This window comes from Mirounga leonina, unplaced genomic scaffold (genome assembly GCF_011800145.1).
Source record: "Mirounga leonina isolate KUSES-001 unplaced genomic scaffold, KU_Mleo_1.0 Mir_173, whole genome shotgun sequence".
NCBI lineage: Eukaryota > Metazoa > Chordata > Mammalia > Carnivora > Phocidae > Mirounga > Mirounga leonina.
This window is the reverse complement of record NW_023270447.1, coordinates 89,738,671-89,807,014: the sequence shown is the minus strand read 5'-3', so window position 1 is coordinate 89,807,014 and position 68,344 is coordinate 89,738,671. Positions and strand designations below refer to the sequence as shown.

General features: G+C 54.5%; 4 protein-coding genes across 7 annotated transcripts; 2 read left to right on the top strand and 2 right to left on the bottom strand.

The window, feature by feature from the left end:
• Positions 1-15,705: 15,705 nt before the first annotated feature.
• Positions 15,706-36,962, bottom strand: NOL9 (nucleolar protein 9). 3 transcript variants are annotated; one of them, XM_035019905.1, is made up of 12 exons: positions 36,589-36,962; positions 35,451-35,670; positions 34,870-34,997; positions 32,263-32,398; positions 32,044-32,140; positions 31,381-31,478; positions 25,671-25,832; positions 25,169-25,466; positions 23,685-23,796; positions 20,933-21,110; positions 19,537-19,670; positions 15,706-18,887 (listed from the first exon to the last, which is right to left on the bottom strand). In XM_035019905.1, the coding sequence occupies exons 1-12, from the start codon at positions 36,943-36,945 to the stop codon at positions 18,738-18,740; spliced, it is 2,070 nt and encodes a 689-aa protein (XP_034875796.1). In that variant the 5' UTR covers positions 36,946-36,962; the 3' UTR covers positions 15,706-18,737. The 3 variants fall into 3 exon arrangements, 2 of the variants coding, with proteins under 2 accessions (XP_034875796.1, XP_034875797.1); XM_035019906.1 differs by having other exon boundaries at positions 32,044-32,137; XR_004681804.1 differs by lacking the exon at positions 20,933-21,110 and having other exon boundaries at positions 18,777-18,887.
• Positions 36,963-37,365: 403 nt separating this feature from the next.
• Positions 37,366-46,703, top strand: TAS1R1 (taste 1 receptor member 1). The gene is given in 8 exon segments (XM_035019908.1): positions 37,366-38,195; positions 40,011-40,288; positions 40,822-40,850; positions 42,792-43,034; positions 43,036-43,557; positions 44,191-44,388; positions 44,677-44,797; positions 45,772-46,703. Coding segments are annotated over 8 exon segments (2,514 nt in total). The 5' UTR covers positions 37,366-38,004.
• Positions 46,704-47,290: 587 nt separating this feature from the next.
• Positions 47,291-54,514, top strand: ZBTB48 (zinc finger and BTB domain containing 48). Of its 2 annotated transcripts, none has more exons than XM_035019903.1 (11): positions 47,291-47,327; positions 47,820-48,512; positions 49,010-49,251; positions 51,366-51,477; positions 52,081-52,173; positions 52,565-52,651; positions 52,761-52,915; positions 53,263-53,399; positions 53,472-53,636; positions 53,981-54,069; positions 54,155-54,514. In XM_035019903.1, exons 2-11 carry the CDS (start codon positions 47,823-47,825, stop codon positions 54,449-54,451), a joined length of 2,067 nt encoding a protein of 688 aa, XP_034875794.1. In that variant the 5' UTR covers positions 47,291-47,327; positions 47,820-47,822; the 3' UTR covers positions 54,452-54,514. The 2 variants fall into 2 exon arrangements, with proteins under 2 accessions (XP_034875794.1, XP_034875795.1); XM_035019904.1 differs by having other exon boundaries at positions 47,816-48,512.
• A 2,054-nt stretch (positions 54,515-56,568) lies between these two features.
• Positions 56,569-67,998, bottom strand: KLHL21 (kelch like family member 21). Its single transcript, XM_035019902.1, has 4 exons — positions 66,918-67,998; positions 64,304-64,709; positions 60,989-61,061; positions 56,569-59,826 (listed from the first exon to the last, which is right to left on the bottom strand). Exons 1-4 carry the CDS (start codon positions 67,936-67,938, stop codon positions 59,533-59,535), a joined length of 1,794 nt encoding a protein of 597 aa, XP_034875793.1. The 5' UTR covers positions 67,939-67,998; the 3' UTR covers positions 56,569-59,532.
• Positions 67,999-68,344: the final 346 nt, after the last annotated feature.

Here is a 68,344-nt window from a genome sequence, read left to right as displayed (position 1 = left end):
GCTGCTGGGCCTGCCCTCGCCTCTCCTGCGGTCCCCAGGCTCCTCGGGCCCCTCTCCTCCACCAGCAGCGCTTCTCTGGAGGGGCTCCGGCCTCCATGGTCCTGCCGAGTATGGGTCCAGCAGTAACATATGCACAGTAAGCGGGCCACAGGTGGCCAGGCGGCCTGGGTGTCAGAGCCTCGTGAAAGCCCTCCCGGGGAAGCGGGCCCACACCTACCCCCGAGGTCTTCAATGATGTCCAGGCTGGAGCTCCAGGAGAAACGCTCCACGGCCCCCAGCTCCAGCTCAGCCAGGGCACCAGGCAGGGCCTCCAGCTCGTAGGCGCCCCGCTTCTTCCAGTAGAGAAACATGCTGAGGCCCGAGGAGGCCTCCCCACCAGGCCCGCACCCTCTGAGGCTGGGCGGCCCCGGGGACCTGGGTCCCCGAAGCTTGGATGCAGTGGGTACAGGGGCTGTGGAGGGGCTGCAGGGACCCCGGGGCTGGCCTCAGGCCGGCAAGCGCGGCCCTCCCCTGGGAGGGGAGCATTCTGGGAGCATCTGGGGGCCTTGGAGCTGACCAATGGCCAGGGCCCCGGCCCCATACAAAGCGCCTTTCTTCCCCTCCTACAGACATTTTACAAATTTCAACTTCCCGGCCCCCTCGGAGCCCCCACCAAGGGGATGGGCAGGCCGTCTGGGGACGACAGAAGCCCGGAAAAGAGTGCAATTGTTCCGTGGTCTCTTTGCTAAGATAAATTTCCAGAGGAGAAAAATGTGCTGCCCCAGGAGCAATTCCAGCCCCCCGCCCCTGACCTCTGACCCCAACCCCCAGCCCTAGCCGGGCCCTGGAGGATTTCTCAATGAGGAGTGGAAGGACCCATGGGGGTGCCATGGGAGGGCTCCCAGAGCTGTTCCCGCTGCCTGACTGGGTCCCCCCCCCCAGGAAGCTCAAGGCCTGTCTCCCAGCTCCACTAGGCAGAGGCCTGGAGGCGGCGTCCAGGGGTGAGAGGGCAAGAGCTGCTGGCCATGCCAAGCCAGGAGCGAGGCCCAAAATCTGCCCTCCGGACTCTCAGCAAAGGCCTCTCCCCTCCCTGGGCTGGCCACACTTCCCCAGGCTGCCCACCCACCCCTGGCTCCCTCCTTGGACTGGGGGCCTCTCCCCCACGCTAAGGGCAGCACCGTGCACGGAGCCCCGGAAAGCCAAAGCCATGGAGAGAGGCTTCGGTGTCGTCACGGAGCTGCACCGCCCCCCTGCAGAGGTGGGCTCAAGGGCGCATGGGGCAAGGAGGTTGGAAGGGCGGTGGGGGGGCGGGGAGCTAGGGGGCACAGAGCCACACACAAGGAGAACCGTGAGGAGGATAAAAACCCAGCTACACAGCAGATGAAAGTCACTGGCCCATTTATTCTAGAGCCCTGTAAAACCTGCACATTTTTATCTAGTTGGAAAATAAAAATGAACACCTCTGCCCTCTCTCCAGGAAAGCTGAGTCTGTCTGGTCATTTCAGTTCTCCCCACATAGGTGGGATTAAACTCCACGGCTCAGAGGAGGAGACTGGGACTCAGCTAACGAGGAGCAGAACTTGGATTTGAACCCATCTGGAAGAGAAGGCCAGGAGGTCAGAGGGCAGTGGGGCAGCGCCTCGGAAATCCCAGCTGGAGGGGGATGGCCACCGTGCTGGGCCTCCTAGGCAGCAGCTGTCAAGCCAAGCCTCCCGGTCTGAGCCTGCCGTGGCTCCCCAGCTGCCAGGGCCGACGAGGAGGTGGCCTGCGGGGGGGGGGGGGGGGGGGGGGGGGGGGGGAGGGTGCAGACCTGGGGCACAGCTGACTGGCTCCACACCCCAACCAGACGCCTGGTAACAGACAGGCACGAGTCCCAGGCAGGGGCGAGCTGGCAGCAGAAGGCTCTGCTCTTTGGGGGTGGGGGGGTCCCTCCAGGGCTATGTCTGGTGAGAGGGTGGTAGGGTGGCCGTCTAAGCAGCCTGCACACCCCCAGCTGAGGGTTGAGGTGCCAAGAGGCGGCTCCAGTAATTCAAACCATATGCTTGCCTGCCTGCCCACCCTCCTCCTCCTCCGGCAAAGGGCCAGCGACAGACAAATTCAGGCCCCTTGGTCATTGATCGCCGGCACCCACAAGGCCTGGCGCACAGGAGGTGGGGGGCACCCCAGCTTGTGCTGACGAGCAAGTGGCAGCACGGGGTGTCAGATCAAGCTCAGGGGCACAAAACGATCCGTCCCCGGCCGCCACGGCTGCAGAGTGGGGGTGATCCCAGAGCAGCCAGTGAGTCCAGACCCCTCTGCGTTCAGGCCTGGCAGGGTGGGGGACTTCTTCCTACCCTCAGCTCTGGGGTGAACACAAGGAGTCCCCATTGCCCACACGCATCCCCTGAGGAGGCCCCACCAGGGGGCTCTTTGTGTTGCAGCAGAGAGGATGAGCCTCCCTCTCCCGCTGTCCAGGGCACATTCGGCTTCACCCTCCAGGTTCTCTCTGTCCCCAAATGTGTCCCCTGCTTCCCACCTCCCTGCTTTGGTTTCCCCCACTGAATCCTGCTGCCTGGATGCCCTCTCGAGCTCCCATGGAGAGTCACCCACACTCCTTCTGTCCAGGCCAGAGGCCCCCATCCCCAGCCTTGCCTCCATCCTCCTGGAGCAGGAGGGTGTGCGGGAGCCCCAGGCTGGGGAAAGGACCCCCAGAGCGCTCCAGGCGCCGCACCGGCGCCCACCTTCTTGAGGCAGCTGGTGTGGCACAGGTGGACACACCTGGGCCTTTTACTCGGTCTGGGGGAAACCTGGACAATAGCTGGCTGGTGAACCAGGGGGGTTCACTGTCGCTTCCGAGACAGCTGGGGCACATGCTGCTTCGTCCCAGCCCCGGGCAGGCACGGAGTGATGACAGCTCACTGTGGGCCACATGGCGTGCTGAGCACTGTTCCCACACCATCGCCTGAGCCCCACGGCAGCCCCATGAGGCCAGTGCCACTCTCCCCACCACAGGGATGGAGAAGCTGAGGCCAGGGGCCTGTAACTTGCCAGGGCCCCATGGAGCTGGAGGAGGGCAGGAGGGAGGGCGGGGAAGCTGAGGGCTGTCCGCTCACCTGTGGGCTGCCCGGCCGGGCCCTCTGCTACACGGTGACCACACATTTCAGACAGGCAGCCAGGGCCCGGGGGGTGGGGGGCAGCCCCCCGCTGGAAGCCTGTCCTCCCGTAGTTCAGGCCCATCTCTCCTGCCCCAGCCTGCTGGGACCTCATGACCTCTGGACGGGACAACCCGAGGACAGCCAGGAGACCAATGGCTCCTGCTCTTCTCTCATGATGCCCTGTTGGGGCCGGGAGCCTCAGCCTCAGGCAGGGAGAACCCAGAGGTTTGCCCCTTGTCCCCACCCCCGTGACCTCCTACTGGCTGGGGGCGGGTGCTAGGACAGGCAGGGGGACAAGTCGCTGGTCCCAAGGCTGCTCCATCCAGGGCCTGGCAATGGCCTTGCATTTGGAGAAGGGTGGCGCCCTCTGCAAACCACAGCTGTTTCCTTGAGAGCGGAAGTGCCGTGCGAGGATCCAAGCGGGAACCCTGGGGGGCCTGCTGGGTAAGGGGGTGAAAGAGGAAGAGGAGCAGGTGGTCGGAGCCAGCCATCAACTCCACGCTGACCACCTCCCAGCAAGCCAGGGCCAACAGAGGCCTCGGCCCTAGGGTCACCTTCCCTGCCTGAGCTCACGGAATGGCGGGGGGGGGGTCCCTGGGCCCTCTAGATGCCCCCTTCCCCTCAGCCGCCCTCGCTGACCCCTTTCCTACTGTGCTAGGCCCTGCGGCTCCCTGAGGGCAGCTCCCTAAGCGGGGAGGGCAGGTTCCAGGTCCTGCCTCTGCCTGGCTAGCCAGGCAGTCCCAGGCACAACACTTCCTGAGATTCCACATCTGTGAAATGGGTTAAGGAGCGAGCCCCCCGCTGTGTTGTCGCCGTGAGATCCTGCCCACGTAGGGCTAAGCAAGGAGTCTGGCATGGAGCCCCACAGGGATGAAGGCTTGGGCGGGGGGTTCCTGCATTCTGCCAATGGGCCCTGCCAAAGTGTTTCCCTCCCCAGGCAAGGTCCATTATGACCCTCTGTGGCCCCTAAGCCCCCCGCCCCCAGGAGCAGGGGACCACATCCCTCCCTCCTCCTGTGGCATCTGGGGAAGCCCGTCTGGACCCCCAGGGCAGCCCAGGAGTGCCAGCTGTGTGGGTTGGTGGAGGTGGCCGGGGACAGGGCCGGGGATAGAGCTGGTGCCGCTGGGCCGTCCGTGGTTCCAGCCACCCAGCGGTCGCAAGAAGTAGCCTCGAGGGCTGTGTCGTGGGTAAGTGCTCTCAGGTCGGGCTACAGAGCCCATTGGGAATGAAGTCCGGCCAGACAGCCAGAGGCCTGTTATATAACCCCGGGGCACTAGCCACCTCCCTCCCGCATTCTGGCCCTACCCCATCGGCCCGGCCTGGGAGGAGATGCATCCCACTGACCACCCCCCACCCCCGACCACTGCCCGGCGGCGGGGAGGCGGGGAGGGGGGCCCAGGGTGAAATGGAAGCCAACTCCTGGCCAGGAGGCAGTGCCTTCGGTCAGCCAGGGGGCACCTGCAGGAGGGGTGAAACGGCGGGGCCTGGCATGGGCGGCCCAGATCCTCCCCTGCAGAGTGAACCATTCTGAGGCTGACCACAGGCGCCTGAAGCCTCAGTCCTCTGCGGGCCCATCTATGTGGGAGGCACTGGCGGAAAGCTGGGCCACAGCCATCTGGCCACCAGGCAGCCTGGCCCTTGAGCCTTGACCAGGCCCTGGCCCCAGGCCCTCTCCCCGAACACCTCCTCACAACTCACAGCCCACGGCCTCGGCGGGACGCTGACCGCCGGAGCCTGCTGCCCTCGCCGGGCCAGGAGGGGCCCGTGGTGATGCCCACACCTGCTGCCAGCACACCCCTCCCCCCAACCCTCAGGGACCCCGGCGGCTGGGCTGCAGCTCGAGAGATGCCATCCAGGCCCAGGAGGGCCCAGGAGGGGGTTGGCAGAGCCGGGGACCGAGGTGCCCAGGACCCTGCCTTGGGTTTCGGCTCTATCCCCAGCGTGGGCACCGCAGGCCGCTCATCCTCAGTGCTCCCCCGAGCCGGCCGCCCCAGCACACAAGGATGTGAGTGTGTGGCAGCCGTCACCACGGCCCGAGAGAGACTCTGCGCCAGGGAGCCCCGCGCCAGGCACGGCGGAGGCCGGGCCCCTGCGGCCAGGGCCAGGGGAGCCTGGGCTGCTCTCTCCCGGGTGCTCCCACACAGACCCCTCCGAAGCAGGTGCAGACTCGGCTGCAGACCCTCTCTCCGTTCTCTTTCTCCAGCTCCCGGTGGGGTTTGCAGCCGGGACACTAACAACTGGGGAACGCCCGTGTGCTCGGCTCCGGACAAGAGCCCGCGAGGTGGAATCCCCTTAATCGGTCTAATGATCCTGTCGTGCTGCTACCGTCACCCCCATTTTACAGAGCACGAAGCCAAGGCTGGCGGCGGGGGGCCTGGAGACCTGCCCAGCTCAGCCAGGAGGTAGACGGGGGATGCTACCGGTTTCCCCACCACCCTCTATGCCACCCGCGGCTCCCTCCATGGCCAAGAGGGTCCTGGACCTCCATGGTCCAGTTAACGGCCCCTCCTGCCCCCTGCGGCTCAGCGCCCTGAGCCACGTCATGGGGACCCGTCCTACATGACTTGAGTCCTGAGGCCCTTCCTTCCCCACATGCACCCCTGCCTCAGGACTCTGGGAGGACTTCAGGCCTGGATAGGCCTCCCTGACCTTTGAGCCCACTGGCCACAGGCCTCAAGGGAGGCGGCTCCCTCACTTGTCTCCCAAGGCCCCTCAGACCCAGGCAGCTCCCCAGAGGCAGTGGGGTGGGAGGTCCAGTCACTGGCAAGCATCTGGCCTAACCACCGTCACCCACATGTCCACCCACTGCAGCCTGGGGACAAGCACAGCCTGGGGTGGGCTGGCCAGGGACCGGCTGCCCACGCCATTCTAAGCTCTGCCCCTCGAATGCCCTGGCCTGGGTCGGGCTACCACCATTCTGTGTGGGTCCCCTGCCTCACTGTCGCTCCTCCAAGTTGGCCTCCAGATCCCAGCTCCTGCAGCTACGTCACCGCGGGCCCGTTGCTTCGCCTCTCTGGGCCTCAGTTCCCTCAGCCATGTAGAGGCGTATTCATAGCGCTAGCTCAGGGGGTCGCGGTGGGCATTAGGTGAGTTAATCCGGAGAGTGGCCGTCTCACTCAGGCTCTGTTCCTGGTATGGGCTCCGTGGACAGTGGCTTCCAGGCACAACGCGAACACACCCCAGGTCTGTAAATGGCACTGCTCCCATCACCTGCAGGGCAAGGCCTCCCTCCCTGACCCGGCTGCTCAGACCCTCCGGACCCACCGCACCCACTGCTCCCTGCTGAGTCCATGGTGCTGTTCCCCAGCCGCTGGGCCACCTTCCTGCCTCTGCTGCATGTGATCACACCGATACAGTGGAGTCTGGGCTCCATCTAGACTGGGAGCCCCTTGGAGCAACCACTGGCTTCTCCCCCAGAGGCAGGGCCCAGGCTCAGCCTGGCCCAGAGCAGGTGCCAGGGAAATGCTTGTTGATTGGAACTTAGATCAACTCACAATCAACCATCTCTTGCTGGGGCCAACACAGGAATGCCTCAAAGCTTGGTCCAACCAGGCCCCGCCTCGTCCTCAAAGGTCAAGGTGGTAGGGCTCCCTGGCCCCCAAGGAGGACCCCAGCTCAGAGGATGGCCTGCAGGCTTGGGACGCCCAGCCTGGGGTCAGATCTGGCCACCCCCTGGGAGGAGCTGAGACCCTGCTAGACCCCAGGGGCTCTGACAGCTGGGGTGCAGGGATTTCCCAGCCTGGGAAGGGGGAAGTGGAGGAACTGGACGCCCGAATTACCAGGGCTGTCTGTTGCCCTGGCAGGATGGCCACATTCCAGCCTCACTGCCGGCTGCTGGCCACTGCAGACTTCTAAACCTGGCCAGACAGACTGAGAGGCTGGGCCTTCTCAAGGGCCAAGTCTGTCCAAGGAACAAAGGCTTCTGGGCCAGGTTCCCAACCACAGAAAAGACCGGCCAGACTTCCAGGACAGCTGGGATTTCAAAATATCTAGCCCATTGTTGAAACACTGATGTCGATGGTTGGAAACTACCATCACTGCCCCCTTGGACATGCCCAGCAGAGACCTAGGCTGCCTGGGACAGGCCTTGTCTCCTATTTGGCCCATGGAGGCCAAGGACGCCTCCTCCCTGCAAGCCCAGGATGCCAGCCCAGCCTATAAGCCCAGCCTACAGAGGCAATTTCTGGGCAGGGCAGCTGCTGGGGCTTAGGCTGTCTTGGCTTTGTAGCAAATGCTGGAGCTTGAGAGCCTTCCATATGGGCCTGGAGACGTTCTGCCTGGGTCCTGTTCATTTGTATCTCAAGAAATGTAAAGCAGGTAATGGGCAGAGAGAGAGAGAGAGCGAGCGCGCACACACACACGCACATGAACCTCATTTTACACTCTCCCTCTCTGAGGAAGGTGACTTTGAGCAGAGATTGGAATGATATGAGCAAGCTAGACATGCAGATATTGGAGAAGAGCAACTCAGGCTGAAAAAACAGCAGGCCAAAGGCCCGAGGGTAGGGAAATATCTTGGGTTCAAGCTAAAGTGGCCAACTGCTCCAATTTGCCCCAGACTGAGAGGACTCTCAGCACTTTCCTTATTAAAACCAGGATGAGTGGGTCACCCTAGCAAGGCCAGTGTGGCCAGAGCCAGGTAAGCAAGAGGGAGGAGACAAAGTCAGAGAGGTGATGGGCACTGGGTCCCACGAGGACCTATGAGGACTTTGCCTTTTATTCCGAGTGAGACAGAAGCCATGGGAGCTGTTGTTGTTAAGCTTTTCTTGTTTAGGGGCGCCTGGGTGGCTCGTCGTTAAGCGTCTGCCCTCGGCTCAGGTCATGATCCCAGGGTCCTGGGATCGAGCCCCACATCGGGATCCCTGCTCCGCGGGAAGCCTGCTTCTCCCTCTCCCACTCCCCCTGCTTGTGTTCCCTCTCTCCTGTCTCTCTCTCTCTAATAAATAAATAAAATCTTTAAAAAAAAAAAAAAAGATTTCCTTGTTTATTTATTTTAGAGCAAGATAGAGTGTGAACAGGGGGAAGGGCAGAGGGAGATGGGGAAGAGGGAGAATCCTAAGCAGACTCCGCGCTGAGTCCCACTCGGGGCTCAATCTCACGACCCTGAGATCACGACCTGAACCGAAATCAAGAGTCAGACGGTCAACTGACTGAGCCACCCAAGGAGTTGGGTTTTTTTTAACAGAGGACAGACATGATCTGACTTAGTAGTTGTGGATGATGTCGGAGGAGCTCAGGAGCATGTGGGGATCCCAGGGGGTTCAGGGGACTTGCTGACATTGTGGGACATTGTGCCTCTGAGCTGGCCACAGAAAGCTTCTGTGTGACTTCGTTATGAGTCAAACAAAAGTGAGTTTCTTGAGCTTTAAAAACACACCAAAGCAGGGCACCTGGGTGGCTCAGTTGTTAAGCGTCTGCCTTTGGCTCAGGTCATGATCCCGGGGTCCTGGGATCGAGCCCCACATCGGGCTCCCTGCTCAGCGGGAAGCCTGCTTCTCCCTCCCCAACTCCCCCTGCTTCTGTTCCCTCTCTCACTCTCTGTCAAATAAATAAATAAATAATCTTTAAAAAATAAAAATAAAAATAAAAACACACCAGAGCTTTGGATATAACAACAGCTACAAAGAGACAATGTGCTAAATGCTTTGAACATTTATTTAGATCATTCAGTGGGGCCTCTGCTTCCTACAACAGTAGATTAGATAAATCAGATCATCCTTCTCATTTGGGACAATCAAAAAAGCTGGATTGAAAAGAAAAATTTCATCTTAAAAACATCAAACCAGCTAAAACTCAGAAGAAGAGGATCTAAGGAAGTAAACTCAGATGGTTGTGCCCTCAGGTTATTTATGTACTCTGAGAAAAAAGCTGGGGAACTGACCTTCACTCGTAATGGTCTTATGAGGCTAGGGGAACAAAGTTCCAGATACAGGGAACCTCCAACTTGAATTTAGATTAAGGTCATCCCAGACTGGCAGTGTCCTCAGGCATAGAACAGAAGCACATGAAAATCCTCTATCAGCCTAGGCCTCAAATTTTTCCTACAAATAATTTTAAAAATACAATGTCTAATATACAGTCAAAGATAGCTAGGCACATTAGGAAAAAAGGCGGCCCCGTGATTGAAAACCAACAGAAATCCACCCAAACTTGAAATACTGGAATTCTCAATAGACTCGAACACCCCCCTCATCTGCTCTCCATACTGCTCATACTGCTCCTCTTGAGATAATGAAATGGACGTGCACAGGCTAGGGACTTGCCTAAGGTCACCCAACTAGGGAGTGGGAGGGCTGTGATTCAGCACAGGCCCGTTGCCGCCCATGTGTGCTACTGAAAGAAAACTCACAGGGGCGCCTGGGTGGCTCAGTCCGTGGAGCGTGTAACTCACGGTCTCAGGGTCATGAGTTCGAGCCCCACATTGGGTGTAGAGATTACTTAAAAATATATATATATTTAAAGGTTTTCATTTTATTTATTTTATTTTTTTAAAAGATTTTATTTATTTATTTGAGACAGAGAGAACGAGAGAGAGAGAGCACATGAGAGGGGGGAGGGTCAGAGGGAGAAGCAGGCTCCCTGCCGAGCAGGGAGCCCGATGCGGGACTCGATCCCGGGACTCCAGGATCATGACCTGAGCCGAAGGCAGTCGCTTAACCAACTGAGCCACCCAGGCGCCCTATTTTATTTATTTTATTTATTTATTTATTTATTTTTTAAAGATTTTATTTATTTGACAGAGAGAGAAACAGCGAGAGCAGGAACACAAGCAGGGGGAGTGGGAGAGGGAGAAGCAGGCTTCCCAGGGAGCAGGGAGCCCGATGTGGGACTTGATCCCGGGACCCTGGGATCATGACCTGAGCTGAAGGCAGACGCTTAACGACTGAGCCACCCAGGCGCCCCCTATTTTATTTATTTTAAATATTTTATTTATTTGAGACAGAGAGAGAGAGCACAAGCAGGGGGAGCAGCAGAGGGAGAGGGAGAAGCAGACTCCCTGCTGAGCAGGGAGCCCTACGTGGGACTCAATCCCAGAACCCTGAGATCACGACCCGAGCTGAAGGCAGACGCTTAATGGACTGAGCCATTCAGGCACCCCAAAAATAAAATCTTTTAAAAAGAAAAAAAGGAAGAAGGTTGGGGGGGCGCCTGGGTGGCTCAGTCGTTGAGCGTCTGCCTTCAGCTCAGGTCATGATCTCAGGGTCCTGGGATTGAACCCCGCATTGGGCTCCCTGCTCCGTGGAGAGTCTGCTTCTCCCTCTGCCCCTCACCCCACTCTTGTGCTCTCTCTCAAATAAATAAAGAAAATCTTTAAAAAAATTTTTTTTAAGGTATAGGGATGCCTGGGTAGCTTGGTTGAGCGTCTGCCTTCAGCACAGGTCATGATCCCAGGGTCCTGGATTGAGCCCCGCATCATCAGGCTCCCTGTTCAGTGGGGGGTCTGCTTCTCCCTCTCCCTCTGCCCCTCCCTCCCGCTTGTACTCTCCCTTGTGCTCTCTCAAATAAGTAAAATCTTTTTTAAAAATTTACTTCATTCTTTTTAATGGCTTCATGACATGTATGACTATACCTTAATATTTATTTATTTAAAGATTTTATTTATTTATTTGAAAGAGCAAGTGAGTGAGAGAGAGAGAGAGAGAGAACAAGCAGGGGGCTGGGCAGAGGGAGAAACAGACTCCCCACTGAGTGTGGAGCCAGACATGGACCCTGAGATCATGACCTGAGCCAAAATCAAGAGTCGGACGCTCAACCGACTGAACCACCCAGGTGCCCCGAAAGAGGTAGATTTTTATGTCTCGGTATCTTTTTTAAGTTCATTTATTTATTTATTTATTTTTAGTTATCTCTACACCCAAGGTGGGGCTCGAACTCACAACCCCGAGATCAATAGTTGCATGCTCCACCGACTAAGCCAGCCAGGTGCCCCTGTATCAACATTTTTTAAATGTCCAAAATATAGTATTAATTGAAAAAAAGCAATGGCAAAACTGCGTATTTTCTACCATTTCAAAACTTCTTACATATATACACATATGTAGGGATGTGTGTGTGTGTCTATTCACAGAAAAATCTGAAATACAACTGGAACCAATTGAAAACTGGAGGACTTATATCTTCATTTCCTATGCGCTGTTTGAACGTTTTAAAATGAAAATGTTGGGCGCCTGGGTGGCTCAGTTGTTTAAGCAACTGCCTTCGGCTCAGGTCATGATCCCGGAGTCCCGGGATCGAGTCCCGCATCGGGCTCCCTGCTCGGCAGGGAGCCTGCTTCTCCCTCTGACCCTCCCCCCTCTCATGTGCTCTCTGTCTCTCTCATTCTCTCTGTCTCAAATAAATAAATAAAAAAAATCTTAAAAAAAAAAAGAAAATGTTATTACCGTATAAGCAGAACAAAGAACACACATGCCCACGTGCGTGTATATATATATATATATATACACTTTTTATTTCTAGGCTGATTTTAAGGGCATTATTGCAGGAGGCTTCCTGATTCTTCAGCCTATTTGCCATGCTCTCCTCCTCAAACTTCCCGAATCCAATCACCAAACTGCTATCAAGAGGATTTTCCATTTGTCAGATGGCGCTACCAATGTTGTTAAGGATGCTTAAACTCTCATGGCCCCGGGGATGAAAGGCGAGTTCTGTGAGATGCAGTCTGGCAGTCTCTCCTTGGACTGACCTTGTACCATCTCCTCCCCCCTCCCATTGCACCTGCCACCCCAGCCATCCTCTGTCAGCCGCGTGCACCCAGGCGTGCCACCCCGTTCCCAGCTTTGCTGTCCTGCCTTTCCACCCCTACTCCCCATTCCTCCCCCGCCCCCACCTCCACTTTTGACCCCACTGATGTCAGTTTATCCTTTAGCTGATGTCACTTCTCTGGAAAATCCCTGAGATTGGTGTTAGGAGAGGAAGATCTCTTACAAATATCTCTCTGCTCCACAATCTCCACATTTTAACACACTAACCACTTGTCAGTTTCCTGTCTACATGTTAACACTTGATCATCAGGAAGATTCTAGAAAGGTGGGCCTTCACCTTGCTCGCCACCCTCTCCCCAGCCCCTGGCACACTGACAATCCATAAGCGCTCAATAAATATTAATTTAGCTAACTACAACATTCAATCTTCTCAAACTCTAAAACTTGGAAAGAAGGCAAAAGGATAACTAGTTGTCCTTTTATTTATTATTTTTTAAAATATTTTATTTATTTATTTGACAGAGAGAGAGAGCACAAGCAGGGGAAGTGGCAGGCAGAGGGAGAAGCAGGCTTCCCGCTGAGCAGGGAGCCCGACGCAGGGCTCTATCCCAGGACCCCGGGACCATGACCTGAGCCGAAGGCAGCTGCCCAACCGACTGAGCCACCCAGTCGCCCCTCTAGTTGTCCTTTTAATATCAAAGGAAAAAAAAATAAAGGGCTTAAAGGTACAACTGGGTGTACACTGAAGCAGAATAGGGGGTCATTCTCTGCCATCCGTGTGACAGGTATGATTTGGGGGACATTCCAAAGGGCCTGGGACCCACATTTCACCCATGCCTGGAAATAATCTTCCCTCCTGAGTAAGCAGTGATGGACCTTGAGTTAACTGGACATCAGTCACTGGGGCGTGGATATTTTTTTTTTAAACATTTTATTTATTTATTTTGATAGACACAGCGAGAGAGGGAACACAAGCAGGGGGAGCAGGAGCAGGAGAAGCAGGCTTCGCGCGGAGCGGGGAGCCCGATGTGGGGCTTGATCCCAGGACCCTGGGATCATGACCTGAGCTGAAGGCAGATGCTTAACCACTGAGCCACCCAGGTGCCCCTGGGGCGTGGATATTAACACAACAAACGTGCCAATGTGGATGCACACATTCATTTTACTCTCTGGCTGCTCCGTGATAGGTAAGTTCTACTGTGAGGAGAGCCCGAGGAAGGAAACGTCGGCAGTGCAGACCCCTTCCTAGAAGGGGATAACCCCGAAGTGAAGGGCCTATGTGGGTATTAGGGGGAATTCTCCATGACTGCCTGCTTCCTACAGGTCTTGGGCCAGCCAAGGTGTGGCAGGGGCGGAGGCCAGAATGGGTGCTCTTATTTGTGCAAACATTGGTCAGTGGCCAATGAGGCCCCAGGCCAGGGCTCCGACTCTGGAGTGCTGGAATGCTATTGGATTCCATGCACACATTCCTGATTCTCCACTGCCAAAATGTGCCATGGCATGTATCAAAAGAGAACTATTGATGGTGTAGGAGGAATTTCAAGGCCTTTCTTGAGCTACAAAGACAAGGCTGAGAACCTGTTCCAGGCCATCCTAGCAATGGGGACACGACTGTAATGCACAAAATGTGACAGTTTGGAGGGTCTTGGGGCACTTTTCCCACCCACCTTCCAGCTCCCAGAGAGGAAGCCAGGTAGCTGCCCGTCACCGCTGGCCCTCCCAGCCCCCTCCTGTGGCAGCTGGTCAGCTCCACCACTACAGCAATTCGTAAGCATGGAATCATGCTCTCCCTTCTTTTCAGGAGTTGGATGGCGGAGATGAAAAGCCTCCCACTTCTGCCTTTTCAGAAGACAGGACGTCATCTGCACACATAAATCGGAGTGGACGGCTAAAACTCGCTGGGCTGGGCGACCCTTGCCTTCCATGTTCTCAGTTCATTACCTTACCAATTAAGAAGGACAAACACGCCCGGCCTGGAGAGCTTCTTCCAGGGCTCAGACTAATTCTGCAAGCGTGGGGCTTGGTGGCCCTTCTGAGACCTGCAAAGCCTCCCTATTCTCACTCTGGGTTGTCAACCCTCCTTTTTGGACAAAGCAGCAGAAAACACTCAGAAAACAGCTCCTGGACAGAGGCTGAGCCAGCTGGGAGGTGGAGGCCCACATCGTGTCAAGACTGAATTCATGCTTTGCCCTTAGGCGTGCTGGCGCCTTGCCTGGCCCTCAAGCCACATGCTAGACCCACAGGTCTCTGCCTCTCTGCCCAGCTACAGACCCAACACCAGGCGGCTTCTCCCAGACTCAGCTCCAGGCTGAATTTCTCCAGCTGAATCGTCTGCACAGAAAACCAGGGCGCTCTCAGCCCTGCCAAGTTGCTTCGCCTCCGATGCAGGCCCCCTGGGCGCCGTCTATTTTAACGTATGGACTTTGTGGCCATGGTTCGCACTGTTTCCTTGCTGGTGGTTTCCTCCCCGTGAATTTTCCATTCCCAAGTACCCATTTACTCCTTGGAACAGACTTCGAATGGTCCTGGCTGCCTTGGCGGGGCCTTCCTCCTTTCCTGGAGGGCAACTCCACGAAGACCCTTGTCTCTGCAATCCCAATGGCCAGCAGCAGCTCCCCGAGGCTGGCCTCCTTGCCAGTTTGGTGGGGGCTTCTCCCTGCCCGAAAGACATTCACAGCCCAGAGACCTTCGAAGCCACAGTCCGCTGAGCACCAGGGCGGAGGCATCAGGGCCCGTCGCCATGGCAACCCTTGGCTTCCCAGGCCGGCCCAACCCATTGTCTGCCTGGCAGCTGGGCTCAGTTGTTTGCTGACTCCCAAGACTTTGCTTACTCAGCTCCCAGCATTCCCAGATGGACCTGCTGCCCCTCGCCTCCAAGTGGGTTTTTCAGACTGCCCTCCAGCCACCCTCTGCCCCACTCTTCCCCTCGCCAAGCCTTGGAAATCTTTCCACTTAGCAAAGCGTTTCTGAAGAGGCCCCTTACAGGACAGGCGGCCCCTCTATTTATTTTAGCTGCCGCTCAGGCTCGGCTGGTCGGCCAAGGCTCGCTCCCTCCACCGGGCCAGCGCGGGGAGAGTGAGAACGGGGCTGCTGAGCACGCACTTGCTGAGGCAGCGACAGGCACAGGCCCCAGGTTGGTTCTCCTCTTTAATTCGAACTTCTCCGACAGCAAAACTCTTCTTTCTAACACACCCTCAAAGATGGTACAGAAAAGACAACACATTTTCTCTTAACTTACATCCTTGGACCCAAAATTAAACTCCCACCAGTGCACTCAGCACTGAAATGGAGGGGCGCCTGGGTGGCTCAGTCAGTTGAGCGTCCGACATTTGGTTTTGGCTCAGGTCATGATCTTGGAGTTGTGGGATGAGTCCTGTGTCAGGCTCCATGCTCAGCGGGGAGCCTGCTTGAGGATTCTCTCTCTCCCCATCTGCCTCTCCCCCCATTCACGCTCACAGTCTCCCCCACTCCAAAGTAATAAATAAATCTTTAAAAAAAAAGTACTGAAATGGAAAAGAGCACACAGGCATTTGCTGAGGTTTCCTGTCTTCCCCGCTCTGGCACACAGATTCCACCTTCCAATGCTTTATTTTCCCCAAAGTTTTTGCCATAATTTCTCCTAAGTGTTTAAATAACTTCCTGGAATAAAATGGTCTATCTATATATGTAACAAAATTACACAATTAGGGCGCCTGGGTGGCTCAGTTGGTTAAGCGACTGCCTTCGGCTCAGGTCATGATCCCGGGGTCCTGGGATCGAGCCCCGCATCGGGCTCCCTGCTCAGCGGGGGGTCTGCTTCTCCCTCTGACCCTCCCCCCTCTCGTGTGCTCTCTCTCATTCTCTCTCTCTCAAATAAATAAAATCTTAAAAAAAAAAATCACACAATTAAATTCATGTTCTCAAAAATATTTAATGATATAGAAGTTCACGAGTTAAGTGAAAAGAGCAGGATTAAAAAACCACACGTGCGACAGGACACCGATTTTATAGCGCGCACACACACACACACCACTCAGCAACACCAGACAAAACCGTGTCACGTCAAGAACAGTGATTACCTACGTGGTGGCGACTGAAAGTCACTTTCTACACGTGCGAACTGTTCGTACAACTTTAAAAGCAGTTACACGGGGGTTTCTGAAGAACGGCCAGGAACGGGGACTAACGGCAGACCCGGAACCAACCCCCCAGAGCTCTGACAACCAATGGGAAAATGCCTGAAGGGAACCGTGCCCAGAGACAGGATGGGAAAGACGGCTGTGGATTTAAACGTTTAGCTTCTTCTTCACCCCAATGTGACTGTGAGGAATACAATCTTGGTCCCTGCCTTCTCAGGGTACTGCCCGCCACGTACAGACAAGCCTCGTGTACCCCCCACCAGGCACCCCGAGGAACAGCCACCAGCCCATCTTGAAGACGCCAACAGGCTGAGGTTGAATGTCTCCCGCAAAGTCACATGGCTGGCCAGGGCCCCTCAGGATTCCAACTCAGAGCTCTAATATCAAAGCCTGCTGCCTTAATCACTATTATTGCCACATCCAAACCTGAGGGATAAACTACCAATTAGACAATTAAAACAAAAAAACACCACTCTCTGGCACAAGGAAAGGAACCTGGGCCTGCATCTCAAGGCACTCAACCCCCACGGGGCAGAAATCCCAGGTGTGGCATGGAGGCAGCCACCCGTCCCAGGGGTCCCGGCCCAGGCCTCTCCCAGACCGACTTCTCAGACAGTGACGGCACCTGAAGGGCCCGCTCAACCATCCTTCTCCCCTTTCTCGTTTCCAGGCCATGCTTTCGAGGGTCTGCCACTTCCTGCCCCCAGGCCCAACAGAGGACAGCTGGGAACTGACCTCTGTTTACAAACTAAAACCCCAGAATCCAAGAATCTTGTCATTTATTTTCACATCTATCTTTCCTATAAAGGAATCTCTTCTAAAGAACTGGCTTTAAAGAACCACAAAATCAGCAACTAGGCTTTCAAGTTCTAAGTCATGTTATTTCTTTTTCTTAAAATAAGCATGGGCTACTTTGGAAATCACACACACACACCACACACACACACCACACACACACACACACATGAGATTGAGTTTTTGTTAAGAATAACTCAAGTGTAGAACTTACCACCATATTCTGAACCAAAGGATGATAGGAATGACAAAAAGCCCCAGCTGCTGATGTCGACAATCACAGGGACAGACATCCAGGGTGGATGGCATGGCTGCGAGTCTGACCAGGGCCCCTGAGCCGGCCACAGAGCCAAGTCTCCAGGATGCCTGAGCCCTCAGGAAATCCCAGGCAGGCTCCCAGGCAGGCTCCCAGGCGCGCCTGCCCCCCGCCCTCCAGACCAGCAGCTGGCAGCTCCCTCTAGTGGCAATGCCTGCCTCCTCCACATGCATGGCCCTCAAGAGAGCAGGACAGCAGGCCCAAGGCAAGCCTGCATGGAACGGAATGCTGGGGCACTGCTTTCATTCCTCCTGAGACCTGCCGCCCGGGACCTAGACTGAGTATCGCTGATGACGGCAGATTGTCAAAATTCTTGGCAAGACCAAGACAGAAAACATGCACAAGGTAAATTTAGATATAAATAAGACACAACGAAGTTAGACCTTGAACAGTCTCTAGGGAATCAAAACCAACCCTGGGGGGTGGCAGAGTTCCAGGGAGGACGTGTAAGCGTGGGTCTGAGATGCCAAGGGGCCACCAGAAGAATCAGGACAAAAACCGACAGTTTAAATGAACAGAGACGTTAAAACCCACATCCGAATAACCAGCCTTCCACATAATCTGTAGGAAGCTGAATCCACGAGTTTGAAATGCTACCTCAGTAAGACTCTCACAGATTTAAACGCACAAATGACGTGACCCCACCTGATATCCTTGGTTACCAAAATCACTTCTGACCCTGGAGGATCAAGAATTGTGACAACCAGGAAGAAGACAAACAATGGGTTTCCATCATTTCCCCCAAAGCCATCCGGAAGAACAGCATCATCACTGGCCTCCTGTCCCCCCTTGGAGAAAGCGCTAAATGGCAGACTCATCTGCAGGTACAAGTTCTGGTCCAGCCACAAAAGGCAAGATGGGGCTTTCCAGGCGTTGCTCTGCTGGTCCTTCTTCCAAACAGCCTGGTGTCCAGTGCTGCCCACAGCGTGTCCTTGGTCTCAGGTGAGAAGTCAATTAGGACAGAGCTCATTCTAAAGAGACCACAGGAAAGGTTTCCTGGATTTGAGAGCAATTCTTTCAGCATAAAGTCATCAGATGAAAAAAAACCCAAAAAACGAATGGCTCTTGAATCCAAACGTTTTATCTATGAAACCTTGATTACACTGAATAGACCGAACGTGATCTTTGAACACTGGACCATGGGAATGAAAGTGTGTGTGGACGGCATCAGATAAGCAAGGGATGAGCATGACCCCCGGCAGTGACCGACCACAGGCAGACCCTGCTGCTGGGACCTCCTGCCTGTCTGTCATCGATGGGCGAGGACCAGGGGAGCCCCCATATCCTGTTATGCTTGCGAGCCCGCTGGCCAGCCCTCCTTCCTCTTTGGTAGATTTTTGTGGCCCCAGTTTCCCTATTTTTATTCAGATTCCAACAACCAGGTCTTTGAAGAGCTTGGTGAGGAATCAACAGTGTTCTCTCTGTTTTAATGGTGTACAAACTTCTCCCTGAAGCTTTAACCCTTTAGAAAATAAAACAGTAAGTATGAAGAAGCATACAGAACACTAGGGCAAAACTCTATGTCATGGAGCTTTCAAAAGAGTTAAACTGACTCTAGATCCACGAGTTACACAAGAAACACTGTTTGCAACGTAAGTGCACCATTCCCTGCCATCGCCATCAGTCTGACTTCAGGCTGGAGACGGAGTCCAGTTTTCCGGTAAAAGCTCCTTCCCTTACTATGACGTCAGCATCAGTTTATCTTTCGATAGAGTTTGGGTTTGGGGTGTACTTTCTCTTCACGTGTCTCCTCGGTTTCTCTTGCTCCAATTTTCTCTGATGCTCCAGGAAGTTTAAAGTTATAATCTGTGGTGATGTAAGGTATTGTCCCTTCGAGCCCATGCTGAAACAGAAACATGAAGAGAACGTATGGAAACACCCCAAATCCTGCCAATTAGAGTTTGCAGCATTTCATTTCTTCCCCAGAAAATACTGTGAAAAGGGAGAGTCTGAGTGAGGTCCTTGCACTCCTAAGACCTCTGGTCCCTCTTCCTGCAGAGGGTCCACTTGACCCAACGGCCCAGGTACAAAGGTGACTGCCGCCTTTCTGTCCAATTCAACTGCACAAACACATCGACCAGCACAAGAGTGTGAGGGGGAGGCGTGGCTGCGCCTCTCTCTCGAACAAGTTAAGCAGCTAAGAGGGGAGAACATCCACTGCCTCCCCACGCCACCACACAGATGTCCTCAGCCAACATGACCTTCCCGTGACCTTCTCACAGGTGCACCCACAGACTGGCATCAGGAAGGAGTCATCCTGGGGAGACCACCTCTGTTCTCCCCTCCCATAACCTACTTCTGGGATAATGGCTCTACCACGGGGCTCCTGGCCACTAATGATGGCAATTCATGGCCATGGGCCTCTGAGGCCACCCAGACACTCCATTTGCCACGTTCAGCCTCTCCAACAAAGTGTGGAATTCCCGCACAATAACCTGTCCCCATGACGCTCTCTGGCTACCCCCAGGGCTGCCCCTGGAAGTGGCACTCACTTGGCTCTTGAAGACACACTGTGGAATGGAAATGGCTCCGACCAGCAGACAATTCACATTTCTTAGCTCCTCCGGGGGCACAGGAGTGAGGATGTGGTAAAGCCTCTTCTCCATGTCGATCCCTCTACAAATTCCTTGAAGACACAAAACACACACAAATAATCCTTTCTGGAAGATATACCTCCCTACCACTGAGAATTGTAGAATGGCTTTTAAAATAAGAATTTCAATTTCAACTGTGTTTTGCTTTGAAAATATAAAGTTTCAAGAGATGGGAGAATTTGACTACTCTTGGTCAAGACTCGTCAAATCTCCCATCTCTTGGAACCCTTCCCCTTGTTCAGCCATGAGCAACCAAAGTGGCCAAAGTCCTAGACTGTCTCAAGTAAGGCACACCCAGGCCAGGAAGAAAAGCCACCGTGCAGAACACGTGAACGACTCAATCCTTCCCCATCCTCAACTCCTTCTTCACGGTCTGTACCAGGTGACACAGTTTCTGAAGTAGTATTGTCTAACTCAGAAACGTGTATTTGATTACCTAAGAGTTTTGCTAATTTTCGGTTACATAGGTCCAGCACCCTTCCAGAAATATACCCTGACATTTATTGACCTCAGTGAGCCAGGGGGACAATCACGTGAGGTAGGCTTGGCGAAGGAGGAAGGGCCTAAACACGGCCAGGCCAATGGTCCTGGGCCTGAGTGATGGGGGCACCAGAACGTGACATACATCTGTCCTCAGATCACCCAAAGGTGCCAAGCCCAGCACAGAAACGGTGGCTCTGACTGGCAGAGTAAGAAGAGATGAGACAGAGAAATCAGAGGGGTTTCAGAAACAAGCTACCACCCCTGCTAGGGGGTTGGATGTATCGAATGAAGGCAAGGGGGTGCCAAGGTAGACCCAAAGGTCTGGCGTGAACACCAGAGTGAATCTTCCAAGGACTCCTCACAGGCCTGGGAACAGGAGATGGTGCAGGGTGGAGGGGATTTGGGGAGAAAATTAGGACCTCAGTCTTGGACCTAAGTCTCAGATGCCGGTGAGATACCCAAGTGGAGAAGCGAGCTGGGCTTGGAGTTCAGACACACAGTCATGCTATAGAGATCCTGTGGGAAGTCAGCCTAAAGATGGATGGAGGGCCCTAGCACATGGACAGATGGCCTAGGGAAAACATGTCAAGTGACAAGAAGGCCATGACCAGGCCCTTAGGAATCTTGGCAGGAGAAGCAGAGAAAATGCTGCTTCTTTCCTGCCCACCAGCCCCCAGGCATACTGTCTAGAAGCCAGAGACACTCTGACCACTCCAGCCGAGAGATAGATCCAAGGTCAAGACCAATCACATACAGTTGGAGAAGGGGATTGATTTCAGTAAGTATATAGACATGTTTTACTTTCACTCACCAAACCCCAAACAATCACAGATTGGAGTCTGGGCGAGTAGGATGGGACCATTTGCGTATCCTCTGACATCATCCAGGATCTTGCAAAGACCAACCCAGCTGGCATTCACAGCGTATAATATATGGGTAGGAGCGACATCAGCATGAATAATCCGGAGTGCAACCGCATTGAAAGGGACCTGGAAAATAAATGTGCACCTCCCTCTATTAATTCTACCGGAAAGGCTACTTTTAATTTTTATAAGTTGACTAGGCAGGTATCTGAAGTTATATTGGCCAAACTGCCCACCAAAAAGTATCTAAACAGAAATGCTAACAAACACTGGTCAGTGTTTCACTACTTTAATACAGAGTACCTAAGAAATTCATACAAAGTTCTTCGCCAGCCAACACTTGCTAGAAATCCAAACTGATGCCTGGAACTTTCTTATCTAAAGAGACACATTAAGACACAAATCTGAAGATATCCTAAATGCGTTAAAGTCAGGGGGCACTGAGAAAACCCCACTCGCTGAGAGGTCTCCCAATGTCAGAAAGCAAACCTCCATTCAGTGGAAAAAAGCCTCCATCTATTCTCTATGTAACATACTGAATTAAGAAAAATGGATTGAACTCCAGGAGCACAAGATAAATACAGTGGAGCCTTGAACAACACAGGGGCTAGAGGCACTGACGCCCCACCCCATGCAGTCAAAGATCAACAAATAACTTCTGGCCACACCCCCCCAAAAAAACTTAACTGCTAAGAGCCTCCTGTTGATCAGAAGCCTTCCCAATAACATAACAGTCGATTAACACATACTTTGTGTGTTGAATGTATTATATAGTATATTCTCACGATAAAGTGGGCTGGAGAAAAAAATGTTATTTAAAAAATTACAGGGAAGAATACATTTACAACACTGGACTGACTGTATTTATCAAGAAAAACCCTGCATGTAAGTGGACCCGTGCAATTGAAACCGGTGTTGTTTAAAGGTCAATTGTAACTACCTTTAACGTGTAACTCTCTGGGTAATTCCCGATTTGTAAAGTACAAAAGTATTTTGTTATACTGTTTAGATTCCAAAACCAAATTTGAAATAGCAAAAGGCAGATGCAATTACTGGTAGATAAGCTTCAAGTTCCATTGTAGAGCATCTCTGAGTAAATGACCCCATTGACCAAAAGTTCATTCAACTAACTGCCTGAGATTCTCCAGGAGATATCTCACCATCAGGCCTGGGAGACACGTCCTCGTTGGCCAGCCCCACTGCTCCTGCCTCAGGAGTGCCTCTGGAGTGTGACCGCAGGCCAGGGTCTCCACCTGCCTGTGCCCGTCGCCAAAGCTGTAAACAGGGAATGAAAGAGCCTCTCTCTCACTGGGAGGCCACGAATCCATCGAGCTGTTCCATCTCAAGTGCTTAGCAGAACACCCAGCACACAGGGAGTGCTTAGTATGGACAGCAGAGGGTGAATACTCTGGGCTCCAGTCCCAGCCCAACCTTTTACTAGCCACCTCGGGCAAGCTGACTCAGTGTCCCTGACCTCAGTTCTAGCATCTGTAAAATGGGGTAATAACAAAGCCATTGTGAGTAAAGAAGTTAAGAGGCTTAGAACTGAGCACAGCAGAGGGTAAGCATTTAGGAAATGCCACCTATTGCTATTTTAATCTTTAGTCATCTGGAATTCTAATATCATGGTGGTTTCTTCCCAAAATAATTCTAAGGAGCTAGGATTCCAAAATGCAAATACTCTGGTGCTAGAATCCATCTTTTTTTTTTTTAAAGATTTTATTTAGGGGCACCTAGGTGGCTCAGTCGTTAAGCATCTGCCTTCGGTTCGGGTCATGATCCCGGGGTCCTGGGATCGAGCCCCACATCGGGCTCTCTGCTCAGCGGGGAGCCTGCTTCTCCCTCTCCCGCTCCCCCTGCTTGTGTTCCCTCTGTGTCTATCTCTGTCAAATAAATAAGTAAAATCTTAAAAAAAAAAAAAAAGATTTTATTTATTTGAGAGAGAAAGAGTGAGAGAGCACAAGCAAGGGGAGCGGAAGAAGCAGGTTCCCTGCTGAGCAGGGAGCCTGATGCGGGGTGCAGTCCCAGGACCGTGGGACCATGACTTGAGCCGAAGGCAGACGCTTAACCAACTGAGCCACCCAGGGGCCCCTAGAATCCACTTTTGACAATAGTATGAAATGCTTTCAAGAGTGGTTTCCGGGGGGCGCAATCGGTTAAGTGTCTGACTCTTGATCTCAACTCAGGTCATGATCTCAGGGTCGTGAATTCAAGCCCGGCATTGGGTTTCCACGCTGGTCATGGAGACTACATTTTAAAAAAATAACAACAACAACAACAAAAGAGTGGTCCCCAGATGCCAGGAGCCACTGCGAACACTCACTGAGCCCATACAACCATCCTCTGAGGTCTGGCACAGCCTCCTTTCTCCAGGTAAGACATGGACTCACACACAGCTAAACAGTGGGAGCGCTGGAGCTGGACTGCCCGGTGCCACCTCTGGGGTCAGGCAGAACATTCTTAATAACCAGCACGGAGCACAGTCGTGCCCAACGCAGGACAGCAGCTAGGAGCATGGACTCTCGAGCTAGATTACTCGACCTCCCGTCTGTAAACTGAGGCAGCTACAGAACCTACGCCCCAGGGCCGTTCTAAGGATAAGACGAGCGAAGCAGCATAAAGTGGCTGGAGAACACGCACAGGAAGGCCCACGAGGGCTCGTTACATCCACTGAGAATCCCTCATCCAAGGTGAGGTTACCTGATAGGGTGTGAGACCGTGTAAAGGACAAAGCGGTTTTGGCACTGGAGGCTGCAGCTGGCCGAGGTAACCTAGTACCGCCAAATCTCGAAGCACTTTGTTATGCGACTCTCTGCAAAGTAAATCAGAATGAAGTAAACAGAGATTTAACCTCAGAAACAGAGTCCCTTGGTCATTACACAGGTTACGTGTAGAGAGATCACACATTCCCACCTTAACATCTGCAGACCCTTTCTTTTTTTATTTTTTTAAAGATTTTATTTATTTATTTGACAGAGAAAGACACAGCGAGAGAGGGAACACAAGCAGGGGGAGTGGGAGAGGGAGAAGCAGACTCCCTGCCGAGCAGGCAGCCCGATGCGGGACTCGATCCCGGGACTCCAGGATCATGACCTGAGCCTAAGGCAGTCGCTTAACCAACTGAGCCACCCAGGCGCCCCTGCAGACCCTTTCTATAAACCCACTGGAGAAACATGACATGTAAAGACTCTCCTTCAATAAAAGCTCTTGGCAACCAGAGCTGAAGGCCACCTCTGGATACAGGTCTTCCTCAATTTACAGTGGAGTTCCATCTTCATTCATCCACAAAAAGGGGAAAATATCAGATGTCGAAAATGCCTTTAAGACACCTCGCCTACCAGGGGTGCCTGGATGGCTCAGTCGTTGAGTGTCTGCCTTCAGCTCAGGTCATGATCCCAGAGTCCTGGGATCCCTCCTCAGCAGGAAGCCTAAAAAAAAACTAAAAAAAACTAAAACTAAAAAAAAAGAAAGAAAAAAGACACCTTGCCTACGGGACGTCACTGCTTAGCCTCGCCTACTTTAAACGTGCTCAGGACACTCACATTAGCCTCCAGCCTGGCAGAATCACCTAACACAGAGCCTACGTTGTATGGGCGCAGAATGGCGTCTGTACCCATGGCTCACCCTCCGGGCTGACCCGAAGCCCAGCACTAGGACAGAGGGTCATACCGCATCGTGCGTGCCCAGGAAAAGACCAAAATTCAAAGTAGTTTCTACCGAACGTGTATTGCTTTAATACCAACGTAAAGTGGGAAAATTGAAAGTCACACCATCTTAAGTCAGAGGTTGTCTGTGTTTCCATTGGGACAATAACAGCTCAGAAAAGAACAGATTCGGGCGCCTGGGTGGCTCAGTTGGTTAAGCGACTGCCTTCGGCTCAGGTCATGATCCTGGAGTCCCAGGATCGAGTCCCGCGTCGGGCTCCCTGCTCGGCGGGGAGTCTGCTTCTCCCTCTGACCCTCCTCCCTCTCATGCTCTCTGTCTCTCATTCTCTCTCTCTCAAATAAATAAATAAAATCTTTAAAAAAAAAAAAAAAGAAAAGAACAGATTCTCCTTCATGAACATAGGGCTGTGAGACAGATTCAAAAACTTGTGGAAGACTTATTCCTCTTAAGGAATTGAGGGCAGAAGGCCTTGTTGAACTGAACAGAACTTCATTCTCCAGCCATGACAGTTTAATTACCTGTTTCTCGGAGTTTTCCTAAACGCAAAGTCCGACTGGACGCATATCAGCTTATGTCCAGTGAACACAACTGGACTCTCCTTTTCTTCGTCAGCAAATTCCAAACTCTCTGTAAACTCTGCCAGTTGGAAACCTCTGTCTCTGACTCTGGACTTGCTCTTGGTGTACAGGCCGTCCATATCGTCCACATAGTCAGGGGTCAGGTTCGGCATGTATTTACTCCGGCCAGAACTGAACTGCACGACGTGGCTGGGAGACAGCAACCGGATGAGATCGATGAGAAGCAAAAGCCCTTTGTCTGTGAGGAGGAGGACACGGGCAGTTGGTACGCTACTAAAATAGTGACACACTCCTATAAGAACATGGCACAGCTGTTCTGAGACAAAGAAAGGATCCCGAAGAAGAAATCTCCTAAAAACTGGGCTCCAGCTTTACTGCCTGAAGCCAAAAGCTTATTCACACGGCCCCACCTTTCCGGCCAGATGTGCCTTCCCAGGCTTACCTGACACCCAGCCCATTGTGTTGACGATGAGAGGGGACTCTTTCTTGTAGGAGCTGAACACATACTTTATTATCTCAATATAATTTTCATAGTTGTTTTTACAAGAAGGTTTCCCATAATATACCATTTTCTGTGGTGTCCTCTGGTGGGTGAAAGGTGGTCCTAGGAAGATAAAAGTAAGAGTTTGAATCTGTGACTATTTAAAAGGAGGTGAGGGTTTTTCTCCAGCCATCACCAGTGACAAAGATCCTTAGGAAATCAAAGACCATCCTACCAGACCATTCTACCACTAGGAATAGTTGTATCCCATTTTCAGAAATCTAAGCTTTCCGGGCATCTGGGTGGCTCAGTCGGTTGAGTGTCTGCCTTCAGCTCAGGTCATGATCCCAGCGTCCTGGGATCGAGCCCCCCACTGGGCTTCCCTGCTCAGTGGGGAGTCTGCTTCTCCCTCTGCCTCGCTTCCCTGCTCATGCTCGCTCTCTCTTAAATAAATAAAATCTTAAAAAAAAAAATCTAAGCTTTCAACTTCATACAAAGACATGCTCATTTTTACATATAGTTAATTCCAATTCTGTCCTAATATGACCATTCACTCAACAAACATTTACTGAGCACATGTAACACTCTGAGCATTGTTCTAGATACTTAGGATACACCTGTGAACAAAGCAACACCCATCCTTATAGGGCTGATGTTCTAATGAAAGGACAAATAAGAACAATAATCACTTGCTGGAATCTAGCACTTACTATGTCCCATCTACTTCACATGTAGTCTCTGATGTTCATAAAAACCCTATGAGGTAGGTAGTGTTACTATCTGCATTTTTAACTTGACCAAGGTCACACAGCGAGTAAGTATCAGTTGGGCTTGAACTCAGGTGAGCCAACTCCAGGGCAGATGCTCCTAACTTGCAGCACCGGTCTGTCGAGCCTGAGCCAACTCCCCTCTCTGGTTGGGGCTGGGAACTCACTCAGCAGGCTGGTGACCAGGACCACATGCCAACAGTCGGCAGGGTGAGGGCCTTGGTTAATGTGGTTGGTGCAAGGCCACTGGGACAGGGCTGGCGAGGCTCCCCTCAAGGGTGGGGTACAGGGATTTGGGGCGGCCCACAGCTGAAGAAGTGGCCTGCACAGCAGAGGGATTGAACAAATACAAAGGCTCTGAGTAAATATGTAAATACGTGGACAATAATCATAGCCACAGTTCTTATCATCAGAAATGAAACTTATAAATATGGGGGCACCTGGGTGGCTCAGTCGGTTAAGTGTCTGCCCTCGGCTCAGGTCATGATCCCAGGGTCCTGGGGTTGAGCCCTGCATCGGGATCCCTGCCCTGCGGGGAGCCTGCTTCTCCCTCTCCCTCTGCCTGCCACTCTGCCTATTTGTGCAATCTCTCTCTCTGTCAAATAAATAAATAAAATCTTAAAAAAAAAAAAAAAGAAACTTATAAATATGGAAGGGGAAAGGCTAACTAGAATAAACCCGGGCTGTCAGACTGGAATCGGAATGATCGCAGTAAACTCGTGGCTCTTAATACACAGGAAACATACATACAAAGAGATATACATGCAGTGTATATACACATACATATGCATATACCCATACATACACACGTATGTGCATGTATGGGTCTAAGCATGCATATACTTCCTAGCTCTGTCCACTGAGGGGAGCCTACAGTCACATCCCAGAAGAAATAACACACTTTATTATAGGCAGAGTGGAAAATGCTGGCAAACACTTATCTTAACCAAATGATGAGAGTTAACCTCTCTGGTAACAGGGCAAACTGACAGCTTGTTGATATGATGCATTGAGAACACAGCACCACATCTCAATCAAACCATAGGGACATCCGATAAATGTACTCTTCCAAACTGCCAAGGTCATAAAAGATAAGAAAAGCTGGAGGGAATGCTCCAGACTGGAGAAGACTAAAGATTTGCAAATACACACTGGGCCCGGGCAGGTGGCTGGAGGACAGAAGAGGGAACAGTACCAGGGCCAAACTGCTACCCTGACTTGGTGGCTGCATTATGACTACGTATCATAATGCGTCTTTGTCTGGGGAAACACCTGTTGAAATATTAAGGTGTGAAAAAAGAAAAGAAAAGTAAATGGACTAGGGAAAATGTAAAAGAAAAGAAGGAACAGGGCGCCTGGGTGGCTCAGTTGGTTAAGCGACTGCCTTCGGCTCAGGTCATGATCCTGGAGTCCCGGGATCGAGTCCCGCATCGGGCTCCCTGCTCGGCAGGGAGTCTGCTTCTCCCTCTGACCCTCCTCCCTCTCATGCTCTCTGTCTCTCATTCTCTCTGTCTCAAATAAATAAATAAAAATCTTTAATAAAAAAAAAAAAAGAAAAGAAGGAACAATGAAACCAGCTATAAAGCAAAATCTAAACAAATAGTTTTGATAAAACTGTAAAAACAGTATGAATGCCCTACTTATTTTTGTCAAAAAGTCTATTAAATCCACAACGAATCCAGCAACCTGATCTATCATCTGCTTAAAAGTCAACTAAACAAAAATCACACAAGTATCCCGACAGACGCAGAAAAAGCACCTGACAAAGTCCAACACTTTCATGATACAAACGTTCGACACACTAGAAATAGAAGGCAGCTTCTTTAGCCTGACGATGGGGAACGACAAAAACCCACAAATGACAGCATACTTCTGGTGAAGAACATTCCCTCTAAGGTGAGGAACAAGAAAGGAATGTTTTCTTCTATTGAGCACTGTACTGAAGGTTCCAGCCTGAGAGCGCTAGGAGACAAGAAATCAAAGGCATCCAGACTGGAAAGGAAGAGTGAAACTATTTCTATTCACAGATGATGATCTTCTATCTAGAAAATCCAAAAATATCCACAAGAAATCTACTAGAGCTAATACAGGAATTCAGCAAAGTTGCAGGTTACACAGTCAATACACAAAAATCATGTGTTTCTATACACTAACAGTGAACAATTTGTAAAAGAAATTAGGAAAGCAATTCCATTATGGTAGTAAGTGAAAGAATCCAACCCTTAGGAACTAATCTAACCAAGTGAAAGACTTACACACTGAAAACCACAAAATATTGCTGGAAGAGGGGCGCCTGGGTGGCTCAGTAGGTTAAGTGTCCGCCTTCAGCTCGGTCATGATCCCAGGGTCCTTGGACTGGGTCCTGCATGGGGCTCCCTGCTCAATGGAGGGAGGCCTCTGCCTCCCTCTCTGTCTCTCATGAATAAATAAATAAAATCTTTTAAAAAGTTGCTGAAAGAAATTTAAAAAAACTTAAGAAACAGGAAAGACATCCTGTGTTCATGTATAGGAAGATTTATCATTATCGAGATGTCAATGTCACCCAAGGTGAGCTACACATTCAATCAATGCAATCCCTACCAAAATTCAACAGCCTTGGGGTGCCTGGGTGGCTCAGTCGTTAAGCGTCTGCCTTTGGCTCAGGTCATGATCCCAGGGTCCTGGGATCGAGCCCCGCATCGGGCTCCCTGCTCGGCCAGGAGCCTGCTTCTCCCTCTCCCACTCCCTCTGCTTGTGTTCCCTCTCTCACTCTCTCTCTCAAATAAATAAATAAAATCTTTAAAAAAAAAATTCAACAGCCTTTTCGTAGGAATGGAAAAGCTGATCCTCAGATTCATACAGCATTGCAAGGGTACCAAATGGCCAAAACCATCTTGAAAAAGAATGAAGTTGGGAGGACTCACATTCCTCCATTAGCACAGAACTGGCATAAAAACAGATATACAAGCCAATGAAATAAAAGACAGGGCCCAGAAACAGGCCCTCATATGTATGATCAAATGCTTTTCCACAAGGGTGCCAAGACCATTCCACGGGGGAAAGGACAGTCTTCAACAAATAATTGGAAAACTAGACATCCACATGCAAAAAAATGATGTTGGATGCTTTCCCTATATCATATACAAAAATTAATTCAGAATGGACCAAAGACTTAAATGTAAGAGCTAAAACTTACAAAACTCCAAGAACATTAGAAAAAAATCTTTATGACATTGGACTTAGCAACTTTGTGGATATGACATCAAGGGAATGTCAACAAAAGAAAAAATAAACCGGAAAAAAAAAAAGGAAAGGAAACTGGATTTCATAAAAATTAAGAACTTTTGTGTATCAAAGGATACCATCAAGAAAATGGAAAGAAAACTTAAAAGATGGGAAAAAATGTTTGCAAATTGTTTATCTTATAAGAGATTAACACTCAGAACATATACAAAGAACTCCTAAAACTCACTAACAATGCAATTCAAAAAATGGGCGAAGGACTTCACAGACATTTCTCCAAAGATCTACAAAAGGCCAACAAGCACAGGAACAGAGGCTCAACATCATCAGCCATCAGGGAAATGGCAAATCAAAGCCACAGTGAGTTATCAGTGCACATATGACAGGACGGCTGTGATCAAGATGACAAGATGTGGAGAAGTGAGAGCCCCTGCGGATGGGGATGCAAAATGCAGCCACTGTAAAAAACAGGCTGGCGGTTTCTCAAAAGGCTAAACACGGCGTTACCACACGTCCCGGAAATTCTCCTCCAAGTGTCCATCTGAAAAAACTAAAAGCAGAGACCTGCACAGGCATTTGTACGCTGATGTTCACAGCGGCACTATTCCCAGGAGCCAGGAAGTGGCAAGAATCCCACTGTCCATCAGCAGCTGAACGTGTCAACAAAACGTGATCCATGTATACAATGGAATGATTCTCACCCACAAAAAGGAAATAAATTTTGATTATCTGCTACAATATGGACTATCTTAAAACACATGTCTGGAGGGTGCCAGGAATGGAGGAAATTAGGTGATGGGGATGAAGGAGGGCATTGTCATGATGAGCACTGGGTGATGCATGGAAGTGCTGAATCACAGTACTGTACATCTGAAACTAATATAACACTGTGTTAACTGGATTGAAATAAAAAACAAAAAAATAAGCAAAAAGAAGAAAAACCATTATGCTTAGTAAAAAAAACCCAAAACAGACACAAGAAGGACAAATAGTGTTTCCACTTACATGAGGTATGTGGAGTAGGCAAATTCATAGGGACAGAGACTAGGACAGAGGTTAGCAGGGGCTGGAAGGAGAGAGAGCAGGAGGGGGCAAGTGTTCTCTAATGGGAACACCGTTTCAGTTCGGAATGATGAAAAAGTTTCAGATATAGGCAGTGGTGAAGGGTATAGCACACCGTGAATGCACTTAATGTCACTGAATTGTACACGTATCGACAGTTAAAACAGTAAATATCATGTTGTGCATATTTTACCATTAAAAAAAAAGGCAACATGGGACTTTGGTTTGGAGTCTGAACCAGAAAAAGTACATTAGTAGGATAACCAGTGAATTTTGAATAAAATCCATGGTTTGGCTAATAGTATCATGTCAATGCAATTTCTTGGTGTACATCATTATATGTTGTTGCTTTTTTTTTAAGATTCTATCTATCTATCTATTTATTTATTTATTTGACAGAGACAGTGAGAGAGAGAGAGCGTACAAGCAGGGGGAGCAGGAGAAGGAGAGGGAGAAGCAGGCTCTCCACTGAGCAGGGAGCCTGATGCAGGACTTGATCCCAGAGCTGCATGCTCCACCAACTGAGCCAGCCAGACGCCCCTTACATTTTCTTAGTTTTTTGTAAGATCATTATATTTGTTTTATAAAACCAAGACATCAAAGAAATGTGTAATACATACCTAGAACTGGCTCTGTAATATTAAGTAAAGAAATGCAACCTGGAGGCGTAAATTCTGTCTGTCCCAGATCACATTCCAAATAGTCAACGCAGGAAATACTGAAAATTTGAAAGGAATAAGGAAAATCTCAACTACCTTTACTCTGTCAAAAGAATAAATCAGATCTTACAGACTTTATGCAATACACAGGCACAATCCACCCTATGCAGCCTTTTAGGTAGAATGCTCCAAAGATGGCAATCAACATAAAAAAAAAAGTAAAAAGAAAATGTGATGCAGGAATGGTCATAGTACCCATTTGTAATATGCATAGAACTTTGTCTTTCCAACTTTGTCTTTCCTAAAATCTGATCTTTAAAACAACAAAATTGCTCCCTACTCTGAACCTCTGGGTATGGACAAACACAGATTCTGACACCAGGTGACTCCTCTTGCACACTCACTGATAAGCACGGTCAGTTCACCCCGAGAGGCCGATGTGCCTCACTCCAAAACACAGCCTAACGGAGAGTGCCATCACTCCGCTGAGCTGCTTTGCATAGACTTGTAGATAATTTCTACTGAGAAGTCAAGAAGCATTCCCATCTAGTTTCTTAAATCAAAAATCCTATTTCATGACCCTAATCTAATAATGTATCTAAACAAAAACAAAAACACTCTTACCTATTTAACAACTGGTTAATGAGGTACCTATTAAATGTTGACTTTCCGACGTCCTGAGAGCCACAAACAAGAATGACAGGGCAGCCGTCTACTTCTTCTGGAGGCAAAACAAACATTGAAACCTCAAATTAGCCACCTTCGTTAGGGCTCTACCTGTAAATCGTGATCCTCTGAGGCCCTGGGGGATGAATGCTCCCTTTACCCCCAGGTATCACTCACCACAGGACACGGTGACCAACTCCTCCATGGCCGACAAGGCACTCTCTGTCAAACGAAGGCCGTTTTTCTTCTTCTCTCTTCTAATGCCAACAGACCTCAGGGCTATATGTTCAGAGTTAATCTGGAAGGTTGGACTCTGAAATGAACAATTTAAGTTTTAAGAAAACATGAACACAAGTGCACGTTTCTTCCTCCAGTTTTAAATCAGTAAGCCTCAAACAGTCGTGAGCTATGAAAGGTAGATCTGAGCCCACCCTCTCACCCCCACAGCCATCCCTTCAGTGAGTCTCATCAGCTGTTCCTTCAGTCGTCCGTACCTGTCCTCCTGGCTCACATGCACTTCCAAGCTGCCATCACCTCTGCAGGAGACCCCGAAGGAAAGGAAAATGTGTGCGAGTTTAAAAAGCGATTGCCACAAGAACAATTCAAAAGAGACCACAGCTGTTGAACAGGTTGGTGCTTCAGAACAAAATCAAGGCCGTCTCCAAAGACATAAAGTAAAAAGACAATGAACACGTGCAGACCGGGCTGAAAGAACGTGGAAGTCAGGCCCACTAAGCCCTCGGGCGCTCTGCAGAAGTACCAGGAAGCCACCGACCAACCCAAGGAATGGAGGAGCAGGCCCTTGCTGCAGCTGGTGGGGCTCGAGGGAACAAGGCTTCCGTGGTGAAGAAGACCAATGAAGAGACCCATCCATGATCACCTCCTCATTCAATTCATCAACCCCAGGATAAAAACATCATAAAAGGAACAACAATCAGTCTGGTGTGTGACTTCCTATCAGCAACTCTAGATTCTAGAAAACAGTGGAGCAAGGCCTTCAAGGTTTTGAGGAAAAAAACTCTATACTGTGCTCAACTATCAATCATGGAGACCAAAATAAGAATATCTTATAAAATGAGATTATATAAAGTTCACTATCTGTCTTGTATGAAAAAAATAACTCTAGAACGTATAAAAACACAGTGGGGGAGGGAAGTTACCCAAGAAGGAGCATAAGGAATATAAAGAGTGGTGGTGAAGTCCCAGAAAAAAAAATAAAGCTAAAAATGAATGAAAACAGTATTAACGTGTTTGGAACCTTCACTTGCAGGAGGCAAAGGCTTGGTGACACAGCTTTCCCATTTCCTTCTCCACAGCCCTCACCCAGCTACTGGCTCTGCACCAGACCTGTACTCTTTGTCCAGCTCCTCTGAAGACTTCATGATCACACACGCCTGGTTTTCTCCAACATCACTGACCCCTACTTCTCAGTCTCTACTGCTCCCTCATCCAGACCTCTTCTTGGTAGTGCTGAAGGGCCATGACTTTGAACCCCCTTGTTTTTCTGTATCAACTCCCTTGGTGTTATTATCCCACCTCTCAGCCTTTGGGCCATTCTGCTGAAATACCAACAGAATTCAAACATTCCAAGGGAATGTCTAACAGGCAGGTCAAGGTGAACATTTAAATCTGCTCCTCCAGGGCGCCTGGGTGGCTCAGTCGTTAAGCGTCTGCCTTCGGCTCACGTCATGATCCCAGGGTCCTGGGATCGAGCCCCGCTTCGGGCTCCCTTCTCGGCGGGAAGCCCGCTTCTCCCTCTCCCACTCCCCCTGCTTGTGTTCCCTCTTACGCTATGTCTCTGTCAAATAAATGAAATCTTAAAAAAAAAGAGTAAATAAATCTGCTCCTCCCACAGTGCCCCCATCTCAGTTACACCCTGCACCCAAAAGCATGTATTCCTTGGTTCTTCCCCACACCTCACATCCATAAGCCTGATAATCCTGCAGATCAGGCTCAATTTACGGATCGTGGGGGACAATTATAGCAATAGAACTTGACTTTAAGAAATTAATAACACAGTCAGCAAAAATTTGGAGGCAAGAAAGAGAGAGATGGGAGAAATTATAAGTACACTGAAGTATATTCATAGAGGAAATTTGTACTATCTCAAGTTAATAAATCAAGATAAAAAGATAACCATTTGGGGTGCCTGGGTGGCTCAGTTGGTTAAGCGACTGCCTTCGGCTCAGGTCATGATCCTGGAGTCCCGGGATCGAGCCCCGCATTGGGCTCCCTGCTCGGCGGGAAGCCTGCTTCTCCCTCTCCCACTCCCCCTGCTTGTGTTCCCTCTCTCGCTGTGTCTCTTTCTGTCAAATAAATAAAATCTTAAAAAAAAAAAAAAAAAAAAGATAACCATTTAAAAAATTCCAACAGGCGGGGCACCTGGTTGGCTCAGTCAGTAGAGCATGCAACTCTTGATCTTCGGGTCGTGAGTTCAAGCCCCGCGCTGAGGGGTAGATGGTACTTAAAATTAAAAAAAAACAAAAACAAAAAAACACTTTGGAAAAAACGTAAATAAATAAAGTAAAACTTCCAAAGGGCATTTAATCACCTGCAATATGAAAGGATGGCTTTCACTGGGGAATAAAACTAACGAGGAAGGGGAGACAATATTTTTCATGATACACCTTTCTATGCTATTTTGCTGTGCACACGAATGACACCGTGTACAACCTACAATGCAACAGACAGACTGATTTTCCCAGGGAGCATCCTACAGCCAGCTGACGTGTGACTGTTCTGGTGAAAATAATTAGCACAACTCCAAATGAAAACTAGTCCTACCTCTTGTACGAAAACGTAAGATAAACCTGGATGGCTGACTAAGAAGTTCACAGTGGAGGTTTTCAGTTGTTCTAGCATCACAATGGAACATAGAGGAGAAAAATTCTTCATCAACCAACATCTGTCATCTGTAAAAAGAAAAATAAACTACCTTAGAAATAGTAACTCCATTAAATTCTACACCATTTAGGACTACCTTCTTTTCAGCTGAACTGTCAACTTTTTGAGAGTAGGAATTATTTTCGAGAGCCTTCTTTAGGAAACCATACTGCATATCAGGAACACACCTGGCTGGAGAAGTCAATCCAGGTTTGCTTTTGCTACACAAGAGCTAGCTGAGTGGTCTTGGGCCATTTTTCTCATCTGTAAAATGGTGAAAACAAGTTCCACTCAAGTTTCACTTTAAATAAACACAGAAAAGTGTGTAATGTCGAGGCAATAGGAAGGACCTAGAAATTGCAGCCTTATTATAGCACACCCTCAGTACTCTACCAAGGCCCGCTGCCAGCCAAGTGTCTCCCATTCCTGGGTTTTCACTTTCCTCTTGCACTGGAGGAAAGTTATCCAGTTACTTTTCTTACCCCGATTAAGATGAGATCTGAGCAAAGCTCGGGCTTCCCTTTTCATCTCCTTCTTGCTTTTCTCAGGCATGGAATAATGAACTGCATTGATAGTCAATCGAGAGTGGGTGTAGGTAGAAAAGACATCTTGGGGAGGCTGGCCTTGGCGGATGGCAAAACCAAACACCTGCACTTGGCCATAGAGGCAAGTCACACGACAGATCCCACTAAAAGTAAAACCCTAGCAAGGAAGAACAAAGAAAGGAAAACATAACATTACAAATTCTGTTACTAGAAACTGAAATTTTCTAAACTTTTTTTTTTTTAAAACTAAACTCTATGCCAGAGATGGGACTGGAAGTGACAAACTGAGATCAAGAGCAGCATGCTCCACCCACTGAGCCAGCCAGGCACCTCCCTTTTTTTTTTTCTTTTTTAGTTTTCTAAACTCTTAATTGCTATTCACATATCGAAGGGGAGGGGATTTCCAAGCAACAATACATTGTACTAGGTGACCATCAGGTACTTAATACCTCTAACCCAATTCCATATCCCAGGACAGCTACAGAGATGGCTGGCGTATCCCGACACATGAAGAACAAGGGGGTCCCATGAACGGGGCTCTGCTGTTCTCACGGATCCCTATCTCTACCAAGGCCCCCTGCCAGCCAAGTGTCTCCCATTCCTGGGTTTTCACTTTCCTCTTGCACCGGAGGAAATCCAGTGCAAGCAAGGGAAGAGCGAAGGACCTGCAGTTAGGCTGCCTGGATGTGAGTACTAGCTCTGCCTCTACTGTGTACCTTTTAGTAAGTTACCTAAGCCACAGCTCAGTTTCCTCGCCCGTAAATTTTCGGCAATGACGGTAATGACTCCATAGAGAGCTAAGAGTATTAAAAGTGTTCGTGAACCTCAAACACTCAGAACACAGAGCCCGGCCCTTTCTAAGCACGCAGCAAATGTGACCTTGCAGTATTATTTACTGCTACTGAAGTCCCCCTCGGCTCTGAAGACCTAGAATCCCGCAACAGGGTCCGAGTCACCCCCGCTCAGCACGGCGCCAGGAGGAACGCGCTCGACCTGCGGCCGGAGAACTGCAGATGCGGCAAGGCCTTCTCCAGCCCGCAAGTCCCGGCGCTGCGGCTCCTCCGGCGGGACCCACCTGCTCGAGCGGCAGCAGCACCCACGCGCGGCCCGGGCCGGCCGGCCGCACCGGCGGGATGGGGAGGCTCGCGGGGCCGCTCGGGGCGGGGGCGGCGGCCGGAGCCGCGCTCGGGGCCGCGGTCTTGGGCCTCCGGGTCGCCGCGCGCGGCACCGGGCAGCCGCTCTCCCGCCAGTCCGCGCCGGCTGCCTGGGCTTGCAGCAGCCGCCGCCGCAGGCGCCTCCGGCCGCACCAGCGCAGGGTCCCGAGCCGGCGGCGGGGCCGGCGGCTAAGAACGAGCTGTGTCCGGGTTTTGCGGGCACGCAGCCACGTGGAGCGGAGAGGACCGCGCTTGAGCGGCCACGGCGAGTCCGCCATGCCGGCCACCGGCGCCAGCCGCGCGAGAATCTCGCGAGATCCGCTCGCTCCGCCCCGCGGCCCGTCGAGAGGCTGAAAGAAGGGGCCTGGGTGCCGCGAGCGCCCTCTGCCAGCGGCCCCGGCAGCGCACGCGGGCCTCCGCCGTCCCCTCCGAGGCTCCCGCCGGCCTGGCCACACCCCTCCGGGCCGTCACTCCGAGGGCTTCATTTACATTATGCGAAGGCCCCGCCCCGGCCAGATACCCCGCTCTGAGTCCGGGGCCACCCCTCCGGAAATCCACTTGGAATCTTTCTCGCAGGAAAAGAACCAGGATTGGCAGTTTAAGCAAAACCTGTCTATTTGCATGCTGTGTTTGCATGCGGTTGTCTTTGGGCCGAAGGGAGCCACCCTGGATAACAAGGCAAGCCGACAATGATTCTCTCAAAATTTCAGCATCCGAAAACTGAGGCTGGGAGGAGGTCAACTCAAAGCCTTGTCTCATTTGGTAAACTGAGGCCCGGGTAAAAGGCTCCAAAACCCACAGCCCCTCCACATTCTGTCCCCCAAAGAAGCTGTGTCCCTGCCTCCTTCCTCTGACCATCATCCCCCAAGTGCCAGAGCTCCCTTTCTTTCTTTCTTTCTTTAAGTAGACTCCGTGCCCAAGGTGGAGCCCAGCGTGGGGCTTTAACTCAAGACCCTGAGATCAAGACCTGCGCCAAGATCCACATTCAGTTGTTTAACCCACTGAGCCAGCCAGGCGCCCCGGGGGGCTCCCTTTCTGAGCCAGATGAAGCCACAGGCACCAGAGCAAGAACAGAAGCCACAACCATGCAGAGGAGGGGTCAGTGGCTGCCACCTGGTTTGCATCTGTGCCTTCCCCCTGCCCAGTTCCTGAGTAGGACCAGAGGCCCAGAAGGCCAAGGCAAGCAGCCAGGTTCCTACAACTGGGTTTCAGCCCCACCCCTGGCACAGGCATGAAGTTGGGAAGCATCTGGGCAGCTGCTGTCTATTCTATTTAAACAGCCAACCTGGTCAGAGGGCTCTGCTTGGCCATGCCAGGCACAGGACCATCTGGCCAGCATGTCACTCCTGGCAGCTCACCTAGTCAGCCTGCAGCTCTCCCTCTCCTGCTGCTGGGCCCTCAGCTGCTGCAACACAGAGCAGTCTCCCAACTTCAGCCTCCCTGGGGATTACCTCCTTGCAGGTCTGTTCCCTGTACACTCTCACTGTCCGGGGGTGAGACGCAGGACCACGGTGACTCTCTGTGACAGGTAATATAAGGACCTCTGCCTGCCCTCCTTGGTGAAGACCATGCCCTTTCTGCCTCTGGGGCTGCCTCCTGAACCACCTCTAGTCCCTCCCCATCCTATGGTCACCACCTTCAAGCCCTGGCTGGACCTTCCCTGGCACTTCTGCTCAGGTTCCACTTTGTAATACATTATTTTGTCCTGGCTATTAGAGTGCTTTGTATTGTAATCCCATTCCAGTTGGTTTCCAGACTTTGTGACATAAGGAGGTGGCAAGGATTAAGCAAGCATGGCTTTTCCCAGCTTCTGTGCCCTCCCTGCTCCTCTCCAGGTTCAAACTCCTGAGTCTCCGGATGGCAAGCGTGGTTTTCCATGAGGAGGAGAGGGAAGGCTAACAGCAGTAGATGCTTTAGGAACTTAGCAAAGATATCTTAGATTGGTGCCTTGCCTTCATGAAGTCGACAGTCTCGGTAGAGAAAAACATCTGCTTTTCTCCTAAAGAAGATAAGTTGTTTGCCATCTGTGCAAGTCACAGATTTGGGAAGACTCGAGGATGGATCGGGACTCAGTGGCGGGATGCCTTAAACATGACACACATCTGAGATTCACACAGGAGGAAGGTTCTGGAAAGCCTAGTGCATGAAGACTGGCCCCAAGAGCTACAGATAGGAGCCTGGGAAGAGAAGATTTGGGGAAGAGGAGACACATGGACACCCACTTCTGAAGAAGGTGTCATGGTGGGAGGCACTGAGTTTCCTCTGAGGGACTTAAAGACAGAAGTGATAGAAATGATGGAAGAGGGGCGCCTGGGTGGCTCAGCCATTGGGCGTCTGCCTTCGGCTCAGGTCATGATCCCAGAGTCCTAGGATCGAGCCCCATATCGGGCTCCCTGCTCAGCAGGAAGCCTGCTTCTCCCTCTCCCACTCCCCCTGCTTGTGTTCCGTCTCTTGCTGTGTCTCTCTCTGTCAAATAAATAAAATCTTAAAAAAAAAAAAGAAAGAAAGAAATGATGGAAGACCCTTCCAACAGGCACAGAGGCTAGAAAGTGGAATGTGCTTGCACACTCTTCAAGCAGAGCTGAACCATGTCCCTTTTGGGATCCAGCCAGCAGTTCCTGAGAGGCAGTGAGGAACACAGGTGCTCACTACATTCATGAGTGTCCTGGTGAGAAGCACTAGTTAAACAAGGTTAAACAGGTGTGTGGTTAACTTTTTGTGTCAGCCTGGCTAGGGTATGGTGCCCAGTTGTTTGGCCAAACACCTGTCTAGATGTTGTTGTGAAGGTTAACATTTAAATCAATAGGGTGAGTAAAGCAGCTTATTTTCCATTGTGTGGGTGGGCCTCATCCAAACAGTTGAAGACCTTAAGAGAAGAGATTGAGGTCCCCTAAAAAGGAAGGAATTCTGCCTTCAGACTCAAGACTGCAGCATCAACCATTGAGGGAATTTCCAGCCTGCCCTGCAAACGTCAGACTTGCCAGCCTCACAATCACATGAGCCAATTCCTTAAAATAACCTCTTTTTTTTTCTCTATATATATCCAATTGGTTCTGTTTCTCTAGAGAACACTAATACAGCAGGTGTCTCTGATACAGGACTTCATCAGGCTTTCAATGCTAATATGCTTATCCAGGAAGGCATGGGATGTGGTTTCTCCAACTTGTCCCCCCTCCCCTGACCCAAAGGCCTGTTAACACAACTGTGTGTATGGTACCAGGCCCACATTGAGGTCATGGTTTTGGGGGCTAGACAGATGACCTCAGAGTTTCCTTTCTACCCTCCAAAGAGAGTTGCAGCAAGGCCTTGCCCTTCTTGGCTCTCAGCTTGGCTTTTTCCACAGACCCAACAGCTTCAATGGCCATGGCTACCACCTCTTCCAGGCCATGAGGTTTGGCATTGAGGAGATCAACAATTCCACGACCCTGCTGCCTAACATCACCCTGGGGTACCATCTGTACGACGTGTGCTCAGAGTCAGCCAACGTGTATGCCACACTAAACGTGCTCTCCACACTGGGGACGCATCACATTGAGATCCAAGCAAACCCTGCCCACTACTCCCCTGCTGCCCTGGCAGTGATTGGACCTGACACCACCAACCATGCTGTCTCCCCTTCTGGCAAGTCCAGTGCAGGCTGGGAGTGGTGGGCAGGAATCACTGGGCCCCAAGGCCAGTCTGGCCCCCTGGATCTCCTGGGTGCTCACCACTCATGAGTCACATTGCAGGGGGCCCTGCCTCATCACAGTCCCCACTCCAGCATTTCTTCCTCCCCAAATGCTGCATCTAAACCTTCTTGCCTCAATGCTCCTGAGAAAACCCATTCTCCTTTGAAACTGCTGCCCTTCACACTCCTCCCACCATTCTGTCTTCTTTGTGAAGAATGGAACACCCTTTGTGTCCCACCCCACAGACTTCTCCACTTCTCCCCTGCCCTCCTTCTTCCTTCCTGCCTTCCAGGCTCAGGCTCAGAGGTGTGGTCTCCCACTCAGAGTGCTGTCCCCCTGGGCCTCACCCCCTCCTCTGCTTGTCAGCCTTTCCTAGGCTTCCTCCTCCACCTGTAAGCTAACCTTATCCCTCCCCATCTTCCAGGCACCCCTGCTCCCAGCACGGTCCTCCCTCTGCCCGCTTTCCATGAAAACTTACCTGCAGAGCCCTCTAGTCTTGTTTGCTTCTCCCTCTTGTCATTTGCTTCTCAACCCCCTGCCCTGGCTGCTGTCCCACCACTCCTGCTCTTGTGATCTGGAGGGCTTTCTAGGTCTCCAAATCCAACAAATGCTTCTCAGCCCCTTTTACCTGACATGACAACTCTGTGACATTCCCGACCAGTCCTTCAGTGACATTCTTTCCTCAGCATTTATGACCTGCCCCCTCTCACTTATGGCCCCTCCTCTTCCTCCTCAGTCTCCTTTAGAGAATCTCTTCCCCACCTCTTCTGAAAAGGTGGATGATTCCCAGAGTACAGGATGCTCCCTTTCCCAGGCAGGTGTTGGGAGTAAAAAATTTCCTCTACTCTTCAAGATTCTTCTGGCTGGTCTAAACATTGACATGAGACAGATTAACAGGAGAAAGTCAAGATTACATACGAATAGGGAATCCACATAAACATGAGAGGTTCTAATACAGGCAAAATGAGGCTTATATGCTATTCTGAACTAAGGAAAAGCTGGTACGGTGTCTGGGACTTCAAAGGAGAGGAAGACAATTCACAGGAAGAGATAAGAGAGTAAATGTTTAGTAAACAAATGTTTGCCAGGCCATCCAGAAACAATGGGACATAGAGAGGAATTTTAACAAATTGGACTTTGCTAAGATCCCCCCTGCCCACCACACCTAGTTCCTATTATACTCTAGTTATCTATGGTGACCAGTTCCCTAACCTGGAGCAGGTCAGTTATCTAAATTCTTTTAGGCAGTTAGGGGAAAGGTCAACGTTTCCTCCGGAGTCTTTTGTGCCTTAATTATTTCCAAATGGAAATTAACCCACGTGCCAAAGTGGTGTATCTTGGGGCAATTCATTCAGAACCCCTACACAGGCCATGAGCCCCATGGCTCAATTTCCTGTTCTCTAGCTTCTGTCCTGTTTTCTAAGCTCTGAGCCTCCTTTCTGGATGTTCATCCAGGGTCTCCACTGCATGAACCCAACAGGCCCCAAACTGAGCTTACCTCCCTAGACAACTGGAGTCTCTTTTCTTCCTGCATCCACCCTCCTGCCCACCTGCCTCTATACTTAAGCCAGGAACCTGGCAGGCCTACCCATGTTCCTCTGCCCTCCACCCCCACAGTTAGCCCATCACCATGGCCTCTGCTTTTACCTTCTAAATGCTGCCCAGTCAACCCACTCTTCTCCATCTTCACTGCCACAGCTCTAACTCAGACCACCAAGCTCTCTCATCTAGATGATTCCATCAGCCTTCTAGGGGTTCTCCCTGACTCTGGTCTTGAGCCTTTTCTAACATGTTCCTCACTGAAATCAGAGATACACTACTAAAATACAAGTCATAGCATATCACTTCTCTGCCTAAACATTTAGGGGCTCCCCATGGCCTACAGATAAAGACCAAGTCTCTGAGCATGACATTTAAGGCCTCCTGCTCTGACCAGACACACCTACTTTTTTTTTTTTTTTAAGATTTTATTTATTTATTTGAGACAGAGAGAATGAGAGACAGAGAGCATGAGAAGGGGGAGGGTCAGAGGGAGAAGCAGACTCCCTGCCAAGCAGGGAGTCCGATGTGGGACTCGATCCCGGGACTCCAGGATCATGACCTGAGCCGAAGGCAGTCGCTTAACCAACTGAGCCACCCAGGCGCCCAAGACACACCTACTTTTGTGCTCCTTCTTCTGGCATGGGCATCCACATATGACCTCCTGTGTCATTTCACTCACTCTGTGCTGCTTTTGTTCCTTTCCCCTTCCTCTCTCAGAACCTCCCCTTGGGTTTCTGCCTCTTCTCCAGATGTACATTGTCAGCCTCCTACGTCCAGTAGGGCTCTCCTTGAGGGCCAGGGCAGGGATCAGGTGTCCCTCCCCCCTGGGTCCCCATGCCCAGCAAAGGGCCAGAAGTGGGGGGGCCCTGAGTTGGGACTGATGCCACTGAACTTGCTGAACTGAACCCCCGCAGATCAGCTACGAGGTCAGCAGTGTGATGCTCGGAGTGAAGCGGTAGTACCCCTCTTTTCTGTGCACCATCCCCAGCGATAAGCACCAGGTGGAGATCACGGTGCTGCTGCTGCAGACGTTTGGGTGGGTCTGGATCTCACTGGTGGGCAGCAACGATGACTACGGGCAGCTGGGGGTGCAGGCACTGGAGGAGCAGGCCACCCAGCAGGGCATCTGCATTGCCTTCAAGGACATCATACCCTTCCTTCTCTGCCCGCCCGGGGAATAAGAGGATGCAGAGCATGATGCACCACCTGGCCCGAGCTAGGACCACCGTGGTGGTCATTTTCTCCAGCAGGCAGCTGGCCAGGGTGTTCTTCGAGTCCATGGTGCTGGCCAACCTGACTGGCAAGGTGTGGATCACCTCAGAGGACTGGGCCATCTCCAGACACATCAGCAGCTTGCCCGGGATCTGGGGCATTGGCACAGTGCTGGGTGTGGCCATCCAGCAGCGGCTTGTCCCTGGCCTGAAGGAGTTTGAAGAGGCCTATGTCCAGGCAGATAAGGGGGCCCATGGGCCTTGCTCCAGGGGCTCCTGGTGCAGCAGCAACCAACTCTGCAGAGAGTGTCTGGCTTTCACGACACAGCAGATGCCCAAGCTTGGAGCATTCTCCATGAGCTCTGCCTACAACGCCTACCGGGCTGTCTACACAGTGGCCCATGGCCTCCACCAGCTCCTGGGCTGTGCCTCCGGAGCCTGTTCCAGAGACCGAATCTATCCCTGGCAGGTAAGGTAGACCAGCCCCTGGCACCCTGAAAGGGGGTGCTTTCCTGAGGCAAGCAGAGTGATTACTTTCTGGCCAACTAAGTGCTAGGAGTGCGGGACAAAGGTTACCGATCAGAGGGCTGATCCCCTCTCTTAGGTTTCACTTCTCTGAACCTGAGCCCCTCCCACTCACCATGCTTCAGATCCAGGACTAAAAATCACTGTAAAGGGGTCCTTCGTTAAAAGATTCCTCTCAGGGGGCTCAGTCGTTAAGCGTCTGCCTTCAGCTCAGGTCTTGATCCCAGGGTCCTGGGATTGAGCCCCGCATCGGGCTCCCTGCTCGGTGGGAAGCCTGCTTCTCCTTCTCCCACTCCCCCTGCTTGTGTTCCCTCTCTCGCTGTCTCTCTCTGTCAAATAAATAAATAAAATCCTAAAAAAAAATAAAAGAAGAAGCTTCCTCTCAGGAGGCTAGTTGGGAGGGTTGAGGGGCTTCCTTGAAGGGGAAGGAGGGCTCTGAATTTCCAGATGGACTGAAACCACCTAAATAGAAGCACAAGGCCCCAGGCACTTGCTTCCTGAGCCTTCCAGGTCTGGGCGGTTGAGGAGGAACAGCCTTTTTCATCTATGGCAGCTCCCTGGTCCCTGTTTATTTCAGCTTCTGGAGCAGATCCGCAAAGTGAATTTCCTTCTACACAGCGATATTGTGATATTTAATGACAACGGCTAACATAATTGCTTGGGCTATGACATAATTGCTTGGGACTGGAGTGGAACTTTAGGTTCTTCCACGTGGCCTCCAGTTCAGCCGGACATAAATAAAACCAAAATCCGGTGGCACGGAAAGGACAACAAGGTAACAGAGACATGGTCACTCACAAGGGGACTGCCTTATGGATAGCCTGATGCCTGAGGATACTGTGGACGAGCAGGAGGGGGATCCCAGGTACGAGGCCAACATGGCCCTATCCAGCTTCCCGGGCAGCACCCAGATGGCCGGCTGCTGCAGGTTTATGAAACCAGGGGCTCTGCCCTGGGAATGAGCTGTGAAAGCAGATGTACAGAGATTGTTTCCCATTCCATGTGAGCATCCCTCGACTTGAGCCACTCCATGTGGTTACAGAACACCTGTGGCTTCTTGCAGGTGCCTAAGTCTGTGTGCTCCAGCGACTGTCTTGAAGGACACCAGCGAGTCATCGTGGGTTTCCGCCACTGTTGCTTTGAGTGTGTGCCCTGGGAGGCGGGGACCTTCCTCAACAAGAGTGGTGAGTGACCAAGTGAGTGGGCGAATGACTGGGCACTCCTAGGGTCCACAGAGCAGATGAGGGGATCCCCCGTGGGCCACACATGTGCAGAACCAGGGCCTTGCTCACTTCGCTGCAGTTAGGTACAGGTTGGAGAATACCTGCCGCCAGACTGAATTCTGAGGAAGCAGAAACAACCAGTTGAAATCCTCAGACCCACTATGTCTTTTACTAGAGAGCTCCCAGCCCAATTCCTACGGGGGCAATTTTATTCTAAATTCAACGTTTTTATGCAAACAGATGTAGCTATGTTCCCTTGTACGCTCCCACGCTATCTGTGTGAAGTCCCTTCTATTGACCATGCCAAAGACAGCCAGCACCTTGAACAGCTTGGCCTGAATGCAGATACTATTGTATCTGCAGCTGAAAAAACAACATACCCCGTGACGCAAGGTCAAGATCAGAGAGCAAATTGGGGTAGCTAAGGGCTCAGCCCAGAGTTGAACTCCATGAGCCACATTCTTTCCTTTTACTATCTCTGTGGCCTTGGGAATGCATCTCTTCTGTTCTTAGAGTCAGAGAAACCACAGAGTGGCAGCACAGGAAGGTGGATTTGGTTAAGGGAAGTGCTGGGGAGAAATGAAAATGCCCTTCCTTCAGGGCTGACTGTTCCTATTGGATCATAGCCTCACTGGCATGCGGGCAGAGTCACCAGAGTAAGGCCTTCCCTAAGGACCTCTTGGTTTGCAAGCCCAAGGGATCATGAGCCATACAGAACCTACCCAAGCGTCTCCAGAATCTGTAATTCATACAGGCATCTTGAGGAAACACTTGGCCTCGGGATCCCACTCAGGGCTACCCCCATCTCACCGTGCCCAGAGGCACCCAGCTCCTGTGGTGTGGCCCTCCCAGCACCTTGCAGGTCTGCGTGGCCTCCCTTCCTCATTCCTGCTCTGCTCATCTAGCTCTCAGGAGCCTTCTGCCTTTCCTTCCAGATCTCCACAGCTGCCAGCCTTGTGGGAAAGAAGAATGGGCACCCGAGGGAAGTGAAACCTGCTTCCCACGCACCGTGGTGTTTTTGACTTGGCATGACCCTATCTCTTGGGTGCTGTTGGCAGCTAATACGCTGCTGTTGCTGCTGCTGGCTGGGACTGCTGGCCTGTTTGCCTGGCACTTAGACACCCCTGTGGTGAGGTCAGCTGGGGGCAGGCTGTGCTTCTTCATGCTGGGCTCCCTGGCAGGGGGCAGCTGTGGGCTCTATGGCTTTTTTGGGGAGCCCACCCTGCCCACCTGCTTGCTGCGCCAAGGCCTCTTTGCCCTCGGTTTTGGCATCTTCCTGTCCTTCCTGACAACCCGCTCCTTCCAGCTGGTCTTCATCTTCAAGTTTTCTGCCAAGGTACCCACCTTCTACCATGCCTGGGTCCAAAACCATGGTCCCAGCCTATTTGTGGTCATCAGCTCAATGGCCCAGCTGCTCATCTGTCTGGCTTGGCTCATGGTGTGGACCCCACGGCCCACCAGGGAATTCCAGTGCTTCCCTCAGCAGGTGGTGCTTGACTGCACGGAGGCCAACTCCCCGGGCTTCATGTTGGCTTTCGCCTACGACGGCCTCCCGTCCGCCAGCGCCTTGGACTGCAGCTACCTGGGCAAGGACCTGCCGGAGAACTACGACGAGGCCGAAGGCGTCACCTTCAGTCTGCCCCTCGACTTCGTGTCCTGGATTGGCTTCTTCACCGCGGCCAGCGTCTACCAGGCCAAGTACCTGCCCGCGGTCAACGTGCTGGCGGCGCCGAGCAGCCCGAGTGGCGGCTTCAGCGGGTGTTTCCTCCCCAAGCGCTACGCGATCCTGGGCCGCCCAGATCTCAACAGCACCGAGCACGTCCAGGCCTCCATCCGGGACTACACGAGGCGCCGCGGCCCCACCTGACCGCTGAGGCGGGCAGGGCCACGCCGGGGGTGGGGGTTGGGCCTGACGCCTCCTCTGCCCCGAGGGTCGAGGGTCGAGGGCCGAGCGAGGCGGCGCGCCCTGCGCTGTCCGGGAGGCCTCTGGACTCCTCAGGCTTGGCTCGGACAGTGTAGGCTCACGGGAGTCCAGCCGGGCTCCGGGCTGCCAATAAAGCGGTGAAATGGGCGTCCTGGCTGCGCTTGCTGTCTGGGACGAGCGTGGGGCGCGACCTCCTCCAGGCTGAGGGCGCCGCGGGGCCAACCGCAGCCGGAACCCGCGGCCCCGGCCCAGCGGGGGAAGCGCCCGCGCCCAGCTTGGCGTTGCCGAGCAACTCCGGGAGGCGAGCCCAACGCCGAGAGAGCCGGGCCGGGCCCCCTCTCCCCATCTCTCCCCATCCCATTGGCCGTTCTCTGCCTGGCCCCGCCCCGAGGGCGGGGCTAGAAGCCCGGCGCCTCCGAGTCGCCGCCCCGTCCGGCGCGCCCTGACGTCACGTCCGGCGGCGGCGGCGGCGGCGGCGGCGGCGTCTCCGTGCGGTCGGGCGGGCACGTACGGTGCGGGCAGTTGGTCCGGGGGTCTGTGGAGCCGACGCGGGGAGCACGGGTGCGGGTGAGGCGGTCTGGGGGAACAGGGCGAGGGAGGGAAGGGCTGCGGGCCGCTGTGGCCGCCTTCCGTCCGGCCTCCCGGGACGTGTAGGCGCGGCGTGGGTTCTGCTCATCTGTCCGCACCTGCGGCCCTCCGCTGCCACGGGCCCTCTCGCTGCGCCAGGCCGGTCAGTTCGCGCTGATCCTCCGTCTCTTTTCCCACGCTGATTCCCTCCACCCGCACCCCTTCACGCCCCTGCCCCGTCCCCCGCCAAGCCATGCTTCTGGCCTACCCGGTATGGGCTGCTCACCGGGCCTCCATCTCCAGGGAGGCGTTCACTCCATTCCTGGCTCAGCTGGCACTCTCTAACCTTGACCCAAACCCTCCTTGAGATCAGTGTGACTGTTTGAGTAGAGGGCACCTCCCCTTTCCCTCTCCCGGTCCAGGGGCTTTCCCTTGCGACTCCTGGGTTGGGTTGGCCAGCATGTCACTTGTGCCTTCCTCTCCGCCAGACAGACCATGGATGGCTCCTTCATCCAGCACAGTGTGAGGGTTCTGCAGGAGCTCAACAAGCAGCGGGAGAAGGGCCAGTACTGCGATGCCACCCTGGATGTGGGGGGCCTGGTGTTCAAGGCACACTGGAGTGTCCTTGCCTGCTGCAGCCACTTCTTCCAGAGCCTCTATGGGGATGGCTCAGGGGGCAGTGTCGTCCTCCCTGCCGGCTTCGCTGAGATCTTTGGTCTCCTGTTGGACTTCTTCTATACTGGTCACCTTGCTCTCACCTCAGGAAACCGGGATCAGGTGCTCTTGGCAGCCAGGGAGTTGCGCGTGCCAGAGGCTGTGGAGCTGTGCCAGAGTTTCAAACCCAAAACCTCAGTGGGGCAGGCACCGAGCGGCCAGAGTGGGCTGGGGAAACCTGCCCCCCGGAACGTGAACAGCCACCTCAAGGAGCCGGCAGGCTTGGAGGAGGAGGAAGTTTCGAAGACACTGGGTCAGGTCCCCAGGGACCAGGATATCGGTGGCAGTCACGGCCCCGAGAAGCCCCAGCTTGGTCTCCCGGCCCAGAGTGAGAGTCCCTCCTTCCACCGTGGGAAACTCAAGCAGGCCTTGAAGCTTTGTCCCCGAGAGGATAAGGAGCCTGAGGATTGCAAAGTGCCCCCAAGGCCCTTTGAGGCTAAAGGTGTCCAGCTGCAGGGCGGGAATAATGAGGTACTGTGCCCAGGGTGCTGGGAATGGGGAGGTGGGAGTCATTGGGGAGAGACTGACACTTTTCTGGGATAATCTGGACCCCAAGGTAGAATCTTTATTACGTGGGTCTGGAATAGGTTTTCTCCAAATCCAGGAACCCGGCTCCGTCCTGCAGCCTCAGGCTGACCTTTCTGTGAGTCACAGCTGTCGAGGATTGGCAGGCTTTTGGGGTTGGAAAGCTGGCCTCAGCGTTACAGGTGTTTCCCGAGGGTAGTGAAATCCGGCCAGACTTCCAGCTCCCCACAGATAGAGCCACTGCCCTCCAAATCCGAGATTCCGATGGGGCCTGCCCTAGGACCCTGATGGGAATAGTCACTGATAAAGGAAATCATCTGGGGATGTGTGTGGGTTGGGCCTTGGGATGGAACTGGATGGAGTTGGCTGCCCTGTGTGTCTGTCCCCAGAACTCCCGCTGATTAATTTGGTGACCTCGCTTCCTGCTGCCTTTTCTGCTCTAGTGGGAAGTGGTGGTTCAAGTTGAGGACGACGGGGATGGTGATTACGTTTCAGAGACTGAGACCTTGCCGACCAGGAGGAAATCAAACATGATCAGAAAGCCGTGTGCTGCTGAGCCAGCCCTGAGCGCAGGTTCCCTGGCAGCCGAGCCCGCTGAGAACAGAAAAGGTACAGCGGTGCCAGTTGAATGCCCCACATGTCATAAAAAGTTCCTCAGCAAATATTATCTAAAAGTCCACAACAGGTAAACGGTCTGTTTTTTTATTTTCTTTTCCTGTCTGCTATTCTCTTGTTGGGGGAGGGGCCTGCACTCCTCTCTTCTGAGCCATGTGGGGGCTGGGGGGCTCCATCGCAGACTCACGCAGTGCCTGATGTCGACCTGCTTCTCATCATCAGGGAATGAGAACGTGGCCTTGGGTCAGGTTTCTTCTTTCTCCCTCTCATACTCTGAGTGGGTTTGTGGACACCTTGTCAATAAGTTCCACTGACTGGGGACCTTGGCCTGTAGCTGCCTTCTGCCAAGGGGATGAGAGAAACCCATGGCCTTGTGCAGTATTTCTAAAGCCTGGCAATGTGGGCTTGGGGCCAAGGTGTCGGTCTTTAGGGTTGGTGCCTCCTTTGATTTTCTGGGGAAATAGCCCCAGGATATCAGTGGAGCGTAAGGGATCATTTGTTAAGCCTGCATTGTCGGAAAAGGTAACGAGATGCCATACGAAGCTATGCTAACTTAAAATAAAAGTAAAAATGAGTTCAGTTTCTTAGATGCAGTAGCCACATTTCAAGTGCTCAGTAGTTATGGGGGGCCCTGGCTGCTGACTTAGCACAGACCATTTCCATGGTCACAGTTTTCCTGACAGCGCCACTCCAGGTCTCTGCAAGGCCTCCGGGGAGGGCAACTAGGAGACATGCTTTCCAGACCTGCCATTTCATAGTCCAAGTCGTCACTAGCCTGATTTCTTGCCAAGCCAGGTTGGGCCACACACACTTTCTCAGCGTGACGCTCTGGGAAGCCGGCAGTGACGGGCTGGAGTCGTTGCTGGGTGATGTTTGCTCGCCTGTTCTGGGGCAGCTCAGGGCAGCTGTGGCCAGTGGGGTCTGGGGAAGTGCCAGTGTGGGAGGCCCCCTGGGGTGGTCCACATCTGCCTGATGCTCCCCCAGCGTGAGGCTGGGGTGCAGGCACCGTCCCCATCCCTACCTTGGGCCACAGGTTGCTGGACTGGCCCTGAGAACTGCGAGGGGGTGACGCCCTCGTGAGGTCGTTCGGATGAGGACAGTCAGTGGAGGGGCAGAGGATGAGAGAAACGTCTGGCTTCTGAGAACTAGTAAGAGCTCTTCCGGTGCCGCTCAGGTGCTCTGAGGTCAAGGTTCATTTAGCTCATTCTGCTAGGCGGCTGACAAAACTGTTCTGGGTGCTTGGGGTACCTTAGCGAATAAAGCAGAGGCCTCAGGGAGCCTGCCTCTCAGCAGGGCTGCGCAGACTGGAACTGACAGACGGCAACTTGACTGTGTGGTGGAAGATGGGAGGTGCCACAGAAGAAAGCAGGGGCAGAGCCCTGCCTACAGGTTGGGGAGTTCAGGGTAGGGTGGGGTTGCAGTTTTAAAGAAAGGAATTTGGAGCAGACTCAAAGGAGGTGAGGACCTTTACCAAGTGAATGGCTGGGGGGAGTGTTGTGGGCCGACGAGGGCCAGAGCAGAGGCCCTAGGGTGAGCCAGTGGGTTGGCGAACGTCAGGGAGCCAGACCTGGGGATCAGGGCCCCGATGTAAGTGGCCGGCCGACTATGCCTCATAGGCCCCGGCCTTTTCTCAGGGTGAAATGGGCAGTGTTGCAGGGTTGGGAGCAAAGAGGCGCTGAGGTCTGACTATACCTAAGGGTCGCTCTGGCTGCTGAAGTTCACTCTGGTGGAGGCAGGCGTGGAGCACGAGACGAGGCAGGAGGCTCAGGCAGCCGGGCAGGGGATTGTCTGGCTGCACTAGGCGGTAGCAGTGGAGGCCAGGTGAAGTGGTCAGGTTCTGGCTATGGTTTTGATGGTAAAGCCCACAGAAGTTGAGGTGGACTAGGTGGTTTCTCCAGGGAGTCAGGACCCAGGGATTATTTCTGTCTTTGCCGAGATGCCAGCCAGCTGGGTCTGTGTGGCTTTGGGGTCGTCCCTCCCGCATGCAGCTGTGCAGGCTCCCACGAGGAGGAGGGTTTCTGGGTGCACCTGTGCGGCTTCATCAGCCAGGTCTGAACAAGCCACGTGGGGGCCATGGCTGCCCTTAGGACCGCTCTTCCTCTCTGCTCTGGAGCCCAGCACTGCTGGTGAGGGAGCGGTGGGAAGTCGCTCAGGCCCCACACCCTCTGTGGCTTTTCCTGGCAGGAAACACACTGGGGAGAAACCCTTCGAGTGTCCCAAATGTGGCAAGTGTTACTTTCGGAAGGAGAACCTTGTGGAGCATGAAGCCCGGAATTGCATGAACCGCTCGGAACAGGTATTTGTGGGTTGGCCCAGGATTTGTGGGCAGGGGCACGCTGGCCTTTGTCTTCCTGCCATCTGAGAGGGGCCCCCAGGAGACTGTCTTAGGACTGTAAACTCGAGATCTGGAGTGTCCTTGGATGCCATCGAGTCCACTCCCTGGTATTACAGGTGGTGACATCGGTCCCAAGATCAGGAGGGACTTTGTGGGAAGCATTTTGGGCTTGCCTGCGTGGGCACCTGGACTCTGGAGAAGGGGTGTCTTGGTGGGGGATGGCTGCTGAGAAAGGCTACCTGGCCACCTGCCCCCACCCCACGGGCTGGGCCTTGTGACATGGCCAGCTAAACTCCACCCTCCTCTTCCTAGAGGCCTATTGCCAGGGGTGGGGGCTGCGGGGGAGGTCTCTCGGCCCCTGCCCCCAGCCTGGCATGGTGGGTTTGCAGTGCTCAGCTTTGGTCAGGGTCAGGGCAGGCAGGTCACGTGTTGCCCTCTCCCACCCTAGCGTCCCCCCCCTCGGGCAGACTCCTCCCAGCAGCGAGTGGAAGCCCGGGCAGAGGCTGCTGTCGCAGGCAGAGGCCCCCCCCTGATGCCGGCCCTGCTTGCCCCTCACACTGCCAGGTCTTCACGTGCTCCGTGTGCCAGGAGACCTTCCGCCGGAGGATGGAGCTGCGGGTCCACATGGTGTCCCACACGGGGGAGATGCCCTACAAGGTCAGGCTTGGCCTGTCCCCAGGGCCGTGGGTGGGGGGGGGCAGCCCCAGGATCTCTCCTGCCGAGCCCTATACGTGGGATGATGTTAGGCGCCTCCTCCTTGCTAGCCGTCAAGATGCCCAGCCTTCCCTACCCATCTAGTGTCCCCTACCTTCAGGCAGGGACACTGGCCCTTGCTGGGGCCTTGTTTCTTTCTATGGAGGGCAGGCTTAGCATCCCTGTGATCATGGCACTGGGGGCCCTCCCTGGAACATCCTTTATGCCAGGTCACGGAACCTCCTGGCATCTTGGGCTGGGCCCTGCCCTTGGGTTCCTGCCTCCACAGCCTGGGGGCAGCCGGGGTCCCGTTGGTGTGGGTGGCCTAAGAGGTGACCTTGGGCCTATTTTCCAGTGCTCCTCCTGCTCCCAGCAGTTCATGCAGAAGAAGGACTTGCAGAGCCACCTGATCAAACTACATGGAGCCCCCAAGCCCCACGCTGTGAGTGCCAGGCTGTGCTTGGGGGCTGGGAACTGGCAGTAGTGAGGAGGTGGTCGCAGCCAGGCAGGCCGCCCTGCCCTCACCCTGGTCTTGCTCCGTTGCCCCACAGTGTCCTACCTGTGCCAAGTGCTTCCTGTCCCGGACGGAACTGCAGTTGCACGAGGCTTTCAAGCACCGTGGGGAGAAGCTGTTCGTGTGCGAGGAGTGTGGGCACAGGGCCTCGAGCCGAAATGGCCTGCAGATGCACATCAAGGCCAAGCACAGGTGTGGACTGGTGGTCTTTCCCCAGGGCTGGTCCTGCTGCTGGCTCCAGGCCAGTGAGTGGGCCTGGAAGACAGTTGGCTGAGGCGTGCGTGGGACTGTAGCCGCTCTGGTAATGGCACCTGAGGGATGAGTGAGTTTGCCAGGCAGAAAGCCGGGGTGGGGAGAGTCTGTCCTTGCAGCTCCTGGGATGAAGCTGGTGCCCCTTTCCTGGCACGGCCCTAGCCCCTCTTCCGCACAGCTGGCCTCGGCCTGGGGCTGGTCCCACCGCGTCAGGTTTCCTCGGGTCAGGGCAGAGCGAAGGGGGCCACATCCCTTGGTGATGGCGTCTGTGTCCCCGACCCGGACAGGAACGAGAGGCCGTATGTCTGTGAGTTCTGCAGCCACGCCTTCACCCAGAAGGCCAATCTCAACATGCACCTGCGCACGCACACCGGCGAGAAGCCCTTCCAGTGCCACCTCTGTGGGAAGACCTTCCGCACCCAAGGTGAGGCAGGCCCATCCTCTCACTGTCCTGGGGCCGAGGCCCGGTGACTGAGGCCCCGCCTTGTCCCCACAGCCAGCCTGGACAAGCACAACCGCACGCACACGGGTGAGAGGCCCTTCAGCTGTGAGTTCTGCGAGCAGCGCTTCACGGAGAAGGGGCCCCTGCTGAGGCACGTGGCCAGCCGCCACCAGGAGGGCCGGCCCCACTTCTGCCAGATCTGCGGGAAGACCTTCAAAGGTACCTGGGCTTGCGGAAGGCCCCGTGCCTCGCGCTTCCGTGGGGAGCTGCCAGGGTTGGGGCGTCTCCGCGGGGAGAGGCCAGGTGTAGCAGTGGCTTTTACGCGCTCCTCCTTGGCACGAAACCTTCTTGCCAGAGAATCTTGGAGCTGCTGCGAGGTGGGGGTGGAGGCTCCGGAGGGTCCTGTGCAGAAGTGCTTTTGGGGTGCTCCTGGAGCCCGGCGGGGCCCGTATAGCAGCCGCATACCCCAGGACCTCCTCTCATCCCAGCACTTTCTGCCCACTTTCTGCCTCTGCTGACGCTGGGGCCCCGCCCCTCCCCTTCCCTCCCCTCCCCTCCCTCAGCCGTGGAGCAGCTGCGCGTGCACGTCAGGAGGCACAAGGGGGTCCGGAAGTTCGAGTGCACGGAGTGCGGCTACAAGTTCACCCGGCAGGTAGGCCTGGGGCCAGAGTCCCTCCTCCTGCCCCCTCTGGCCCCGCGCCCCTCCCGGCCCAGCCCTGAGTCCCCTTGCCCCCCAGGCCCACCTCCGGAGGCACATGGAGATCCACGACCGGGTGGAGAACTACAATCCACGGCAGCGCAAGCTCCGGAACCTGGTCATTGAGGACGAGAAGATGGTGGTGGTAGCGCTCCAGCCCCCCGCCGAGCTGGAGGTGGGCTCTGCTGAGGTCATCGTGGCGTCCCTGGCCCAGGGCGGCCTGGCCTCCCAGCTCCCTGGCCAGAGACTCTGTGCGGAGGAGAGCTTGGTGAGCCCGGGCGGCATGGAGCCCTCACTCATCATCACGGCGGCCATCCCCGAGGACTGTGACACGTAGCCGCCCTGCCGCCACAGCCCCCTTGGCCCCTGCCCCCAATAAACCACACGGCTTTGGACTCCAGCGTTTCAGGCTATCTGGTGGTTCCCCGGCAACTGTTCTCCAGGGGTGTGCTGCTTTCCCATCACGTCCTCTAGAAGAAACGGTCCCTGCCTGGCCCTCTCTGCACCTCGGGGTGCTGCTCAGCCAGCAGCTTCCCCACCTTGTCGGGAAGACCTCAGCAGAGCGAGACGCCCAGGTGCTCCCCTCCGTGTCTGGTCCCTGTCAGGGTTCTAGAACTGGGAGTGGGGGCATTCCTGATTCACGGCTGTGGTGCTGCCAGCCGGTGGGGGTAGAATTCATTACTGAGGCTCTGGAGTCAGAACCGAGTGGCCAGGGCCCCTGATGATGACCTTGCTCGCTTGACTCTGCCTTGCTAGTGTGCAGCAGATCCCACTGGGGAGCCTGAGGGAAGGGCTTGTGGTTAAGCAAGCTCTGGACCCTGGCTGGCAGAGGACCACAGAAAGGATCCTTCCCTTGGGAGGGTCCTAACTTGCTTTGCTTGTCCAGGGGGCCTGGAGTTCAGGCCCAGCCAGGCTTAGAATGACAGGAGGCCCTGTTGTCATCCCCGGGTTCAGCAGCCACAGGGACAGCAGGGCCGGGTGCTAGATCATGGAGGAAGGTTGCATGGGTGCTGGCACCCAAATTCCTTCTCAGCTTTATTTATAGCACTGTGACCCAACCAAATGATTGCTTCATTTCCTCATTTTTAATGGAGCTGGAAACAGTACGCATGTTGTAGACAAGGACTGTTGCAGTTCCCTGTGGCTGGATGGCAGGCCACCCGAGGATTTCCCTGGAGGCTGGAGGGCGGGGGTCCATGCCTGGCAACATGGTGCTGGCTGTGGGCCTAGGCCCTTCTCCACAGGCTTCCTCCCAGCATGGTGGCTGGCTGCCGGGCCGAAGTTGTGAGGCCTTTTTATGACGTAGCCCTCAAGTCACACAGTGTCACCTTTGCCAGGCTGTGTTGGTCCAGGCAGTCACCAGAGCGTCACTCCCCAGATTCAGGGGGAGGGGATGGGTGTTAAGGACCGCACACAGTTTACAACCGCCCCACCTGGAGCATAGGGTCCCTGCTCAGTGCTTGGCACAGAGCAAATTCTGAATTGGGTAGTGATGGTCGTGACCAAGAGCTTAAGTCAAGCACGACCTAAATCCCATCCCTGGGATATTCCCGAAACACCAGCCCCACGCGATGCCAAGCTCCTCCTGGAGTCTGAGGAGGACAGTGATGTCTTTTAGACCCAGAACCCATCTAAACATCTTTCCTTTTATTCCTTGACTGCTGGGGCACTCCGGTAAAGACCATATTCAGGTACAACAACCGATGCCCAGGCTATGCGCTGTCTCAAGTCTACTTCCGTGAAGTTATTACTTTTTTTAAAGATTTTATTTGACAGAGAGAGTGAGAGAGCACAAGCAGGGGGACCAGGAGAGGGAGAAGCAGGCTCCCTGCTAAGCAGAAAGCCCGATGTGGGGGTCGATCCCAGGACCCCAGGATCATGACCTGAGCTGAAGGCAGACGCTTAACTGTCTGAGCCACCCAGGCGCCCCTGGTGAAGTTATTAAAAAGATGATAAACTATGGCCTCAAAATGCTCCCTTTCCCTGCCCAGGCATTGGCCTTTTCCTTGGATCCTATGTGAGAAGCCTTTCTGAGCTTCGTGGGCCAAGGGACCCATGGTCTCTCCCCCTACCCCAGGTCTAAAGTTTGCCCACTGCAGATGGGGTCTGACCACTGGAGACCCCACCTTCAGGAGTAGGGGAAAGCGAGGCAGGGGGCAGAGTGCCAAGAGGGGGAGTCAGGGAGGCCAAACCAGCTCTGGAGCGGCAAGTGAGGGTAGGACTCGGGCACCTGCACTCTGCACGTCTGGGGCTCAGCCTCCTCTTCCCACCACTTCCTACCTTGTAATGAGACAAAGGGCCTTAAAAGCTTTGCTCCAAGACTGTTAGCATGAGCCCTGGGCACCCCAAACTCTGTCCCCTTCCCCTGCTGGAACGGGGACAGCCCTACACTGCTCTGCCTCTGCCCAAGTTTCTAAGACACCAACAGCAGGATAAAGACCATGACACCAGGTGTATAGGAAATGGTTTATTTCAAAAAGTATATATTGAAGGCATCTTAAAATCTTAAACAGGATTCCGGACACCTAGGCCTATAGAACAAATAAATAGACAAATCTGCCCCACCCTCTGGGGTTGGAACTAGATGTTGGACACCGAAAGGGGCATGTCCTTTAGTACACAAGAGTCTCTCAAATCATATAAATATAGAATACTTTATAGCAAATCAGCATTAAATACAAGTCACTGAATTTTCATAACTTAATTTGTCTCACAGACCGAAAGTTCTGTACATCCAACACACGGACGGCCCCACCCCCAGCTGGCCCACCTCTGAGCCCAGTCAGTGTGCAGACATCCCCAAGTGGTGGAGGCCTCAGCACCAAGGGCCCTGCCAGGGGGAGCAGGGGGGGCAAGGGAGGGCCGTCCTGAGCCCAGGCCCCCAGCTGGGGTCTGCAGGAACCTGCTGCTGCTGAGGCTGCCGTCTCCCCTTCCTGCCCCTGGTGTTCCAAACCAAAGCCGGGGTCTGGGTGGGGGGGACCCGCGAAGTCGAGAGCGAGCGCAGAGCCACCAGCCGCCACCTGCGTGGCCGCCAGACACGGGGGCGGTCAGTCACGTGGTAGCTAGTCGCAGTGAAGTCCCAGAAGGAGCAGGAACCAGGACGCGGGGCCCCCGCCGTGAGGGAGCTTCTGCGGGGGAGGCCACACAAAGGCCTGAGTGGGCACCAGCGCTCAGCACTGACCGCGCCTGCTGTGCAGCCCACAAAAGCTGCTTTTGTAAGAAAAACAAGAAGGTGTCTGCAGTGCCCCGTCCCAACAAAAATGCGTTACAGGAGACCTCTCCCTGTAAGTCACCGACCGCGGGAAATCCTTGACCTTGACTGAGCCCAGCCCCGCTGGTGGGAGGCCGGGAGAGTTCCAGCAACCATGGCACGTGTCCACCTGCCCTCGCAGAGCGCGCCCACGAGGTCCAGGCCTGCGTTCTTCCTCTGGGAGGGCGCTCTGCAGATGACCGGGCAGCAGCTGCCACATCTACCTGTGTGACATGTCCCCTCACCAAGTGGGCAGGCCCCAGCGGCTGGCACAGGGCCCCATCAGTCCCGAGTGGTGCAGCCCTGGCCTCCCCCTGCTGCTGCCAGGAGACAAGCCATCCTGCCTGGGCAGCCTCACAGAGCACGGGCGACCTCCGGGGGCTTAGCCTGCTGGGAAGGCACCGAGCCAGAGACAGGCATCCCCAGCCCGGGGAGCGTGGAGTCAGACCACCACCCGGGGGACGACAACACTCCTACGAGGAGGGCTGAAGGTGAGACCTGGGCATGAAGAAGCCCAGGCCCAAGGGATCCCACAGCCCTAGGCCTGCCCAGCAGGGGAGTCCCAGGCAGGCCCACCACCCCATCTTCCCACAGTGCCAGGCACAGCGGATGTGCGGAGGTGACCGGGTGGGGGACGCCCGAGGGGATGGGAGGGGATGGCTGTGAGCGGGAGCTGCTCCAGCGGGGGGTTCCGGAGCAAGGAGTCTAACCTGACCATGAGGGCATGAGGTGGGGAGCCTAGCCTATGACTCTTGAGGCCATAAGACTTCGTCCCCAGAGCCACCCGTGCCCTCTGGCCAATAAGTGTTTCAGGGCTGCTTATGGAGGGATAGTGCTAGAAGGTTTTTCTTCTCCTGGTAAGAACGCATCTCCAACTTAGTTCACTGGGAAAGGCAACTCAATGAACACTTGCTTTCTGTGTTTCTAATGAGGGAGATGGGAACTTCCTCTTCTTTGGAAGAAAGACAAATCCAACCGAAAGTTACTTGGGGATCTGGGGAAGACAAGACCACTCACTCCGCAGAGAAAACCAGGGGCCCCTGAGCTGTGGAGTTTCCCAGGAGCTCCTCCTGCCACCCTCCTGGAGAAGCCCCAGGCTTTGGAGGAGTGGGCGGCGTCACCCTGTCCTGCAGAAATGGCACCGGAAGACATTAAGCAATCAATCCAGGACTCTGTTTTTCGCTGCCTCCCTCCCCGCCTCCCCCTTCTTCCAAGGAAGGGCCAAACTGCATTTCAAACCTTGCAGCCAACTGTGGGGGCTGCCCTGCCCAGGGCTTCCTTTGGAAGCAGCAGGATCCTTTGCCCCCATGGGACGGCGAGGGCACCTGCAGCCATCTGCCTGGCTGGGCTTCCATGACAAACTCCCGGGCCTTCCAGGAAGAAGCTACCACGTGGCACCTGTGGGCTTTTGCGCTCTCCTGCATCCACCGGGGAGGACAGTCCCGGAGAGGTCTCCAAGCAGGTGGCAATAGGCCAGCTGGAGGGGTGGGCGGCTGGGGACACCCAGCGTTTGCCTCAGCCCAGGTTCATTGGAGATAGGATTTACTCAGCACGTCCCTCGGGGCCCTCTTCAAGGCCGCACTCCTGTCCGGTCCCACTGGGCTGCATCGCTGGGATCACCCCAGTGTTTCAGTGTGACACCCCAGCAGGGGGGAGGAGCCAGGCAGGCAGATCCCCTCTGTCCGGGAAGCTGGCCCGCTGGGATGTCCGGCACTGGACGTGGAGTTTGGGACCTGCTGCAGCCATCGTCGGCCTGCTTCCCGATGTTCCACACTGGCCTGGGAAGGCCAGCCTGGACCACTCCGAGACTCTCAAAGGAGGACTGAGACCCACAGGTAGCCCTCCTCTCTGAGGTGGGAGCAAGGAGGCGTAGGCAGGGGCAGCAGGAGGGGCCACCTGCTGGAGCCAGAGACCTGGGCTGGCACGGAGGCCGCTCTTCCTGGACCGAGGGAGGGGCGTCTGCAACGGGCTGTGGTCCCAGCAGCTGTGAGTCGGGCTCCACAAGGACAGAAACTCTCCTGGGCTCAGAGCCTGAGGCTCACTCAGCAGCCCGAGCCCAGGCTCCACCTGCCGAGCCCAGCCTGTCCTGGAGCACGGAGGAGGGGCTCACCGCCCCCGCAGACGTGCCGTGTCACCTGCACCGAGGCCCTCCCCGGGCCGGGCCGGGGCTAGTGCAGCTGGCCGGGGCTCTGCGGCAGCCGGGGCCGGGCCACATCCAGGTCGCTGCTGCCACTGGCCAGTTCAAAGCCGCGCCCGCCCGAGGGCATCTGGGGCATGAACTGGCGGAAGATGCTGACGCTGCCATGCCAGAAGGTGGGCTCTGGGAGCCGTCCCACGACACTCCAGGCCCGAGTCTCGGGGTCATAGGCCTCCACCACGTCAGAGAGTTCAAACGTATTGTCGTAACCACCTGAGACGTAGAGCTTCCCTCCAAGGACGGCCAGGCTGCCCCCCACGTGCACCTGCGGGCCAAAGGGGATGGGCGAGTGGAGGCTGGCAGCCAGGGCAGGGCTGGGACCCCCCCGTCTCTCTCCATGGAGAAGGTGCCCACGACCCTCAGGAAAGGTGGCCTCCGCACCCTTCCCAGGACAGACCTGCACGCTTCCTACACCCCAGCTCAGAAAACAGGCCCCAGGGGGTCCCAGGCCATGCCTGGTCCCCGTGATGCTGGGAGGCTGCTGGAGCAGCGAGTCTCCCCGCAAGCAGCATCAGCTCGAGGCAGGCTGGGCTGGGCTGCTCTCCCCGTCCCACAGGTGGGAAAACAGCCTTGTGGGGCTGATGGAGGCAGAGCCAGGTCTGGACCAAGTCTGAGCTCTGCCCCGCAAAACCGGACCACCTCATCTTTCCCAAATTTGCTCTAATAACGGGTAGGTCGTTATGGGGAAAAACAAAGTTACATTTCCTAAACGTAACAATGTTAAACTGGGATGTTGGGAATTGTGACAGTCGTCACAACTGCCATGCAGAGGTAGCATGAGAACGGGTTTGGAAATTTTAAGGAAGACAAAAAAGATGTGAGCGGATTTACACAACTCTCTGGGACTAAGGGAACTGCCCACGTGGCCAAATGCTGCCACGCTTTCCCAGCTCCATCACAGACCTCTCTTCTCAACAAACGGAGAGGAGAGACCCTGATCAGATAGCAACAGTGTCCTGTTTAGGGTACACAGTAGGCACTCAATAAATGTCTTCTCAGGGTCACTCCTGTCTGACCTCATGCTCTCTGTTGTCCCCTTGTTCACTCTGCTCCAGCCACACTGGGCTGGGGGGCTTCTTCTACGACCACACTAGGCACACTCTGCCCCAGGGCCTTTGCACTTGCTGTCCCTCTGTGGAACGTTCTTCCCCACATGCTCTCTGACTTATAAAGCAGGTACCCAATAAACACGGGCCTGCGTGGATGAACTTGCTAAACTGTCTGACCTAGGGATTTATGTAAGGTCTCAGTGCCCCACAGTACAAACTGAGGGAAAAACCAGTCCTCTCTTAAGTGACATAACCCTGGGAAAGGCCTCAACACAGGCCCCACCCACCAGGACTAGTTCCCAGACACGTCATGGCAACGCTTTGGCCAGAAAACAGGACAAGCCTGTGCTTCCAATGCCAACACGTTTGCATATTTACCTGATTCATAGATGGGATCTTGTCCCATTCGTTCTTTGTGGGGTTATACACGTCCACCTCCGCAGAATCGTCCCTGTGGGTGGGGGGGGGGGGGGAATGTGTCAGAGCCAGGAGGAAGCATCCCTGGGTGTGAGGAGCTAGAGAGCAGGGCCACACAGGCCCCTGTCATTTGGGAACTTCTTTGATGCCATCTGAAGTCCAGAGGCCAGTGAGACCCTAGCGCTGGTTTGCAGGGGCCAATTTCAGGCCCTCACACCTATCTGGCTTAGGCTCTGAGGCCGGAACCAGACTCTGCTTCTCAAACCTGAAGACACAGCTTCTGGTGCTTAAACCCTTCCCACCGCCCTACACCAGGGCAGCCTCCCTGCCCTCATGGCGGCCCCACTTCGGATCTGAACTCATCACAGCTCTTCCCACCCATCTGCTCTCGGTCTTCCAATCTGGGCTCGTCTTCCCTTCCATGGCTGACCGGGCCAGGCCAGCCTCCTGCCCGCCCCACGGCACACTGCCATGCACCCTGGCCCTGTCCGCGGTCAGCCCCCCAAGTCTCCTCCCATTCCCTGCTGTGTCCTGGGTGCCCAACAGGACAGCCACGGTCACGGGAAAGCCACGGTCACCAGTGCTGCCCTTCCCTTTGGGGTCAGGATCCTGCAACCTTGTTTGACATCCTCTTGGTCCCTGCAACAAAAGGCTCAAAGGCCCAGCCTCGAAAAGCAGAGACACGAACCCCCAAGCAGCAGTGACAGCAACGAGTCAGGGCTCAGCGGAAGGGCCAGTCAGCTGGGCCTCGGACGGCACACTCCGTAGCAACTCCCCAACGCCGCCCGCCGCCGTACGCGCAGGGGCGACCACGGACTGATGGGCTGGCTGCATTCCACAAAAACCGTATTTATGGACACAGAAACGTGAATTTCGTGCAACTTTTCACATCATAAAATACCACTCCTGCTTGGATTTTTCTCCCCCCAACCATTTCAAGGTGTAAAAACCATTCTTAGTTTGTGGCCCCCATGATGAGGACAATTAGCCTGGCCGCCCTCCGCCAGCACAGAGCTATAAACTGCAGCCGGAGGCGCCAGGCTGGACGGTGCTCCCAGCATCTCCTCCTGCGGGGGGCTGGGCACCCCGGCCAAGGAGCCGCACACGGGGACCGGGCGGGCCACTGGAGAAGGCAGGGGCCCAGGGCAGCAGCAGCAGCTGAGGAGCTGAGGCCTCGGCCCAGCACTGGGTACTTGTGGACAGGAGCTGCCCGGGCAGGTGGCGTTCTGGGCAGCGCATTACGTGGCTTGTTAGGCAGCGGGGTGCATGAACTGGGTGGCTTTGGGACGAACGCTCAAGTGCATCAGAACGAGACCCCGGGCCTTGCCCGCACTGTTCCCCCCGAGGACAACTGGGCTGCCTTTCCCCGCTGCTCACTCTCTCCGCCTGGTTTGGGGGGCGGGGTGTTGAGGCAGAGCTGAGCCTGCCACCCCCAGGCTCCAATGGCTTAGGTGAACCCATACAAATGCTAACAGTGGGCATGGGGGGCACCCTAATGCTTCTACGGGGGGGTGGGGAGGGCAGTTAGCAACTGACAAGAGGCTCCATCGTGGAGGAGCAAGGTACAGGGGGCCTTTAGGGGGCAGACTGGTCCTTAAGCCCGTTTTGCTCTAGGATCACAGGGCACGGAGGACATTCTCAAAGGCGCTCAAGCTGGAACTGCTACCGAAGGGCTGAAGCCAAGGTTCTGGCACTCTGAGAAGTATTTATAGCTGTCCCCAGCCCCTCTCTGAAGACATCTACCTTGACTTGGGGGAGGGAGAGCTGGGTAAAGGGTCAGATGATGTTTTATAGCAGGACCAGAGCTAGGGGAGATCCCAGGGCTTTCTCAGAGCGGCCCTGTAGGTTCCTGGCATATAAGGATGCGTGGCAAACAGTGCCATCTCTGTGCTGAAGGTGCTCACCAAGAAAGCCTGAGAAGGGAGCCTGAGAAGGGAGCCTTGCGTCTTGGGGAGTGTGGGGGGCAGACAAAGGCCAGTGCAGCTTAGAACTCGAGACAAGGGGAGCCAAGTACATACTTCCTTGGAGGCTCCCCATTCAAAGCCCCAGCCTAAAGGGGATGGAGGAAACTACAGTTCAGACCTTACCCTTCCCTCCTGGTCCCACAGCTTCAGACAGGCTCCAGGCCAAGGAGGGAGGAGCAGGGATGCACACCTGCAAGCGCGCACACACACACACACACACAACACACACACGGAGGCTGAGCACAGCAGGCAGGAGCCCCCGGATGCCCACTGGCCCATGACGAGGGGGGAATCTGGCTGTGGCAGGTCACCAAGACCCCCTGGCCACCCATCTCCGCCCCACAATGGCAAGGACACAGCCTGGCCCAGGGAAACCATCATACCAGGACCCGGGCTGGCTATCCTTGATTCAAACCTGGTGCGTCCCGTACATCCCCTACCCCCAGAAGCCTCCGTTGCAATCTGTGAAGCAGGGATGACCAGCGGTGCCCATCTCATCAGATGGTCATGGAGATCGACTCGGAGACAGGCCACAGAAAGCTCAGGGCCCTGCCCTGTGCTGACTCTCGTCATCGTCATTGTGTCCCCCAGGTAGCTTTGGGGCCGGCTCCATCCCAGGTCCCTCCCTGGTCCAGTGTGGCTGTGGGGTCCTTAGAGAGCAGCATTCACTCTGCAGGACTGTGAGGCTTCCCTGTGCCAGCTCGGGTAGGGAGGGAATGGACAGCACCTGCACACATGCACTGAAGGCCCAAGTGCTGCTTTAAATCAAGGGGTGGAACCCCCACCTACCTCCTGCACCTGGTGGCCGAGCGCGGACACTCTGCTAGGTGAACACGGGGTCCCTCTGACAAGGCAGCACCTCCCCAGAGACTCAAGGGCCCAAAGAGCTCTCCCCTAGTCTTTTTAAGATTCAAAATCCCTCTTAGGTAGGACAGGTTCCTTTATAACAAGGGCCTTCTGAGAACCACCAGGACTTAGACTGGGATCCTCCAGGTGGAAGAGCAGGCAAAGCAACACATTTTATTTAGCTTCTAGGAATCTCAAGTTCTCTGGAAGGACCCAACTCTAATCAATCAATCAAAGGCTCTAACTCGCTCAGTTAGGATCCCTTGGTTAAGGAAACCTAGAAGCCCACAGAAACTGTTCTAAGAAACGGGGCAGAACAAAGGCTCCAGGTTGGAAAGACCTGGCTGGGATCCCAGCTCAGGCTGCTTCCTCATCTACGAAATGGGGAGCACGGTGAGGATGTACGTGCCTCAGCACCGGGCCTGGAAAGAAGACTGAGAAGTGGCCTCGGCCACTGGGGACTCACCTGATGAAGTACATAAGTCCGTTCAGAGTCACGGTCTTGGGCGCGAAGGACCAGGGTGGGAGCTGGCCGCAGTCCACCAGCGACCACAGGTCGGTGTCCGGGTGGTAGCACTGCATCACCATGGTCTCCTCGCCGGCCAGGGAGCCGATGGCGTAGACGCGGCCGCGGCAGGCGGTGGTGGAGCAGTTGTCCATGGGGTAGGTCATGGGCTGCAGGGCCTCCCAGGAGTCCGCGGTGTGGTCGTAGCGCTCCGTGCTGTCCGCGGCCACCACGTACAGCAGCCCGTCCAGCACGGAGGAGCTGTGGTACTCGCGGGCCTTCAGCATGGGCGCCACCTCCGTCCACTCGTTCACGCTGGAATTGTACCTCCACACGCAGTCATAGAGCCGGGAGCCGTCAGACCCACCTGCCGGGACGTGCAGGGGACAGGTCAGCCCATGCTGACTCGGGCTGAGTCACCCACCCCTGCCTCCGTGAACTTCCCCGAGGGAGTCTCCCAGGGCAGGAAGTAACTTCATTGGGTTTCAATGTAAACACCGGTCCCCTCCCATCCTCTTACACCAAAGCCACGGTTGGGGGCTGGCTCCATGCTGGGGCGAAGTCTGTGCACATGCTGATCAGAGCCCAGGAGGACAACAGAGCCTCAGGCCGTAAGAATACTGCTAAATCTGTGTGGGTCAAGCAAAGGCCCTGTGGCCGCAATTCTGAGTAAATAGCAATCTCAGTCTGGACGGCCCCATACACTGTCAAACACCTCAACTGAACCAGGGCATCCGTCTCAGCACCAAAACTTCTGGCGAGCCACAAAGCAGGTGGGTTAAGGTGCACAGGGACTTGTTCAAGGAATTCTCGCCTTCCTGGGCGCCCCCCCCCCCCAAAAACAAGCCAGTGCCAGGACAAGTGGAGAGGAAATCTACTTCACTCTGCACACAAGAACCTGACAGGGCAAGTAACCGGCGTGGAATTCTGGGGCCTCCAGTTCTTGATTTAGGTGCAGGTTACCGACATGTGCTCTGTCCGGGTAAATGCATCAAGCCCTACAAGTACAATGTCCACTCTCTCCACGTTTCTTTCAAAAAAGAGCTAGCCCCCCAACCCCCCACCAGTGGGGCTGGCTGTAATTATAAATTAAACCAGGTCTTCCCAGCACGTTAGCATTTCCACAGTGTGAAGGGACCCCCAAGAACCCTGGGGGTCGCATCCCCTACTGTCCCCAAAGTTGGTGCCACAGGGCAGAGGATGCATGACATTCTGTCTGTCTCATAGCCTTGAGTTTTTTAAAAGACAAAGCTCTTACAAGTGCACTCCACCTGCTTGCTTCCTTGTAAAGGGTAACTGTCCAAGGCAGCTGAAGCCATGCTGTTGCCCCATGAAATTCCCTACAGGCAGCTGTATGGAATGACCCAGCCACCTGTCTAAACCCACAGGATTAGCTGCTCCGCTGAGACATTTATGGAAGGGGTGCACAAAGTTGGGGCGAGTCTAACCAGTTCTGGGAGGGAGTTCACCAGCCAGACTTTCAGATGTTGGGAGGGCACAGCTCCCAAACTCAGGGCCAGTCTCAGGTTGGAAAGGGACCCATTCCAGCATATTCCAGCAAAGGCTGAAACAGAGCAGCAGGCCAAAGAGGAACTGAGCGTGTCCTCAGGCCAGGATTCCTCCACTTGTCAACCGGAGGTGGCGGGGGACGGACAAGGACGACAACAACAACGACGACGACACACCAGAGCTCAGAGCTGGCTTTCTCCTGAATGTGCCGGGCTGGGCCGGGCCCCGGCCCCAGCCTCGGTTCACTGACTGATAACAGCCTTCTGCAGGGCCCAGTGCTTGCGGAGTCGGGTTCTTTCCTTATATAGCTGTCACAGAGACCGCCCCTCCTCACCCCAGGGAAGGAGGTAGCCCCATGTCTGAACTGGGATTCATCTTTAATGAAAAATGTGGGAGATGCCCAGGACCAAGCAGGCTGGGACCCGCCCAGCATGACTCGGCAGTGTTTTGGGGTTTGGGCCAAGTAACTGGAAGAAAACCTCTTAGCATGTGACCATGTTTACAGTCGCTGGGCCGCCAGCAGCCTAAACACCATGTGACCCCTAGCGCACAGCCTAGGTGCAAGCCTGAGGGAACCTTATCGCTGGTGACGGAATGAAAGCGTCAGGGGGCCCGTGTGGCTCAGCTGGGCGGGAGAAATCCCTAGGACCCGGAACGGATGTCTCACGGAGCTCCAGGCCCTGCCTGTCCCTGGATTCCTTAGGGAGAAGGAGAAAGCACCCATTGTGTGGGGTGAATGACCCTGTATCCTCTATCCAAATGGGGGTGGGGGCACCTCCCGGGCAAGGAGTGGGCTCATGTGTCATCTGGGCTGGCACCCCCGCACCGGGAACAAAGAGACCACAAGCAGCTGCTTGTCCCCGCTCACACAACGGTCTTCTAGGTCGAAAGCCCCAGCTCTAGAAATGTACCCACTGGCCAGCTGGGGGCGGGGGGCCGGGCAAGGGGCCGCTCGCACTGTGGGGCGGTCCCGGGATTCCCAGGTTCCTGCAGCGGGAAAACGCGCTCTCCCACGGGCGCGGGAGGCTAACCCAGGGTCCTCCCGGCGGGCCCCCTGTCCCCTCACCCGTCACGTAGATGTCGTTGCCCAGCGCCACGATGCTGTAGCCCCCGCCCAGGTGGTCGGGGAACTCGGCCAGGTAGCGCCACTGGCCCGTCTGCGGGTTGTAGCAGTCGACGGTGACCAACTCGTCGCAGTCCTGGTCGCAGCCGCCCACGAGCACGAGGATCTCGGCGAGACCGGTGGAGGGGCGCGGGCGCATGCGGGGGCAGGGCCCGCGGTCGTGGCGGTCGTAGCGCGCCGCTTGGAAGTCGCGTGCCTCGCGCAGCAGGCGCAGGCAGGGCGGGCAGCGCGCCACCAGCGGCTCGGCCTCGACGTGCGCCAGCAGGTAGAAGCGGCGCACGAAGGGGAGGCGCACAGCCTCGAGCAGCTGCGGCCAGTGCGCGGCGCGGCGCGGCGGGTCCGCGCGCACCCAGCGCAGCGCCAGCTGGTAGGCGGCCTCCTCCTTGGGCACGCACAGCCCGTCGTCGTGCAGGTAGCGCAGCAGGCGCGCCAGCGGCAGGCGCTCCAGCTGCTCGGGGCCCAGCTCGCCCACGTGGCGCAGGATGAAGCGCTGCGCCGCGCTCGCCAGCCCCGCGCAGCTGAAGGCCTCGGCGAAGTCCTGCATGTCCAGGCAGTTGGCCAGGTCGAGCTGCTGCTGCAGGAAGGCGCCGCACGCCTCCTTCACCGCCGGGAACTGCAGCAGGTCGGCGGCTCGCAGCAGCGGCTCGGCGTTGTCGCCGCTCACCGCCACGCGGCCCGTGTAGCTGAAGTCCAGCAGCAGCTGCAGCATGTCGGGCGGCACGCCGTGCAGGCGCACCCGCTCGGCGCGGCTCTCTCGCAGCTGTCCCGCGAACATGGCGCGGAAGTAGGGGCTGGCGGCCGCCAGCACCGCGCGGTGCGCGGGGAAGTCGCGCCCGCCCGCCGCCTCCAGCGTCACGTCCAGGAACTTGCGCTCGGCGCGGAGCTGGCTCAGGCCGCGCAGCAGGCTCAGCGCGTGCGCGGGGTCCGAGAAGGGCAGCACGGCCAGGGGCGCCGGCCGCTCCATGGCGCCGTCGCTGGGGGCACTGGAGCGCGCCGCGGCCGGGGCCAGCGGGAGGAACGCCGCGCGCTCCGCGCCCGCCGCTATAAGTACTGCCGGGCGGCGCGGCCTCGGGGGCGGGCCCGGGGGGCGGGGCGTCGCTGGCCCCGCCCACTTAACCCCTCCGGGTCCGGCGCCGCCGCCCGCCCCGCGCCCCAGGCTGAGTCACCGGCCCGCTCGCCCCGCTTCCGCGCCTTTCCGGGGCTGCCCGCGTCCCCCCGCCCGAGCCGGGCGCGCCGGGCGACGAGTGTCCTCTCTCCGTCCGGGGTCGGGGGCCTCTAGGGCCCGCCCACGACCCACCGGGCCCGGCTGCGGAGCGAAAGCCGGCGAAGGCGAGCTCGGCGCCCGGAACCCGCGCCACCCCTTTCGCGCC

Excerpts from the sequence above, each read along its gene's own strand:
- NOL9 (XM_035019905.1), bottom strand. The coding sequence starts at position 36,945 with ATGGCGGACTCGCCGTGGCCGCTCAAGCGCGGTCCTCTCCGCTCCACG. Across the intron at positions 32,399-34,869 it reads CTTACGTTTTCGTACAAGAG|AGTCCAACCTTCCAGATTAA; the intron begins GTAGGACTAGTT and ends TGTTCATTTCAG. Across the intron at positions 19,671-20,932 it reads CTGTGATTGTTTGGGGTTTG|GAATTTGTAGAGGGATCGAC; the intron begins GTGAGTGAAAGT and ends TGTGTCTTCAAG.
- ZBTB48 (XM_035019903.1), top strand. The coding sequence starts at position 47,823 with ATGGATGGCTCCTTCATCCAGCACAGTGTGAGGGTTCTGCAGGAGCTC. Across the intron at positions 53,400-53,471 it reads GAAGACCTTCCGCACCCAAG|CCAGCCTGGACAAGCACAAC; the intron begins GTGAGGCAGGCC and ends TTGTCCCCACAG. Across the intron at positions 53,637-53,980 it reads CTGCGGGAAGACCTTCAAAG|CCGTGGAGCAGCTGCGCGTG; the intron begins GTACCTGGGCTT and ends CCCCTCCCTCAG.
- KLHL21 (XM_035019902.1), bottom strand. The coding sequence starts at position 67,938 with ATGGAGCGGCCGGCGCCCCTGGCCGTGCTGCCCTTCTCGGACCCCGCG. Across the intron at positions 64,710-66,917 it reads CAACGACATCTACGTGACGG|GTGGGTCTGACGGCTCCCGG; the intron begins GTGAGGGGACAG and ends ACGTCCCGGCAG. Across the intron at positions 61,062-64,303 it reads GGACTTATGTACTTCATCAG|GGACGATTCTGCGGAGGTGG; the intron begins GTGAGTCCCCAG and ends CCCCACCCACAG.